The sequence below is a fragment of the Durio zibethinus genome, chromosome 22 (assembly GCF_047325235.1).
Source record: "Durio zibethinus cultivar Kanyao isolate XHJ-2024 chromosome 22, ASM4732523v1, whole genome shotgun sequence".
NCBI lineage: Eukaryota > Viridiplantae > Streptophyta > Magnoliopsida > Malvales > Malvaceae > Durio > Durio zibethinus.
Window position 1 is genome coordinate 13,704,234 of NC_143183.1, and position 72,089 is coordinate 13,776,322.

The 72,089-nt window shown below is 28.1% G+C and overlaps 2 protein-coding genes and 2 pseudogenes across 2 annotated transcripts; 2 read left to right on the forward strand and 2 right to left on the reverse strand.

Annotated features, from left to right (window-relative positions):
• Nucleotides 1-8,053: 8,053 nt before the first annotated feature.
• Nucleotides 8,054-21,715, forward strand: LOC111307095 (sugar transport protein 8-like; annotated as a pseudogene).
• Nucleotides 21,716-27,849: 6,134 nt separating this feature from the next.
• On the reverse strand, nt 27,850-30,175 carry LOC111276678 (mavicyanin-like). Its single transcript, XM_022862427.2, has 2 exons — nt 29,866-30,175; nt 27,850-28,429 (listed from the first exon to the last, which is right to left on the reverse strand). The coding sequence occupies exons 1-2, from the start codon at nt 30,041-30,043 to the stop codon at nt 28,059-28,061; spliced, it is 549 nt and encodes a 182-aa protein (XP_022718162.1). The 5' UTR covers nt 30,044-30,175; the 3' UTR covers nt 27,850-28,058.
• Nucleotides 30,176-36,594: 6,419 nt separating this feature from the next.
• Nucleotides 36,595-41,250, reverse strand: LOC111307949 (sugar transport protein 13-like). The gene is made up of 5 exons (XM_022906325.2): nt 40,987-41,250; nt 40,449-40,771; nt 38,921-39,045; nt 37,674-37,965; nt 36,595-37,542 (listed from the first exon to the last, which is right to left on the reverse strand). The coding sequence occupies exons 1-5, from the start codon at nt 41,120-41,122 to the stop codon at nt 36,829-36,831; spliced, it is 1,590 nt and encodes a 529-aa protein (XP_022762060.1). The 5' UTR covers nt 41,123-41,250; the 3' UTR covers nt 36,595-36,828.
• A 13,945-nt stretch (nt 41,251-55,195) lies between these two features.
• Nucleotides 55,196-61,284, forward strand: LOC111307321 (putative aldo-keto reductase 1; annotated as a pseudogene).
• Nucleotides 61,285-72,089: the final 10,805 nt, after the last annotated feature.

Sequence of the window (72,089 nt, forward strand, 5' to 3'; positions counted from 1 at the left end):
GAAAGAACGAAAAGAAAATAAAGTACCAAGATTGGATTGTATGCACGTGGGCCTATGGAATGATGGTAGCTTATCAAATCACTTTATCTTTAGGATTTACTGCTTTGCTTTTTTTTTTTTTTTTTTTGAATGATTGCTTTTTGATCTTTTTGAAGTGTGGATGACTGGTTTGAATTGTGGGTGGATTTGATGGCTGAAAATCTACTGATAAAACATTGGGTGTTGGGATTTATATCTGGGTCTATTGGAAAAGAGTGGCTGTCAAACCAAATATTGAAGCTTCTGTGTCTCGATATTATTGGGAATTTATGATTGTTGGATGTGTGGTTATGATTAGTTGAATGATTGGTGGTGATGAGGGTATGCTGTTAATGGTGAATTGGCATTGATGTAGAGATGGCCGTGTTGGCTATGCTTTTTGTAGGTAATGGTTTGAGGATGCCAGCCACCAGTTGTTAGGTTTCACTTAATTGTTTTCTTCCCTTTTTTTTTTCCTGATTTCCCTCACTATGTTTTTCCTCTTATGATTTCTTCCTCTAATCTTCTTCATTGTCAATTACAAGTCTATATATAAGGAAAGTCGAGAATTTTATCTTAATCAAAATTAAAAATTTTCAAAGCTAATGATAAAGATAAAATAAAAATGAAAATAAGAATAAGAATAAAGATAAAATAAAAATAAAAATAAAGATATATACTAAGATAAATATAAAATAATGATAAACATACTTATAAATATAAAGATAAAAATAATAAACAAATAAAATAAATATAAAATTGGACCCTTTTAGCCTAAAATTAAACCATGTCCAATTGACTTAAATCACGAACTAAATGAGATGTTTATATGGGTGAAATTTGAAAATTTTAATTTTGATAGAATTTTTTTTTTCATGAATTGATTAAAACTATTTGAAATATAACAATTAACAATAAAAATTAAAAAGGTAACTACAAATAAAATCACAATTACATTATAAAAGCTAAGAAAGACGACTTAACACAATATAAAAAAATAGATTCAATATGAAACTTGTAAAATAACATGAGTAAAAGTGTATTTTTTTTCCAATTAAATTAATTACTTACCTAATGTAATTCATACAAAGATTGATTGAATATAACAACTTAAAAATTAATACAAAAGAATACAACATAGATTTTACAAGGAACCAATAAATAATATTAATTTTTTTAATTTTTTTCACCAATTCATTGATATAAAAATACATGTCATTAATAGTTTCTTAAAAAGAAAACAAGCAATAAAGAAGATTAAAATAATGAAAATTATACTTTTAATTTTAAGATTAAAAATGCTTAAAATATGAAAATAAATAAGAATAAAAGTTAAAGAGATTTAAACATAAATTTTATAAGAAACTAAAAAAATAAAATTAAATCTTTAATCTTTTTCACGATTTTATCTATTGAAATGAACGAATCATTATTAATCTTGTTAGAAAGATATCTTCATACAAAACCTACAAATATAATTATTTAAATTAAAATCTAAAAAATTACTCTAAAAAATCTTAAAAGTCAAAACAAAATAATAAAACATGAGTTTTATAAGGGACCAAAAAATATATTAAAATATTTAATCATTCTCACATTTTCATCCATGGAAAGGCCTAAAAATCACTCTAAAAAATCTTTAAAAAAATAAAATATGAATTTTATAAAAAATTAAATAAATATTTTTAAACTTTCTCACCTTTAGGGGTTTTATAAAGGATCCACCTTTAGAGCTTTTATAAAGAATCCACCTCAAATATTTCTTTAAAACCTTGTTATCCATATAAAGTAATGAATTGTTGATAGCTAACTATTGTAAAAAGATAAAAACAATAAAAAATATATTAAAACAATAAAAACCTTTAAATTGAATATTGAAACAATTTAAAAAGATTAACATAAATCAGATTAATAATTTAAGATAAGGATTTTAGAAGAACAAAAAATAACTTATACTTTTAACTTTTAAATTAAAAAAATTAAAAGCAAAAAGCACTTGGTTTCTAAATGGATTTCTCATAGGAAAAACACAATTTCACTTAAATACTTATTACAAGTTTAAGAAAAATCAAAATAAAATCAATAAAAGAAACCATGAATTTAAGAATCATAATATTTTTAAAAAATTCATATCATAACTGCAATGAAAAAAATTTGGGAACTAACAACATTGTTAGAATGTCATAAAAATGATAGCTATTAGTGATCACAGAAATAACTATAACAACTTGAAATTAATTTCATAATTTATTTTGCATTGACTACCTTAAAAACTTTTTGCAATTAAAGAAGTATAACAATTTGAGTTTGTTTCCCAAAGCTAATCGTTTCTTTTCAAATTCAAAAATAAACTTGTCCACAAACTAAAGAGTGTAAACTTTTCACTAAAGAAAAAGGAAAAATGATTAACATGATAATTAATTCAAATAATAATAAAAAGTTAAAAAATTTTAAACAAATCATCCTTCTTATAATAATTCTAATATAAAAAATATTAAACAAAAAAAAAAACCTTAAATCTTGAAAGCATAATACCTAACAATTTACGAACTTGTTATTAACAGTTTAACGATGAAACAAATCTATATGCAGAACAACACGAATAATATCTGATAAAAATTTTGAAATAAAAAATTATTTTTGAAAAAAACATAAAAACTCAAAATCCATAAACACTTGGCTGAACACTTATCAAAACAATCATAGGATACAAAGTCAAAAACATGTCTTCAAATATTTACTCTTTCGTCAAGCTTCTCTTTGAAGATAGCAAAATGAATTGTACTATCATTCACAGAAATTATTCGATAATCATTTTTATTTGCAGCAAACCCCTTCATGAATTTTATTCTTCAATTCATATGCATTATGATTCCAAAGAACAATATCAATATAAAATCTCTATGAAAGTATCAAAAATGATAAAATAAACTAAATAAATGAAAATATAAAAAATATAACAAAAATAAATTTATTTTGTACCTTTCATCAATCAACACTATTTTTGTGCTAACAAATTATTTAGTCTTATAATTATAAATATTTCACAATTGACAAACATAAATTTTGATTTTCCTATAATTTATTTCAAAAGTCAATATATCAATCAAAATATACTCCAATTGGCTAAAATGCAAACATGAAATGAAAAAATCATGATCATGATAAAAATAAAAAATAATAAAAATGCGAACACAGAAAAAAAAAACCAATTAGCTAAAAACAACATTGAAATACCAAAGAAAAAAATCATATATTATTATAAAATTAAAAAAATTATGAAAATGCAAACACAATAAAAAAAATGTCATTATTGGAAAAAGAAAATGTAATACAAACATAAAATACTCTTATATAACTCTCCCATCCAACAAAAAAAAAGAAAATCATAAATTATAAAAACATCAAAAATTAAAACATAAATGTTAGAAAATCAAAGGTTTCAAAAAATTTTAACAAATAATAGTTTTAAAGAATATGAATTGAAGAAAATCAAAAGTCAATAATCCATATAAATGTTAGACAACAAAAAATCTATTGAATTTTATGTAATAAAATTAGGAAATATATGTTTAGAATTTATGTAAAAAAGATTTGGCAAACCTGAAATAAAAAATCATGATCATGATAAAAAAATAAAAAATATATAAATATAAATACTAAAAAATGTATCAATAGGCTAAAAACAAACTTGAAATACCAAATAAAAATAATAGAATATTATTATAAAATTAAAAAATTATGAAAATACAAACATAATAAAAAAAAATCATGATTGGTAAAAGAAAATGTAATACAAATATAAATACACTTATATAATCCTCTGGAAAAAAAAAAAACAAAAAGATGAAAAACGATAAATCACAAGAAATCAAAAGTTAAAACATAAATGTAAGAAAATCAAAGATTTTTAAAAATTTAATAAAGAAATGTTTTAAAAAACATAGATAGAAGAAAATCAAAAGTCAAGAATTCATATAAAAAAGTTGGACAATCAATTAAAAGTCTATTGAATTTTATGTAATAAAATTATGAGATATATGTTTAATATTTATATAAAAAAAGACTTGACATTTATTACAAAATATTTAAATTTTATATGATATGTGATTAAAGAAAGATTTTATTTAAGAGCCAAAAGAGGATTGTTGAGGTGTTACTTTAAAACTCAACTATTTTGTAAATACATCTAATTATGTTTTTATTTTTTTTTATTTTTTCTTCCCATCAATCAATAAATTTATTTTGGTTTAAATTTTAGTAATTAATAACTAATATAATTAAATTATTTTATTTAATTCAGTTTCATGCACATAGAAGATAAAAAATTGGATTGCAAAGAAAATTAGTCATCTTCTGAATATAAGATAATTCAATCATTAATCCAATAAGATTAGATAATAAATATTTATAAATCACCATTTTACTCTTAAAATTTACCTTTAAAATTTGAATTACAAATTTAATAATCTAGCAAGTGTCTTTATTTAATTCATTAACTCTAATTATTTTTTTATTTTTTCTTTCTTTTTCTTTTTCCCTATTTTACTTTTTTCCTTTTGTTTTTTTTTTTTCCTTTTCCTTCCCTTTCTTCCTATTTTTTAATAAATAAAATATATATAGTTTTGAGAATTTTTATTTTTTTATTTTTTTGAAAAATCAATTTACTTTTGGGAAAATAGATGTTTTAAAATTATTTTAAAAAAATTTAAGTCTTAACAATAAAAACTATTCTAAGTTAAATATTTTAGTTAATAAATTTTGAACTATTAAATTTAAATAGTAATTTTTCTTATTTTTCTTATTTCCCCTTTTGTCTTCTTTATTTTTCCCCATTTTTGTTTCTTTTTTCTATTTTTCCATCTTGCCAAGAGGGAGAATAAAAGAAAATTAGAGAAAAAAGGATAAAATTATATTTCTAATAATTGTTTTTGTAAAAACTCAACTATTTTTTGGAAAACCATTTTTAAAAAAATAATTTTGTCTCTCAATCATATAGATTATTTTAAATTTAAATTCTAAAAAGAAAGAAAATAAAATGAAGGAATAGTGCAAAAATATTTTTGATTAAAATTATATTTCTAATAGTATTTTTAAAAATTGATTAATTAATATTTTAAAATGATTGATTATTTAATTAAAATATAAATTTTAGAAAAAAATAAATTTAATTATTATCTATTAAAATTATCAAAGAATATCTATATTTTAGTTAAAAAAATTTTGAATTATATATATAAAGAAATTATAAATTTGAATTATTTTTACTTTAAATAAAAAATAATTTTGACTAATAAAAAATTAATCTTACACATAGCAATTAACAAATATATAGAGGAACATAAAGTGTTATCTTTTTTTTAATCTTTGCACACACCAAATATAATATAATATTACATCATTTAATGTAATCTTATTTATAATCGTATGTTATTCTATCCTAGTATAATTTCATACACCAAACACGTTTTAATGCATTGGCTAATATGAAATGTGTGATCTCTTACAAGAGACTTTGAAAAAAAAAAAAACCTAAAAAAAAAACATTATAAAAAACGAGTATGATAAAATTTTTTTGAATAACTGTTTATTTTTCATATGTTAACTATGATTTCTACATATCCTTTGTTTTAGATTTTCTTTTCAAATTAATATTGTTTTAAAAGGTATGTTAGCTTTTTTAATATACTCCAAAAAATACCAGGAGGATCAAAGAAGTTGACATCAACCTCAAGAAATTTCGTTGAGTAATTTATGGAATGACTTAATATGAGAAATCAAAATTTCAAACATATCTATGTTGAACTTTTTAAGAAAATTAAGGATACGAAATTACAAAACTCAAGCCTTTGAACAAAATTCTACAATTATCACAATGAGCCATTTTGTCCGAGGAAACATTTCATTTACAATTATTTTTATTATAATTATTAATTAATTTTGTAATTATTCAATTATAATTTAGAATTATATTGGAATTCATCACTTACAAATATAAATTCTATGTAATATTTTGATAGACCCTATATAAATCTAAATTTTATTGATTAATTATAATACAATTCTTATAATTGATATTATCTCTTTATCAGACCATAATCAACTATTCAATCCTTGATAATATTATTTAATAACATATCTTGCTTGCTGTTTTCAAATGTAAATGTAATAAAACAAACAATATCATGTAACAAAAAGGATTAGATTTGGTAAGGATAAAAAATCTTATCTATTAGTGGCTTGGTCGACCAAAATGGAAATAACAGCTAGAATTTTTACCTCATCATACTTATCCATGGATGGCACGATTTTCCATACTTATAGCCTCAAAAAGATAAACAAATTTGACAACTCTTATTCTAACCAAATGGATTTTTCCTTAAATATCTTTAATATCTTTAATGAATTTCTTACACCAAATTTTTGTTGGGAATAGTGACTCAAATCTCATAAGAGATTTGTTTGGGGTTGGCTAAATATAATTTATTGAATAAGAAGACTTGCAAAAGAAGAATTCTAAAAAAGAAAAAAAATTTTAATAAACAAGTTTGACTTGTAGAAGAAAAATTATAAAAGAAAAAAAATTCATAATAGGCAAGTTTGTATGCTTATGAATAGATGAAGTCTCTATAAGATTAGGTATGAGAAAAATATGTAAGAAAGTTATAGAGTTTATAGGATAGATAGCCCATAAGATTACTTGGGTATGCATGAATGTTATGTTTATGAGTAAACCAGAGGAGACTAAGATGGTTCACATAGGTCTGGGTGTATAAGTATATATGGGTTTGTGTTTGTTTAGGTTGAAAATACTCTATAGGAGTAAAGAAGATTAAGAGAGCTTATGGGCATTGATTATTTAGTGAGATTGATTTGATGCATGTTTGTAATTTTTTACAACTAGTGAATCTTATTTGTCATCTTAGACGTAAGTCAGTTGGGTCAAATCACGTTAAATTGTTATCTCTTGTATGATTAATTAATTATTTGATTTTGTTTCTGATGGTTTGATTGTATTTGAGGCTATTTTATCTAGCAAGTGGTATCAAAGCATGGTTCAAGACATGTGTAGAGGCAAGTCTAGAAGAGTTCGAGTTCAATTTTTAAAAATTAAAGATTGATTTGAGTGAAGCGTGAAGAGATACAAGAGAAGATGATTGTGACACTTCCATTACAGGTGGAGCCAAGCATGTCTAGCATGAATATAGATGATTTGATAAAATTTGAGTCAAGGAGAAGATTGTTGGGAATAATGACTCAAATCCCATAAGAGATTTATTTAAGATTGGCTAAATATTACTTGATGGATAAAAATACTTGCAAAAGAATAACTGTAAGAAAAAAAATATTCTTAATAGGTAAGTTTGACTTGCAAAAGAATAATTCTAAAAGGAAAAAAAATTCTTAATAGGCAAGTTTGTATGCTTATAAATAAGTAAAATCTTTACAGGGTTAGGTATAAGAAAAAGATGTAAGAGAGTTATAGAGTTTTATAGAACAGATAACCCATAAGACTACTTGGGTGTGCATGAATGTTATGTTTAGGAGTGAACTAGAAGAGACTGAGATAGTTTACATAGGTATAAGTGCATAAGTGTATATGGGTTTGTGTTTCTTTGGATTTGAAAATACCCTATAAGATTAAATGAAATTGAGAGAGCTTATGGGTATTGATTATTTAGTGAGATTGATTTAATGTATGTTTGTAATTCTTTACAACTAGTAGATCTTGTATCTCATCCGTGGACGTAAGCCAGTTGGGCTGAACTAAGTTAAATTGTTATCTCTTGTATGATTGATTAAATGTTTGATTTTGCTTTTACTGATTTAATTGGATTTAAGGCTATTTGGTCTAATAATTCTTGTCATTATTAATTCGATTAATTTTATATTTCTATAATAATTTATAATCCAAATTAAATAAATTAAAAAGTACTTCCTTCTTCAATTGCTACAAATAAAACTTTTTTTTTCAGTTTTGGGATACTTTGGGGTTTGGTTGGTAGTGGCACATCGGAGGGAGAAGGTAAAAAATATGAGTGCACAAACTAAGAACTATCCATCAAAGATCACTCTTTATGTTGTAGTATGTTGGATTCCTGCAGCTTTTGGTGGCCTTATGTTTGGTTACGACATTGGAATTTCAGGTTTACTTTTTTCTTTCCTTTTATACATCCTACTTGCAACTTTACGAGTTAATTGATTCATTTTCTTTGTATTTTTAACATAAAATTAGTTATTAAAAATAATGTTACTTGTGGTGAAATATTTATGTTACATACATGATAAGAATGAGAAAAAATTGTGGAAATTGGACATACAGTGAACAGAAGTAGCCATGATTTTTCTTATTCTCAATTCATATGCTAACAAGGAAGTCGTGAAATAAGTTACTGGATTTTTAATTTCTGTAATCATAATTTCATAAATTAAATTTTAATAATATAAAATAACAAATAATAATAATAATGAAAATTTGTCAAATTTGCTATGGTACTTGATTAGGGATTACATATTTACCATTCTATTTTTTTATACAATTTTACGATCATATTTTTTTTATGCAATTCTAGTCATTTATGAATAAAAATAGAATATTTCATATAAATTAAGGAATATTTCATTTCAATTATTTCTTTAATTTTTATTATATAAAATATAAAAATACTACTCGATGGTTCCAATTCACCCTAATAAGTTTCAAGTTCTTTTTTTTTTTTTTAAATCTGAGGTTGCATTAAAGATGGGTCAATATTCTTTAAGAAAATTGAAGTCAAATTAGAAGCGAGTTTAAGGGTACTTCATCTTAACCTGCTTTGATATATATATATATAATTATATTTTATTATTCATTTAAGTTTATATTTATATATTTGTATATATTAATAAAATTATTATTTAATACTTTAATTTAAGATATGAATTTATAAAAATATTGTATTTTTATATAATTGAGATGTAAGTTAAATTAAAAATTAATATTGTTATGAATACTATACTAAATTAAAATTATATAATTAAGATGTAAAAAAGTTGCTTTGACTTGTTGCCATCCCCACAAAGTGGGCCATATATTATTAGAAAGTTTATCAAGTTTAGTTTCTACTGCATTGAAGAGATCTTAATTTTAATTTGGATATATTAAGATGTGATCATTTTAATAAAATGAGATCGGGCTGCTAGTATTAGTTTGTTGAGTTAACTTTTGTATAACTCAGTTGTTTTAGTATATATGGTCTCAAAAAAAATTGATTAATTTCTAATATGTTGAAATGATCTTGAATAGATCATTAATTATTTTAAGGGAAAAACTAAGTGGTGGAATCAAAATGAGGTAAGCAGAATCTCACACACTTTACTTTTTTTTCAAACTTATGTATATATGTATATTTCTAAATAAGTAAATGTTTTATTTCTTTATTTTCAATATATGAAAATAGAATCAAGCATATGATTATTTTGTGTTTTTACTATGTAAATGATGGATCATGCTTATGAATGAAATGAAAAAATTATTTATGTTTCAACAAACGATTTTATGATAGCTACATTTTTACATCCTTAGAAAGTGAAATCATCGACACTAAAATTAGTTATACAGCCCTGGCTAATGGGTAATAGTAGTTAACATAGATATAATCATATAACCCTACTAATGGGTTATAGTAGTTAGGATAAGGCCCTGTTAATAGGTTATAATAGTTAGCAATGATCATAATAATGAACTTGTAGATACAACCAATGTCACAGATTATAGCAGTGGCTATAGTTAACGATAGACAAATGATAATGATGATTTATGATGATTTTAAAGATTGATCCATAATTTGTATGAAATATGTATTTGATCGTGATTTATGGTTTATAATTGATAAATTGACATGTTTTGATATTGATTTATGATCTACAAAATGTTTGATATAATGATGATTTTTGAAATGTTTTGACATTATGATTTGATGAATATTTTGAATGATCTATATGATATGTACGAAAACGATACTTGATTCAGTAAAGTGTGAGAGCCTATACTTATTGAGCTATGGTTTGCTCATTCCCCTTTTACTTTTTCTTTACAAATGATTAAAATAGTAAGTTTGCTTAATCTTAAAAAAAGCTAAAGGATCAAATTGAAAAGATTACTTGGGCATTGGAAACAATGTTGGTTAGTGAGATCTTACAAAATAGTTTTGTATTTTTATTAGTTTACATTTGGATATATAGATATTTATCATTAGTTGGAATAAATATATGAATTTTACTTAGCAGATTATTTTATCAAAAAAATTTAGAATTGTTAAAAAAGAAAGCTTCGTATTTCTTTGGGATTTTATTTCAAGGTAATATAGTCATATTACATCTTGGTTTCAAGGCATGATAGTTCTCATTAAACTTTGGATAACATTTTTTGATTATATGAATTTGTATTTGGATTAAATGCAAGAGGAGTAAGAGCCATGGATGACTTATTGGTTAAATTCTTTTCGAAAGTCCATGAAAGAAAGAAGCATGCTAGAGAGAACAATTATTGCAAATATGATTATCAAGATCTTCAAGCTTTCATGTCTTCACTATACCTAGCTACTCTTGTTTCAACCTTTGCTACATCAAAGCTTTGCACCAAATTTGGTTGAAAGCCTACAATTTTAGTGGCTTCTACATTTTTTCTTGCGAAAGCTGCTTTAAGTGCTACCACTCAGGACCTCTAGATGCTGATTATTGAGAGGATTCTCTTTGGTATCGGTGTTGGCTTTGGCAATGAGGCATGATTAATAGTTGGTACTGAATAAAATTTATCCCTGAAATGGTTCAAAGTTCAATTCATCCTATCTTTAAAATATGTTAGATGCATTATTGTATGTTTAATTGTTGAGTGATTCTGTAGGCTATTCCATTGCTCCTGTCAAAGATAGCTCACTATAAGAAAATGGAAGATTAGTGTCAAAGTTCAATTTTGTAGACTATCCCTCAAAAATGCCTTGAATAATCCCCCCAAAACATTGGAAAGAGAAGTCAGTTGTAGGTTTATGCCTAGAAAACATTTGGTTTATATATGTGATACTACAAATTACATTTTGGAATTTACATTACGAACATTGTAGTATTTCAATAAATTAACCATACATCCGAATTTAAAACTAATAATGTTGCCATATAAATATACTTTTTTTAAATAATCGTACTCAATATATGTGTATTCAATAAGCTACCAATTGATACAAAACAAATATAAGCCAATAATATTAAACCAATACCCTAATCTAGAAACTTAAATTATCCATTCAACATGCATGTTAAAAGCATTATAACAAATGAAATGCATATATTTACACCCAACTAACAATCTCCAACCTCAAGATTTAGCAGACGATAATACATACTCATATCACTCTTTATGGACTTCATCAAGTTCATTTATCATAAAGCTTCCTTTACTCTTCCACTAAAAAAAAATCAAAAGTAAATGTTAATAAATGAGAACATAATTTAGCTTTTTTTTTTTTAAGATATAATGATTTTATGAAATTAATACTAACCTTGAATGTTGTGGTCATAAAATTATATAATACTATCTCCTTCATAAAACGAAGGACATAATATCCACTTTCAATATACCTAGTTGACGAAGTACCTAAAAAATAAATTTAATGGGTTTAGAAAAAAATGTATCTAAATAAACTCAGTATAAAAGAATAAATTTTATATTTACTGATAATAGCACCCAATCTATCTTTGCTTTTTTATCAACCGTAAACATTACCCTAAATTGAAAAGAAAAAAATTACTCAATACAAAAATAAAAGTAATTATAAAGAAATAGAAGATAATATAATAACATGTAATACCTCTTGATAAAATTTTTAATATTGGAGTTAGGCATCTCTATTAGTTGAGCAGAATAAAATAAGTATGGCATAAAGGAATTTGTATCAATCACAATAAGCTGCCTATGACGATTACAAAATAATAAGAATGATATACTCAGATTAGGCATCATCTCAGATTTTGGAAAGATTGGAATAATTATTAGTATGAATATAATTTACACAGCATTATACGAGAGCAAATAATAATCAACCCATTTTTTCATGCATTGAATCACATAACAAGCATGAAAAATGATTGTGCCATTCTGCTCACTAATGATATTCGAGTCAATGAATTTGAATCTATAGGTTATTTGTCTCTGTTACTCATTCAAGCATTACTCTTGATCATCAAGTCTTTGCTGTTGTTGCTCAATGATTGCTTCATATTATGTATTCGTCATTTGAGGGATTTTCGGTCGATTACTGAAAGACTTTGATGGCGACACAAATTTACTAACCCTATAAACTCGACCATGTCTTTTTTTCGCTCCTAATGCTAAAGACAAGGGATCTTTGCCATAGTGGGTTGCCAATTCATCGGAATTAAATTTAATAGCATAATCATCCTAAAAGACAATAATAAGATGGGTCATAATAACAAATCTATGCAAGTATAGAGTCATTCATACAAGCACAAAGCCAATTATACATGATATAATGAGCAGTTATACATACAGTCTTTTTAGCCATTTCTTCAGTTGCTTTATCTACAAATGATTCATCATTCCATAAAAGTCCTTGTTTTCACACATTCCATTTGAAAACTTCAATGCCAAAGCTAGCGAATTCCTAATAAATTACTGTAATATAAGAATTAGAATCTATTAAACGAATGTTCATAAATATTCATTTATGAGTATAAAACAAGTATGTGAATACTTACAAGCTCATACTTGACATTTGTATAACCCTTTCTCAATGTCCGATGGTGATATACTTGTTTTGCCCGAATGTTCTTTTGTTTTTCTTTGATTTTCTAGAAAAGAAAGAAATTACGTAAATCACATATTAAGATATAGAATATATTACATAAAATCTTAAAAATAATTTTTTGTAATGGGTATGTATACCGTGAAATCATCTGATAGTCAATCTCGAACAAAAATCATCCAATCGTTATAACTTATAACATCTATATATGATGTAGGTGGAACAGCCAATACATCACCCTGATTAGCGAACGATAAAATATATTAGGTTGTCAATCTAAAAGTCTTTGAATGCTTTCCCAACCGATTGTAACATAAGCTTTTTACACTCAATTGAGACGTTGAATCATTCGTAAAAAGTTTAACACAATTAGTATGAATACATTAAATTTTAATTAAATAACCATTTAACAAATTTTATGAAATAGTTGAATAAACATACTACAATTGACTCCTATATACAATCTTTTAGATCATCAAGAACTCGTCACCAATTATGGTATATTATTGAAATGCTACTAAAGACGACTTAGCCAATATGAGTAGCTAACTTGGCAGTTCCATTAGACACAAGCTACCCACTTTAATTGAAGTTGATGTGAATTTTCATGTCAGTCACTCGAATTTGTTTATGTTATCACCTTTCTTTTTTTTTTTTTGGCCTACAGGTGTGTCTTCTTCATGTTTAGTAGCAAGAGAAGTATGTTGTTCGAATTTCATAATACTTGTGATTTTGATCATAATTATATGAAATACACCAAATTGTTTCTTTAAATTTTACACAGTACATAATAAAATACAAACAATATCATACTATATTTACTACACCAATATACATAAATCATCCTCAAACCCATAATATTTTACTAGTACAAGCCATACTATGATTCTCACCTTAAATAAGAGTTTCATGCAAAACAAATGATGAGTGAAAAAATACACATAATTTTCACAATACCATTCAGCAAACCACAATATTTACACCAAACTACACAAAACACCATACATGAAATGAAAGGTGCTCAGATGATTAAGGTGACGGTGGAATGAATAAAAAATATATATAGTAAGGAATGAAAAAAAAATACCTATATTGAAGAAAAATAATACAAAAACCAAATAAAATAAAGACATACGGATAAACATAGAGGTGCGTGGCATTGAATTATTAAAGGTCAGCTATGATGAGAGAGATAAAGAAACCAAAAGGCAAACTATATGGGTTTAGGGGTTTTGGTTTGGTTGCAATGTAGCTTTTAACCATTCTCTGTAATAGCAATTTGGGATTCCAAAGTTCAAGATGGGAATGAATATAAAAAATGATCAGTAAAAGCATTTTACAAAAAAAAAAACCTTTAATAATCTTCTTAATTTAAAAAAAAATTATTGAAGGTGTTTTTTTATAGAAAACGCCTTCAGTAATCCTCTCCATTTTTATCAAGGATTATTTCAGATATTTTCTAAAAAAAAACCTTCAATAATCCCTCTAAATTTTGACGATGAGATTATTAAAGGTGTTTTTGACTAAAAACACCTTCAATAATCCCTACCAATTTTTTACAAAAAATTAATGAAGGCATTTTTTGCAAAAAAATGCCTTCAATAATCCTTTCCATTTTTATCAGGGGATTATTCAAGGCGTTTTACAAAAAAAAAAAGGCCTTCAATAATCTATTCCATTTTTATCAAGGGATTATTAAAGGTGTTTTACAAAAAAAAAAAATACATTCAATAATCCCTTTAAATTTTGACGAGAAGATTATTGAAGGTATTTTTTACTAGAAACGCCTTTAATAATCCGCTTCAATTTTTTATAAGAAATTATTAAAGGTGTTCTTTTGTAGAAAATGCCTTCAATAATCCCTTTCATTTTTACCAGGGGATTATTCAAGGTGTTTTTTGTTAAAAATATCTTCAATAATCCCGTCCAATTTTTTAGAAAAGATTATTCAAGGCATTTTCTATATAAAAAAAAAGCCTTCAATAAATTGTGATTTTTTTTATTTGGGATTAGTCAAGACGTTTTTGCTTAGAAACACCTTTAATATTTCCTTTTAAAAAATTAAAAGAGATTATTGAATGTGTTTTAAGTTAAAAATGCCTTCAATAATCTTCTCGTCAAAATTTAAGGGGATTATTGAAGGTGTTTTTGGTAGAAAACGCCTTGAATAATCCCCTAATAAAAATGGATAGGATTATAAAAAAAACACCTTCAATAATTTTTTAAAAAAAATTAGAGGGGATTATTAAAGATGTTTTTAATCAAACACACCTTCAATAATATCTTCGACAAAATTTAAAGGGATTATTAAAGGCATTTTCTACCTGAAACGTCTTCAATAATCCCCTAAAAACTTAAAAAGTATTATTGAAGGTATTTTTGGCCAGAAACATATTGAATAACCTCATTCAATTTTTTGTAAGAGATTATTCAATGTGTTTTCTGGCGAAAAACACCTTCAATAATCTTTCCAAAAAATAGAAAAGGATTATTGAGAGTACCTTTAAAAAAATCACCTTGAATAATACTCTTATAGAAATTAGAATCAATCGCCCACTAAATAATTTTGTAATTTTTAATAATGGTAAATGTAATTTCTTAAAACTCCTTCGAACTCAAAACATTAAAAGTTAGTGGCGTTTGTTTGTTGAAAACACCTTTATTTTTCAGATTTATGGGTGTTTGTCTTATAAACTCCACTAAAACTGTCCCCAAACTTAGCATTTTGAATCCCTAACTCCAAGCTTCAGTTTTATTAATCTACTATTTCTCTTTCCTAACCAACTACAATTTACTTTCCGTTTTCTTCAGCTTTTACCATTCAAGCTTTGTCTTTTAAAACCCTATTGCTACTATTCTTTCATTATTTATTTTAGCTTTTACTTTATTCTACTATTCCTTTAGCTTTTGCAATTTTCATTATAATTTTTAGTTTAAAATTTTTCTCCAAAACCTATCTTTCTCAAATACCCATTTAGAACCCATTATCCCCTTCCATTTCCCTTTATTTTCATTTTTTTTTTAGGTTTTCTCTAGACCAGATTTACCTTATTTCAATCCCAAATACAAATACTCTAGCCTAATGTCTAGGTTAGCAGCAGAGTTATAAATACTTTATATCAAGCAATTGAGAAAATACTTGACAATAAGGAGTTGAAATTTTATAAATGGGATGATGACTTTTCCCATCTATTACAAATTATCAGGGATAAGCTGAATAAAGTTGTCAAGGTAACTTCTTATGGTGCTTCATACCTATGGTTAAAGAAATTGAGAAATCGTTCAAGTATTATGAGGAGATCCTTCGACTGATATTGTCGTAGTGTGTAAAACTGCTTTATTGTTCTGGTCTTCTATAAGTACTGGTCTGGTTATTATTTTTGGTTTGATACATAATATAATTAAATATTTGAAATGTTCATTTTCCTATAATTTATTTATATAAGTTTGGTCTGATCATGTAGCAAGCACTAAATGGATAAGAGTTGGAAGTCAAGATTAAGTTAAGAGTACTGAGATAGAGTGAAAAGTTTTCTTAATTTTTCATTTAAGAATACAAGTGAATATAATATGATATTATGCTCATGTTTGAAGTGTGCTAATATCGATTGGCAAATGCATGAAGTTGTTTTGGAACATGCAATTTGTATGGGAATTGTCTCAGGATATGTTAATTATATTTTCATGGAAACATTTATAAACCATGATGGATCATCCATATTTTGTAATTCAAGTGTTTAAAACATAATGTAATAAATGCTTATATGTAATTTATGTCACATTTGCTTTTCTATATTTATTGTATTGTAAATCATACATTATCTTTTAATTTAATTAAATCGATATGTTCTTTATATATTATTGGTTATGATTTCTTAACTTCTCAATGTCTTTATATATGTTCTTTACATTCTTTTTTATATTTACTTTTATGATGCAGCTAAGCTGCAATACGAAAAAGTAGATTAAAAAGAATACATATCAGAGATATTAGTTTAGAACTATCTATGGCACCTGTTGATATTGGCTATTAACTGAATCCTTTGAAGGGGAATGTATGTACTATCGATTCTAACTCAGTCACTTTTAACCCTTTAACTGATATTGGATTTGGCAATACGAGAGGTCCAAGTTTAGATAGTATCCTGTCAATTGATTCTACTTTTAATTTAAATGCAAGTATCATAAACCCCATATTTAGATTTTGATTATAATGATTAAAGTATTGATAATTTACAAATTGATTTTTTATTTTTTGCAGTTGATAACAATGGTTAACGGAGGACCAGAGGCCGGACAACTTTAAAGGAATTGTTAGCACTACCTCCAAACGAGCATATTGTAGTGTCTGCAAACTCTGATAGGTAACTAATTGGTGAAGATTCTCAATTGTTGGCTGGATTTCTAGGCATGATTGCTCGTAATGGAATGAAATTGCATGTTCATTATGAAACATGGCATAAAGTTCTATTAGAAGTTAAGGCTGTTTATTGAGGTATTAGTATAATTAATTACATATAAAAATTAATTATTTTAAATTTGGTTTATTGATTAAAACTTTTTTTTGTATTATTAAAGTCAAGACTTGTACTTGAAATACCAACTTCATTTATGTTATAGCCATTGGGAAATAAATATAAAGATTATAAGCATAATTTGAAGAAAAAGTATTTGATCGAAATACTACTGTAAAGGCCACGATGAAAAATGTACCATGTAATGTGATTAGGTGACAATATGAACAATTAGTTAGATTTTGATTCTCAAGAAAAAAAGAGGTACTAATTTATAACTTTTAATATTAGGTTTAATAATAAAGGTATTTTATGATTTAAGTTGGTAATATTTGTATTTTTACTATATATGCAATTATTTCTTATGATAGGAAAAAAAAAAGATTGAGATTGGTAGCAAAAAGAAACAGAAATATGGCCATACAAGTCGATCAAAACGTTTTGCAAGAAAGCAAAAAGAAATAGTAAGTTTATGATATTAAACTTCTCCAAATGAATGAACTTGGTTTTCATTGTTGATATATGTGTCGTAATTTGCAATATATGTCTATTTACAACTTTTTGTGCCATTAAAAGGTAAAAATGCAAATTTACAGTTATTGTTCTATTTTAAAAGTTTTAATAGTTTCAATATATAATATTAAACTTATCCAAATTATTGAACTTAGTTTTCACAGTTGATATATATGAAAAAGTTATTGATTATGTCTATTTAGGACTTTTTCTATCGTTAATAGGTAAAAATATAAATTTGCTATTATTGTTCTATTTTAACAGTTTGGATAGCTCTAATACATGATATTAAACTTGTCCAAATGATTGAACTTGGTTTTCACAATTGATATGTGTGAAAAAGTTATTGTTTACATTTGTTTGAGACTTTTTGTGTTGTTAAGAGGCAAAAATGCAAATTTATTGTTATTGTTCTATTTTAATAGTTTTCATAGCTTCAATACATGATATTAAACTTGTCAGAATAATTGAACTTGGTTTCCACAATTGATATGTGTGAAAAAGCTAACGTTTATGTCTGTTTAGGACTTTTTATGCCGTTAAAAGGTAAAATGCAAATTTGATATTATTGTTCTATTTTAACAGTTTGGATAGCTTCAATACATGATATTAAATTTGTCCGAATGATTGAACTTGATTTCTAAGGTTGATATGTGTGAAAAAGTTATTGTTTACGTCTATTTATAACTATTTTTGCTGTTAAAAGGCAAAATTACAAATTTGTGTTATTATTATATTTTAGTAGTTAGTATGGCTTTAATACATGATATTAAACTTTTTCAAATGATTGAACTTGGTTTTCATGGTTGATATATGTGAAAAAGTTATTTTAACAGTTTGGATGGCTTTAATACATGATATTAAACTTTTTTAAATGATTGAACTTGGTTTCCGCGGTTAATATATGTGAAAAAGCTGTTGTTTACCTTTGTTTAAGATTTTTCGTGCCGTTAAAAGGAAAAAATACAAATTTACTATTATTATTCTATTTTAACAGTTTGGATAGCTTCAATACATGGTGTTAAACTTTTTTGAATGATTGCACTTGGTTTTCGTAGTTGATATATGTGAAAAAGTTGTTGTTTACCTCTGTTTAGGACTTTTTTGGCCATTAAAAGGCAAAAATACAAAGTTAATGTTATTATTCTGTTTTAACAGTTTGAATAGCTTCAATGCATGATATTAAACTTGTCTAAATGATTGAATTTTGTTTCCATGAAAGATATATGTGAAAGGCTAAAATGTTTTTTTTGTTTACATTTGTTTTAAGATTTTTGTGCTGTTAAAGGGCAAAAATATAATTTTATAGTTATTTTTCTATTTTAACAATTTAGATAGATTAAATACATGATATTAAACTTATTCAAAATTTTTAACTTGGTTGACAGGCTTGATATGCATGAATAAGTTACGGTTGATTTGTATTTAACAATAACATATATTTTTATATAGGAGATTGAAATGGGTACAAAATTGAATGTGTGAAACTTTTTCAATTAACCCACACAAAAAAAGATAGATTTTACCTGAATGTTGAAACACAAGAAATTGTAGTAATTTGTTACATTTATTTTATACATAAAGTAAATATTTACTATTTTAAACATATTTTGGATTAACCATTAAACTTGATAGTTTTATCTTATTAATTTATAAGAGAAAGTGAAAAAGAAAATGGCTGCTAAGATTGAAGTAGCATCTAATGGTTGAGTCAACATGGAAGAATTGAAAAATTAGATTTTCACAGAAATTGCTAGAAAAAAAAAAAAGACATGAACGGGTCTGAGGCCTTGAATTGGTTCTAACACCATCTGGCTACTATGGATGTAGCTCTCAGCAATTTACATTCTCAAGAAGTCAATCTTCGTGGGACATTTTCATATTGAAAGAAGAGTTGCAAACTATGCAACAACTTTTCCAAGAAATTGAAGTAGAAAGAGAACATGAGCATGCTAAAATTGAAAAAGAACGTGCTAGAATGGATAAGAGCATACAAAATTTCAGCAGTTGCATGATTGATTTGATACTCTTATGAATTTTGTGCAACAACAATTTTCAGGAACTAATCTAGGTGGTTCACCAACTCAGGTATTATATTTAGTAACTATTTATATTTTTTAATATAAAAATTAGCTTATTATTAAGTGTTAAAACTTGTATGATATTATTTAGTAGATTCTTAAGCACACTAGTGACCAAAGTGGAAAAAATCCTTCATCAAATGATAGTATTTCAAATCTATGCAATCATCAATTTCATACATTTTAAATTTTTTGGTCAATGTACTAAAATAATTTGAATGTTATTGCATGTATTATTAAACTTAGTGTTACATGCATATTTAAACAAATTATGTATTTATAATATTTGGTTTATGAATTTAAGTTTGTTTTTATTTTTTTTAACATTTTTATTTAATGATAATAATAAATATTAAAAAAAATTTTAAAAATAAATTTCTTAATTTCGCTGTATTTGTGTTAAAAAACACTATTAAATTTTAAATTTAGCAACGTTTTTCTGATACAAATGCCCATAATTTAGCGATAATTGCCCTTACAAATGTCGTTAAATAGAGCGACATTTTATGATACAAACACTACTAAATTAACGGTCTTTATCTGATACAAACATCATTAAATTAGCAACGATTGTGCTTACAAACGCTAATAAATTAGCAGCGTTTCTTATAAAACACGATTATTTTCTCCGACGCGGGTATAACAAACGCTTTTAATAGCATTTTTGGCAAAGGCCATAAATCTTTTAGTGACATTTATAAACGTCATTAACATTAAAAAAAAAACAACACTAAAGACCTAAACCCTAGTGGTGGCCCAGTCGAGCATCGTGGAGCTGTGAGCATTCTTTTTCAACTTTTTGTAACCATAGGGATATTCTTTGCAAATCTGGTGAACTACTGTGCATCAAATATGCACCTTTATGGATGGAGAATGTCTTTAGGGCTTGCAGGCACACCAGCCACCATGTTGTTCATAGGTTCTTTGATCATCACAGAAACACCTGTCAGCCTGGTCGAGCGTGCAAAAGAGTCTAAGGGACACAAAACACTGAAAAACATTTGGGGTGTCGACTAAGTTGATGCTGAGTTTGAGCAAATTGCTAGGGTTAGTAAAATTGCCCAGGAAGTGAAACATCCATATAGGAAGCTCATGAAACGCTCCAGCATGCTCCCTCTAATTATAGGTATCATGCTTCAAGTTTTTCAGTAGTTTACAGGAATCAATGCCATCATATTTTATGCTTCTTTCTTGTTTCAAATTGTTGGATTCAAGAATAATGCTTCCTTGTTGTCCTCCATGATTACTGGAGCCGTAAATGTTATCAGTCTATGCAGTTGATAAGATTGGTAGGCAGAAACTACTTCTACAAGCCTGTATTCAGATGTTTATAAGCCAGATATGCATCAGTTTTAATATATTGAAGATTAAGATTTACAAAAAATTTTATGTAGAACTGTGATAGAAAGTTATTTGATGCAGACTGCAACTGGAACAATTCTTTTACTTCACTTGCACTCCACTGACTCATTAACAAAAAACCAAGCAGCTTTTGTTGTGGCACTGGTTTTTCTGTTTGTTATGGCCTTTGTTTGGTCCTCTTGGTTGGCTGATTCCGAGTGAAACATTCCTTCTGGAGACAAGAATAACAGGATTCGCATTTACAGTCAGCTCTAACATGCTATTCACCTTCATCATAGCTCAAGCATTCTTATCAATGATGTGTCATTTACGTGCCTTCATATATTTCTTCTTTGCCGCCTAGATATTTGTCATGGGAATATTTGTGTTGTTCCTATTGCTAGAGATGAAGAACGTGCCCATTGATGCCATGGTTGAGAGAGTCTAGAATAAACAACCTATTTGAAAATTGTTCATAGTTGGTGATGAAGATGCAGAAGCTCAAAGCCAACAAATTTAAAGATGGCATAATGGCATGAAGGTAGTGATGTTACTATCATCAGGGATTTAAATAGCGATCACGATCACGTTTTTTGTCGTGTTGCTTTTATTGCATTTTCAGATATAACGGAGATCATTGCGATCATAGCAGTCGTGATTTTTTTTTTTTGCATAATTTATTATAAAATGTAATAATTATAATTATAATTATAAAAACTCTTATTCAATGATTTTAAAAATAGTTTATGACACTCTATTTTTTTATTTTTTAAAAAAATTATTCACAATTTTATTTAGATTATAAAAAGCATTCATATTTGGTTTATCCATAAATTTTTTCTTGGCCAAGTTTATATTCAATATTAATTCTAGACTAATCAAATATTAACAAAACATAATATGTTAAATACTAAGTATCTATATTTAATAAAATTAAAAACTTAAAAATATAATAATTTCAAATTCCATCAACTACAATTATTGATATATATTTCAAATTTTACCACATGGTAGAATGACGAGGAGGATCAAATTTTCTATCTTCACTTTAAGAGCCAAGTTGACTCTATCTCTATCCCTGAGGCCTTTGTTCTTGAAACATTTGAGGTAGAGGATATATTTGAGGATGATACATTTATGGTGGGGATACATTTGTGGTAAATGATACATTTAAGGTGGAGGATACATTTAAAGAGGTGGAGGATACATTTGAGGTGGATAATAACCATATGGAGGTGGATGTTAAAAATTAAGTTGTTCCGATGGATAGTAATGTCCTTGAGTACTAGCAGATGATTCACTATACTCAAAGTTACTAGAATTTGGTCTCCTACCTGAAGATAAAGAACCTCTAGAAATATCATAGTGGTTCTTCATGGCTTTTCCTTTTGATCGAGCTGTACGTGCACTTTGACCTTCACTAGATTCAGCAAATGGATTTACTCCATATTTTGGCATATTAATGAAAAGTCCACCAGTAGCAGCAAGCCCAAATTCTCTTCCAAGTGGGCTGTAAGGTCGATTTATATTCATATTATCACTAAAATTCATCCCATCACCATCACCATCATCATCATCTGGACTTAAACCACCACCATCATCATCTGGACTTAAACCACCACCATCATCACTCTGACTTGGTGTTGGACTTGAACTTGAATGAGACACATTCTTTTCTTGAGATTGGTGTGATTGTTTCACATTCATTTCATTATCAGAATTACCTGCAGGCAACCAATCAGAGTTTTGACCATCTAACAGAGGATTTTTTTTCTCTTGCAGCCATTCTATTAGTGGATCATCATCTTCAAAAATATGGTCAAGGCTAATAGGATTAAAACTATTATTTATCTCATCAATGCTCATTCTTTTTTGATATCTCATCCTAAGCCTTATATTATAATAGGTATATACAAGTTTCTGAAGTCTTTCAAACTTCAATGTGTTTCTTGCTTTGGTGTGAATATAGCTAAATATGCTATAATTACGTTCATAATTTAATGTAGATATTGTGTGACTAAGCATTTTGATTGCTAGTTTTTGTAATTCAGGAACACAAGTGCCATATATCATCCACCACTCAGCTGTATAAAATTATTTAAATTAAATACGAATATGCTATACAATTAAATAATATAAATAAATTATAATTATTTAATTTACTATTTACCTAGATTCATTTGCTTCTAAGCTCTTTGTGCCTGTGGAGTACCAAATGTTTCATGCTTGTCTCGAAATAATAATAACCACATCGATTGAAAATACAATAATAAATGAATAAATAAAAAATAATTCAATTTGTAATACATAAAATAAATGTTAAAGTTATAAAATAGTATTAAATACTAACCTGATTAATCATCCTGATTTGAGTATCTATCAAAGGTTTTAATCTTTCAATAACTATTTTTATACCTTCTAATGTTTCTTTAAATACATTTGCAGAATGTTCCACTCCAAATTGAAATTATGGATTTAGATAGTAACCTAAACATAATTCATAACAATATTATACTAAAGTAATAAAAATAAATATATAAACAATTTAAGTATAAAAAATAAACATATTTTTTAAATACCATCTATATTCTTGGTTTACTTACTAGCTGAATGTAAGTTAGAGTGCATGCAACTCCATCTATTATCAATAATCTTTTCATATTCAGTAGAATAACGACAATTTTGCTGAATTGCTTGTTTAGCTCTATCTACAGCCTCGTAAATAAAGCCCATTGTTGGCTTTTCATCACCATCCATAAGGTGCAACACTTTTACTAAAGGCTCATAAACTTTTATTATATCGCCTACTTTTTTCTAAAAATCTTTTCCCAAAATGATTTTTTTGGCTTCATAAGCAGATCCTGATTTTTGTTGTCCCCATTTTGAATCTTTAAATTCCTATATATTCATCAATAAATTTTAGAGTAATATATTTTAAATTAATATTTTAAACAATGATATCATAAAAAGATGCTAAATTTAAATAGTTGTACTAATTATTAAGTACTAACCTTTGAATTAAACATCTCTCTCAAACCTTGCTTTTGCCTCATTATTTCTTCTAACTGTATGAAATGAGTGGTAAATCGGGTAAGAGCAGGATGAAGTATTTGCTTCCCTTGTGTATATAATTTTTCATCAAATTAACAGTCTAAATGTGATTGTATATAAAACAATTCACTTTCTTTACATCATCCAAAACCTTTACCACATTTTTTTTCTTCCCAATATCTTCAAGGCACAAGTCCAAACAATGAGCTGAACATGCTGTCCAATACAAATGCTTTCTCTTCTCCATTAGTCTTTTTCCTACGGCCTTAAGTGTTGCCTATTTGAACAATGTATTTTTCTCCAATTTCTTCCACAACTTCATCTAATAATCTGTAGTAAAAGTTTGCATCTCTACTACGAACACTTGAGACATCTACAAATTTTCAAAAAATGGTCCTTTTACTACAGTAAACAAGGAAATTAATGATATGCCTTTGATTCAAACTATTGGTCCAACAATCACACATCAAAGTGACACCCAATTCATTCTAATGAGCTTTTAATCCATTAACCCATTCATGAACTTGTTGATACTCAGACTCTAAATACACATCTAAGACCTCATAAGGTGTTAGAAGTTTTACATGTTGGTCAACTTCTGCTACCACAGAATCAAATTATGCAACCATGGAAATTTGTTAACTGAAAAGAAAGTTGATCATATATAAAAAATTTTGATACTGATTCACCCATCTTTCTTCTTAATGTCTTTAAAAATGAATCACTTACTTTTGGTTGCCTTGAACTCTTACTTCTAACCAATTCAGGTATAGTTCCCCTTAATGAAAATTCAAACTCATTTGAAGTTGATTTCCTTATTCTTTCTTCAAAATATTCAGCAATTGAACAATGAAAGCTTCGTCCCTCTTCATATATGTTACTCCAATCACTAGTTCTTTGTTTGAATTCTTGTCTTCTGTGCCACTCAAGTTGTGATTGGATACTATCTTGCAGAGCTTGTCTAGTAGTGATGTCATCATCAATAAATCCTTCAAAATCATCTTCCTCTCTTAATTGTGATAAAAATTTATTTTTTCTCCTTTTGTAGTCAACTTTTTTTTATTTGCTATCTTGAAAGAGTTTCATCATACTTTCTCTTACTATACCTATTAATAATATAGTTAAAAAAAAGGAGAAAATTAGTTACACATGCTTATGTAATTTTATAATTTTTATTAAGAAATTAACAATAATATTTTCAAAGAAATTATAAAAATATAACATACCAGTAATGTTGGGGCATGGTGCAACATTACCAGTTTTATGAGCAATGTGTTCTTTGAAATGTGTTATTCCTCCTTTTATAGCTTTACCACAAAGTTTACATGAAATATTTCCTCTTGTATTTGGCACAGGTGTTCCAAAATGCCAACCTATATCATCACTTGGCGCGTCCTTTACTCCTTTACTCGGAAACTCTTCATGTGGTGGCATACTTACTATTTTATATAGAAACAAAATAAAATTATATTTAGAAATATTAATATTACTTATTGCATCATTAAAAATTGATTTTACACTAAATGTTTTAATTTTTAGTTTTTAATCTTAAGAATATTATTAAATAACTTAATCTTTTTGATACACTAATAGATATAAATTTTTTTTATCACAAATAACTTTCAATAATTATATAATAAATACAATCTTCAATAATTACATAAAAATAACAAGAATTAATCTAATATCAAAAGAATTGGCAACAATATAAATATCAAAACAACAAAAACATTTATTAAATTTCATATACAAAATTATAAATTAATATATAACACAATCAAAATATAATATTTAATTTTAATTAATTTTTGTCTAACTTATACAAAAAAATTTATCAAAAATTTTCATCTAAAATCTCTATATATATCATATTAAATTACTAATCCCTTAATTTTTTTTATAATAAATCTTTAATCCCTCTAATTAGATTTTATCTAAAATAATTTCAAAAATTAAAAAAGTTCAAACTTATATTTTAATAAAATTTTCAAACCTATATTTTTTATTTTTTAGTTTTTAATCTTAGTAAGAGTAATAGATCATAAAATACTAAATTTATTAAATAACTTAATCTTTTTGATACACTAATTGATATAAATTTTTTTATCACAAATACCTTTCAATAATTATATAATAAATACAATCTTCAATAATTATACAAAAAAACCAAGAATTAATCTAATATTAAAAGAATCGACAATAATATAAATATCAAAACAATAAATAAAAATTAAAATTCAGATACAAAATTATAAATTAATATATAACACAATCAAAATATAATATTTAATTTTAATTATTTTTCATCTAACTTATACAAAAAAATTTATCAAAATTTTTCATCTAAAATCTCTATATATATTATATTAAATTATTAATCTCTTATTTTTTTAATTATAAATTTTCAAAACCTCTAATTAAATTTTATCTAAAAAAATTTCAAAAATTAATTACAAAATTAAATAAAAATTTCAACCCCCACCCCCCCAACACCCCACCACACCTAATCTCTCCCCACCCAATCCCTTTCCACCCCCCAAATGTCCCACCATACCTTATCTTTCCCCACCCCCCAACACCCCACCACACCCAATCCCTCCCTACGTGCTTGTCCCAATGTCCTTCAATTTGGTTAATTGTAACTGAACCATCTAAAAACGTAGAAACGTAACTTTCTAGAATTTTCTTTTGTTCATCTTCTTCGCGCATCCAAAGCTTCACTTTCCACAATTTTATTTTTTTTTCTCTTTTTTTTTAATTTCTCATTTTCTCTTGCATCTCTTTATCATTATTACTTACCCAATACCTACGGAATACCTCGTTCGTCTCTCTCAGACTCTTACAACAGAACAGACATCATTTTACAAAAATTTTACAAAAAAAAAAGTAATTTAATTTTCTTTTCTTACCTTATTTGATCTTGAATATTGATTAAAAACTTGAAGCTGATTTGAATTTGGGTGCCGAAGTACCGATTGAATTATTGAAACTTGAAATATTCGTCTATTTTCTATCTCATTTTCAGATTAATTTTGATACTACAGATCTGAGAGTTTGAATTTTATTTTTTGCTTTTGCTTTTACGTTTATTTTTGCAAGTTTATTGCTTTATTCTACAGGTTGAAAACTTGAAATTTTGTTTTTTTCTCGAACTATTAGATCCGTGAGTAGGAGAACGGAATAGCGACAATAACGGTCCGTTATTGCGTCTATTCTCCGTTACGACGTTATTTGCGGCCATTACACTCCGTTTTTTTCGTGAATGAAATTCTCAACCACGTTTTGTCCAATAAAGATGATGGGTGGTGACACTACCGCTATTTTACGACCGCTATTCTACTTTTAAACCGCTATTTGAAGCCTTGACTATCATTACTCTTGTATATGTTGGTTTAACTTTGTATAATTGACTTGATTTGATAAGTCAATTGAATTGTTGGACATGGATTTAATTTTGAATCCTTCAAGAAATATTTTCAATTATTACGTATGGAACTTAAGTTCATAACTTATTGAGACAAAAAACAATAATAAAAGCCAAAATAAGTGCCACTTTAGCAGGCCTTCTTCCATAAAGTAGCTACTCAGTATCATATTTATACAATTATTAATATTCACGAGGAATACATGTCTCTGTAACCAATGACATTATAAAATATACTGACCATTACTTAAAGTCCGCCAAAAGACCCCAATATAATTCCATAGAACAACCAAACTAAAATTGTTTAATGAAAACCTCATACAAAAACTGTAAAAGCAGCCATTGCTAAACCAAGCATACTAAAACTCCCCTTGGAAGCTCTCAAAGAGATAGCGCTGCTTGGCGATGGTGCAGGCCCACCGACCGAAGGAACTGAAGAAGGGCTCAGTCCAGAGGGAGCTGGAGATGGAGCTGTTTCAGATGAGCGAAGCACGTTGATGTCAACTTTTTGTCCAGCTTGACAGTGTCCAGGAACACCACAGAAAAAATAGTGGTGGCCTTTTGTGGTTATGTTAATGGAGTCATTGCCGGTGTTATAGGTGGCCAAAGGAGCTGAGGCATTGCAGGCCCTGTACATGGGATGGGTTACTCGCATCACATTGTGAAACTGAGCATTGTACTCAAAATCTGTATGCCATTAACATTGGTGTCATTGAAAGAATTAGATAAATTGTGACAATGAAGAACAGATCTATATAACTGTACCAAAATCTTAAGCAGTAGAATTTCTTTCCTTGAATCTTAAATTGGCTTGTGGAATAAATTTGGGAAGTACTATCTCTTTCTCTCAATATTCATTTCTGTGAATTATTCTAGACCGGATAGCCCCATTGTCATTGAATCTTCACAAACAGCTAGGGGATCCAATTATATTTTTAAGAACTGTGCTGAAAACTTTAAGGCATTATTGTACATAATCAAGCATGAATACACAGCTAGGGCCCATGATTTTTCCACCAAAAAAGTATGTTGTGCATAATAATAAAGTTTTGTCCCCATAATTAAGCTTATTTTTCAACCTTGCTATTAGCCCAAAATTTCATAATAACCTCAAGTTGTCAACTCTAAGCAAAAATAATTTTATGATTATTGGTTACTTGTGTATACCTCTATATCAGATATATTACAAACTACTTTCTAAATTTTGATTGAAATATACTGTGTTTTCTATGTTTCTGTGTTTCTATCTTACAAAGGAATGTAAATATCTGATAGTTATATATATATATAAAAAAAAAAAAAAAAACAGTGTCTGAATCAAAAGAAAGATAAAGATATTTTTAAGTCACTTTTTGTAATTTTAGGCAAACATTGAATGGATGGATTTGATACCCTACCAGACATCGCAAACTTTAGCTAAGCTTTCAATGGGGTGAAGTGACAGCTAATGAGAAAGGCCAGAGAAAGTGGGGTTTGGAGAAAATAATGTGGGTTGGGGGACCACAATTGTTTATTGGACCCCGACAAGTTGTTGGATGTTGGTGCCCATTGGGACGATTAAAAACAATGTACGCTTGATTTCTAAGTGTATTATTGTAAGAATCCACGTGTCTTCCAGTCCATGCTGTAATCAACAACAGAAGTTTCCTACCAAGTCCATTTGAGGTAAGACGGATGAATGGAGAAATCAATGGGTCATGAATTGACCATGAAACAAACAGACATAGCCAGGGCTAAAGAAGGATCAGGTCTTGGATAGTACCCTAAAGCCAGAACAGGGATATAAAAATATCCTAGGCGTTGTCTATGGCTGTACATACAGGGAACATTTATCAGAGAACTATGTAAATCAGAGGGAGATCTTGTGGGAAATTGCTTGGAATTTCACTCGTGGAAAAGTGGAAATTCCAGCACCAGCTTTAACACAAAATAATTGCAAGAGGTGGACCATAAAGGGAAGAAAGTAGAGGTAAAAACAGCTTTTTAAAGAACAAAGCTACTGTAAGGAATATTAAAACCCAGTAGAGGAAATAAGAGAGTATACCCAGAAAACCATTGGCAAACAGGGTATTCAATTAAGAAAAATGGAGCACAAGTAAGCACAAAACTGAAGGGAAACTTACGAATAATGTCACCAACTTGGAAGGTCTTAGTAGCAGCCCACTGCTTGTAGTCAATATTGCCAATGGTGGTCCAACCAGCAGAGTCTCCAACCTTGTAAACAGCTGCATGGGACAACTGCAGCAAGGCAGCCATCATAACCAGAAGAGCCTGAGCCACGACTCTCTCTGCAAAACCCATGACAAATTGGCAATTGACTAGTTGTGTTCTATGCCCCTGAGCAAGGAAAGGAGGATTTATGTGTTTGTTTGCGATGGGTTTGTGAGGATGGCAAGGGATTCTTTCTCTGGAGGTGTTTATAAATCTTTTGGACTAACTTTACTTTGGTCGCTTGGGCTTCTTAAATTTTCAGTTACTTTGGGATTATGGACCCCCTACTTTTTGGTATTTATGCTAATGGACATGTCCCTATTGCAAATTGACAGGATTCATCCTAACTAAAGTGGCTGTTCTCTCTGATCTTAATTATGAGATCGAGAGATTAAAGGGATAAAGTCAAATAGAAATGAAAGCATTGAATTTTTTGAATTTGAAGTTTAGATCAATTTTTTCATTACTTTTAAGAATTAATATCTAATAAGTTTACATTCAATAACTGCAACTATAGTACATACTAACGGAGGTATATGACCAAATTTCTATGCCAGGAAAGGATTTTTACAATCTTCATCCAACTCTCTTGTCAATATCGTGAAATCTACTTACCGATAGGTATTGGTATGTTATCTTTCAAGCCAAATCAATTTTGATGAAAAACATTGTCATGATATTTGATATCTTATAAAGATCTTAATTATTTTTTATCATTAAACTTATATACATATATTAAAACTTATATGACAAAATTTTCGAAATATAAACAAAGTTTTTGTAAGAAAATTATAATGAGATTGTAATTGTAAGATCCTTATTTCATAAAAACTATACTTAAAGTTCCTAGTCAATATTTTATCAATAGGATGACATTGACAAAAGCCATTGAGATTAGCATATGGTTATATCTTACTCAAGTAGCAAGCAACCATTCTCATAAGTTAAAAGTTTAGGTAAACTTAAGTTAATATGTGAGTACTTTTTATAAGAATAAGTTCATTGAACATGACCCAAAATGAAAATACTTCACATAGTGTCTATAGCTATATTATTATGTAATGGTTATATAAATGATCCTCTAATTTAATATTACTTATGATCTTATATGATGAGTGTTATATTTTAACTTTATTTTTCTCATAGTTTTAATTACAAATGCTCTAGTCAGGTATAGTTAGGTATATGAAGTATATAAAAATGTATGAAGTAATTAAGATAGAATTCGTTATCTTGTGTGATTAAGAGAGTATTTTAATTAGTTTTCATTGAATTAACTTTAAAAATTTTTTACTAGAGTGAAATAAGAGCTTAGAATTATTTTAAAACTTATTTGTGAGTTAATGTCAATAACAAGACTTAACATGATTGAATAAAATTGAGTAGATACTAAATCATATTTAATATTCAAGCCAAGATGTTTAGTAATTAAAGGATATTAATTATACATTAAAACCATGCACGGATAGACTGTCAAGCCACATTGACTTTCTTTAGCAATTGGGAGTCTTGACAATATAGCTAGCATTAATCATGATCTATAAATATAAAATTAACTAATTAGATAATTATAGATAAAGTCAAAAGATTTGATTTCTCTAAGTCCGAACATAAGGATTACAATGTTTGTGTTTAATGCCAACATGCTAAGAAATTTAACGGGTAACACACAATAAGACAATTGTAAAAAATTAAAATTAAGACAAATTAAATTGGACTTAATTTGGATTGGATTAAACCCAAAGGTAAAAGAATTAACAAAAGATGCAATGTCTACTTGTTATAACAATCGACATGTATAAAGATTAATTGAGAATTAAGTTGTCTTATGTTAACCCTAAAGTAGTCGAACCCTTCTCTATATAAGGAACATTAGCTATCCCTCTTCTAAGAAGAATAAAAGATACACTTTCATCTCGTGTTGAAAACAAACTTGAGAAAAAGTAAAGAGAGGGTTTTATAATACTCACTAGTTAGAATATTGGTTTTGTTTCTCACATTTTTGTAAAAGTTTTTTTATAATTGTTTGTGTGGATCACCATTAAAGGTTGTACGTTTAGACAGCTCTTGGCTTGCTAAAACAAATTCTGTGATCTTATTTGCTTGGTGTTAAGAAAAATCGGCACAAGAGGTAATATACTTCTAATCAAAAGTAAATATCAAGTTTGTATGATCTTGTTGATTGAACTTGGTTTTGAGGAATTGAAAATTTTTAAAATTTCATTGCTAGTACTTTGTACATTATGCACAATTTCCTTCGGTATGTCTTGTCGATATTATTGAGTGTAAAATAGTGACACATTTAGAACATAAGAAATATTATCCAGATTGAAGTAGGATTAACTACTTTTGTAGTTGCATTTTTTCCTCTATTTATTTAAGGTGGATGATAAGCATAAGGACAGATGGCATCCAGCTAAAATACCACTCACCTAGCACTCTTAAGAGATGTTTGATTTAAATGAATATAAGATTTTTTCGCAAAATCTTACTTGTGGGATTGTGATTCCTACGTTTGGTTCACAAATATTTGATTTCTAGGGATAATCTTAGATTCACAATAGTACTCAAAAGTCCCAGAATAAAAACTTTCTCTCTTTATAGTTTTTTAAGATTCCAAAAAAAAAAAAAAAATTTATCTCACATTTGACCTAAATAAAAAATTTTACTTTGTATTTTACCTCATGAAAATCAACATATGAAAATCAAGTAATTGTTGATTACTTTTAATTTGAAAATTTTTTTTAATTGAGATTTTATATTTTTTCACTTGAATATTGCATTTGTAGGCTTTGAAACACAATAATTGTAATTATTTATTTTGTTTTTTTAAACAAAAATATACTATTTGACAACTCATAAATCTTTTTTATATTTTTTATTCAAATATTGCATTTGTAGGCTTTAAAAGACAATAATTGTGATTATTTATTATGTTTCTATTGCTATGATTCTTTGAACATAAACATAATATCTGATAACTCATTAATTTTCTTTTTCATTTGAATACTACGTTTATAAGTTTTAAAACATAATAATTATGATTATTTATTACGTTTCTTTGAACATAAATACAGTATTTGCTAACCAAATAATTGGTTAATTTTTTTTTTTTTTTTTTACACTCAATATTGGAATTGTACTATTTAAAACATAATAATAATTATTATTTACTATATTTTTGTTCAAAGCGATACAGTATTTAACCACATTAATTGCCTTATTATTTGGTGAGCAACGTTATTGCCTTGTCACTACGTTTCCCAATGACTTACACCCTCAGTTGACCAAATCGTTGACAACAGGGTACAAGTTTTTCTCTTCTTCTTACTTATTTTATTATTATTCTATTATTTATATATATATATATATATATATATATATCTTTTGATTAAAGCCCGGAAACCATGAACAAGCCAAAATAGTTTTGGCACGTAAGTGGAATACTAATTTTGGAAACTAAATGAGAGGGAGAAAACTATTATTATTATTATTATTATTATTATTATAAGTTTGTTTTCTTGATCAAGTACTTAAGAAAGAAATTGGATAAAATTTAGATAAAATTTTAAAAAATTATTTGATACATTAGTATATGAATTTTTTAACTCATAAATGGGGTTAAAATGATGACATATGTCTTATTTTTTTTTGAATTGAAATTTTAAATATATAAAAGATATGTTTTATCATTTTAACCTCACTGGTATAATTAAAAAACTTTACTATTAGTGTATTTAATAATTTTTAAAAAAATTTTTAGGTAAAATTTATACAATTTTTAATAATAATGATTTAATTAAAATTTTAATAAAAAATAAAAATAGATGAATTGATAGAGTTTAACAAGAAAATCAATAATCAATATTTATTCAACAAATAAAAATTTTATTAAAATTTTTATAAAAAATAATTATCTAAAAAATATATAAATTTTTTTTGAAATTTTACACAATTTATGTATGATCTACTTTTAATTTATTTTTTTAATTTTTTTAATTTTTATTTAATTATTTTAATACAAAATTTTATAAATTTCTGTTTAAAAAAAAAAAAAAAGGGAAGATGACATTCAGTAGCTCACCCCAACCATCATAAACATGAGGGTAAGAGTTTTGGAATTCCAAAATGCAACTTGATTGCATATTATTATCGTATTTACTACATTTTTTGGAATAGAAGCATAGTAATTGATTTTGAAATTTTTTTTAATATCTCACTTGGATCCTATGTTTTTAGGCTTTGAAACATAATAATTGTAAATTATTTACTGCGTTTCTTGGATGAACTTAACATAGTAATTGATAACCAATTTTTTTATAGTTAGCCACTCAAATATTGCGGATTTGAAATGCATTAATTGTCAATTTTTTTTTTACAAATTATTATGTTTATTATATAGTGAAAGACATTATAATAAAAATAAATTATTAAATAATTTGACTTTTTTTTTAACCAAATATAGAAATTTAATAATTTCATGTCATGAAAAATCACTCTTTGTCATGAATCAATACTTTCTCGAAAATAACTTTCTATTTTTGAAATTTAAGATTTTGCAAACTAAATACCCATTTACTATCAAGTAATGTCACCTAATTATGCTTCAAACATTTATGATAAAAAGAGTTTGTATTCATGTTATTAAAGCAACGTAGTAGAGTTTTTTGTACTATCTCCTTTTTTTTTTTAATAATAAATGAGATTCCAACTTGAAACCTTCAGTCTTGAGCCGATTTCAGTTCACTCAATAACAACTCATTTGTGTGTGTTTTCACAATCTCTTGATCATTTGAAGTAGAGAAATATGCCATAAATGAAAAGGTAAAAGGAAGCGGGTATATTAGCATTTTATTCAAGTAGTAGATAATATGCTAGAATGGGTTGTTAAAATAATCAGATGTTTTTGTTTTCTTTTTATTTTTTATTTTTTCTGTTAATCATGCATTTTTGGTTCCTCTACTGACATTACATCTTAAGAAGAAACAGACCAGATCTCAACAAACTACCACTAATAAATTAATTGAGGAAGGAAAAAAAAAAAGATTGGGAAGATATATTAAAGGTACAAGGACTTGTGATTATTGATTATGACTTAACAAAATAGCAACACTGAAAAAAAAAAAAATAAACAAATTCTAAAGCAATATATGAGCGGTTGTTGCCACACCCATTCTTGCTGTTTACATCATCATTATCCCATATTGTTTTAAACTTCAGGGCAATGCTCGAAAACGCTTGCAAGGAAAGAATGTTGGAGGCTGTTGGGCGAGTTGTAGAAATATTGCAGATACAATCAACGTTCATAATCGACAAGGAATGTTAGACTGACATGATTGCACATTGGCACTACATATATATTTTTCTTTAGTGTTAAGTGCCATGATAACATAATGCTCCCAAATTCAAGTATACAACTTCATTTCTTGTCGTCTCCTGTTCCTTTCATCAGAAAAAAAAAGGGGGGGGGGGGGGGAGAGGGTAGAAAACAACAATTATTTAGATCTGGATTTGCTGGTGTAGCTTCTTTTCAAGTACCAGTTTCAAAGAAATGCTATACAATACAAGTTGAGTTCATGTTTAGTATAAAAATTATGACACGATAAAATAAGATGATATTATAAATTGGATTAGATTAAATAATATTATCTTATTTTATGTTTGATGTATATAAGAATTAAGATGAGATAATTTATTTATTTATCAAAATTATCTTTTTTTTAAATTTATACAATTTAAATTATTGATATAATTTTTAAAGGTATAATTAAACATATAAGTTTAATTTTATAATTAAAAATAATTCTCTTTACTTGAAAAGAATTGAATAATCCTATGCCAAGAAGATATTAATTTCCCTTGTAATCCTATCCTTTTTTTTTTTATACAAATCAAACATAATATAAAATAATTATCATCCTATCCTATAAATAATCTTATGTATCATACATGACCCAAAGTCATTAAATATTTAGACCTTTTACCAACTTGACATTCTCTTATTCCTTTACTTCAGAATCTACCTTATGTGCACTAACAATCTCAAAAAAAATCCCAAGTTGTGTTTGCACATGGCAATAACTGTCAGAGAGTAGTAGTATTAGTGGAAATTTTGCTGAGACTAAAACTTCACGTGTTACATTGGCAAGCACTCCACTTGGGGCTAAATGGACAGTGTAAAGGGAGAAGAACCCTTCAAGTTTTTTTTTTTAATTTCTAATCTATCCTTGAACTTACATCCTTATACTTATTTGGCTGAAAAAAATATTATACGACGAATCTCATTCGAACCTGCAACTTCCAGACGTTGGCACTAATGTCATGCTAACGGATCCGAAAATCAGTCAACAAGAAACCTTCAAGTTTGGACAATATGGGGTTACATGTGGCCATCCTAATATAATGTGCGTGTTGTTCTCTCATCTCTGATCCTTTTAGGATTTCATTTGGTACCCAGTAAATGATAACTTTGTCGATGATAATTTCCTAACAGGGAATTACATTGGTTAAGGATGAAAATACACCAATAGCAGATCAACAAGAGTAATTCATCTAGAGAATTTGCTCTCATCTTTGGGTTAGAGCAGAGAGAAATTGGAAATTAAGATTATTTTGATTTAACATAGTGATCTAAGATCAACTGCAGATTAAAATTCTGTGAATGAATGATTATATCTCAGCAGGAAAAAATTCCCTACTGTAATATCTATTTCACAACGATTGATTTTTGATAGCAACCATTATACATCAAATACTTTCACAATAATTTCACCGGGAATTTCAAATGACACTAACCGTACATTTCTTTGATTCCTATATCTATTTTCTATTCCCTAATGCGTCTATTCATTCTAGAAATGAGAAAGATCTCAAATTTACAACTGGGAAGTTGGATCAAATCCATTAGCATGTCCATTTTTCTTTGCGGTATCACCATTGGTAACAGCTGCTCCCTGATGATCATCATCCATGAATCTCTTCCAAAACCAGTGTTGCTTCCACACTCTCTCAGTCATCTCTTCAATTGGAACATTTTTTGTCTCCGGTAGTAGGAACAGTGTAAAGATTGACATGATTAGGACCCAGCCAGAGAAGAACAAGAAGATTCCAAACTTGAAATGGCAGAGCATTGAGAGGAAAGCCTGAGCTATAACAAAGGTAAAGAGCAAATTAACGGAAACAGTCACACTCTGCCCTGCCGAGCGGGTCTCCAGGGGGAATGTTTCACTAGGGATCAGCCAACCAAGAGGCCCCCAAGACCATGCAAAGGCTGACACGAAAGTACATACCATAACAACTACTAGGATTGCAAAACCTCTATGGAGATCATCAGAATGATCTTTAACCTTGATTCCTAGAATAATTGCTATTACTACTTGAGAGAAAAACATCTGGACACCAGCTTCAAGCAACAGCACGCGACGGCCCACTTTGTCAACTGAGTAAATGGAAACAATGGTGGATAGCACATTGACAGCCCCAGTTATAACAGCAGAGTAAAGGGCAGCATCATTGCCAAATCCCAGTGTGTCAAACAGGACTGGAGCATAAAACATGATTGCATTGATCCCGGTACATTGTTGGAAGATCTGTTCCAGGTATCCAAATTAATAGAAAAGCAGGCTTATCAGTAAGAATTACTCAACCGGACATGTTCCAACATTATCATTGGTTGGAAACCTTGAAGCAGATCAGCAATAAGTTTCAGCAAAGTACTAACCTGCAAGGCAATTGCAATGACAAGTTGGGGGCGGTTCCTCCGTTTAAGGAGATTCCTAAAAGGGTGTTTCACTTGTTTAGCCACACGACTTGCCTCGACAAGCTCCAGGAACTCAGGCTCAATATTATCTGTGCCCCGAATCCTTCTGAGCACAGCCTTTCCTTCTTCCAGGTGACCACGCTCAATGAGACTGTTAGGACTGTCAACCACCAGGAGGGCCCCCACGGTTAGGAGAAGTGCTGGAATACCAGCCAATCCCAATGATAGTCTCCAACCCCATCCCCCCTCAATTCTGTCGTTGCAAAGCAAAGCAATCAATGATATTTAGCAGAAAAGCCAGAATTTAGTTGCAATGCAGAAGGAAATGACTGACTGATGACTGCTCCCTAAAAAACATTATTATTTCCTAAACGTGGAAATGAGCAACGATTAAGAGTCATGGTTGTCCTATTAAAAAGCAAATCAAGGTTCCTTTTTTCTCCTAAAAGTTCACATATAAATTTGTACCCTGAAAGGATACTGTTATCAACCAGAAAGGAATTATTGGCAACAAACAAGATAGCAAAATCCCTGAGTATCATTACATCAAATTTTGTCAGTGGTTCTTCACATATGCAAATTACTACGACAATAAATGAGTTCAAAGTTGTTGGTAACAACTGAAACTAATTGCATAACATATTAAAATTTTAAGGTCACAGATCTAGCCTTTGGATTATCCAGACTAGAATCAATTGAATTATCAAATCTGACAGTCTTAGAATTCAAAGTACTCGATTTGGATTCAAACAGACTTTCAAAAATGCATATTGACTACGCTGTTCCAGCCAAAGAAAACGACCGAGCAACAGGAAGCTGCTGCTTAAAATAACCAAGTTAGACTTATCAATGGCATCTTTGAACTCGGTTTGGAGCCTCCCAGGAAAAACATTACCATCTGCCAGACTTTTTACTTGGTTAGTAAGAAAGCAAATTTTTTACTCTAATGTGTCAACTGCTAACAGGTTTCGACTGTCGATCGAGAAATATGCCAAGGAAGAGAAGTTAATCGAGACTAAAACAGGGCATGTGTACTTCGTACCCTTTTAATTTCAACAGTTACAAAAACTATATACATAGTACATAATGAATATAATGCTAAATTCATAGAAAAGCATATCAGTAGTTTCTCTTGTTAGCTCCACCGATAAAATTTTTATGAAAATGAAGAAACATATAATAAGAGTAAGTGGGAGAAAGAGGCTTACTTGGCAGTCCCGTAGTTGATAAGATTGGCAAAGAGAATTCCAATGGTGACATTAAGCTGGAATAATATGTTTAACCCTCCACGAATTCTTGTGGGTGCTATCTCTGATAGGAACAGTGGCACAGCCTATTTTACATATGATTCGCAATATTAAATTCAAAATTTCCACATCTAAACTAAATCAAGTTTTAATTAAATATAAGGGCTAATGCTGGATCTATTAATTTTAAACAATATATGACAATATGAAATGAAAGTGATATAATTTAAAATTTTAATAAAAATTATATATGTGTTTAACAAAAATTAAAATATTTTGTGTTTAATTTGTAGACACAAATTGTAACATAATAAGTTTTGTATTTTATATATATTTTACACAAAATAAATAAATATAATACATAAATTATCGAATCAACTAATATATATATATATATATATGAGTAAGCCTCTCCTCAATTAAGATGTTTAGTAACCTCATAAATTGTTTATGGCGGTTAATATATAAAATTAACTTTCAATATTCGAAATTTCAAATTGTAGACACATGGTTCCACATTTTTTGGTCTACATGATATATTGGGGAAAGGAGAGTTTCGTTCGAAGCCAAACTTTTTATGTTCTCATCAAGCATCTCAATCATTAGGCCAAGTCTTTGTAGACCAAAAAATAATAATAATAATAATAATAATAATAATCTTTAGGTTTAAAAATTAAAAAAAAAAAAAAAAACCTTTGGTTCTTATGTACCCTGCCGTTTCCATCAGCGGCAAGTTTGGTTACATGGGGTAGTTGAATTTAAGGTCCAAGTAAATACAAAAAGATCCATAAAAGAAAAAAAGTAAATACAGAAAGATAAGATAAACAATTAAAAAATGTGCACACACAAGACTGGAGGAAACGAAAAAGGGTCAACAAGCATCACACGTAATTCACAAAAAGACTTTTATAAAGATTTAAAAAAAAAAGGATAATTTTATCTAAGAAAATAATAATAAAAAAAGATTATATGAGCAAGAAGAAAATGTAGAGAAACATGCTTTTGAAGCACTTTTGTCCGGTCGAAACCGAAGCCAAAAGATATTTTTCACATGATATCTTCTGAAATTAAACCAATGGAGAGAAAAAGGGTCACAATCACATGTATAAAACAAACTGGCTGATGACTAAGAGGAAAGAAAGCAAATTAATCACAAAGTAATAATGCAATTACCAAACCAACTTGATTAATTAATCAACCAATAGTTGGAATTTTGTAAAAATGATCATTTTAAATCCGATACAATGATAATACGAAAATGATATAAAAAAATATAAAAGTATTGATTTAAAAGTTTAATAAAAATTAATTTGATAAAAATAAAAATATATATTTTATATTTAATATATGAATTATAATAGGATAATTTTTATATTTTAAACTCATTTAACATAAAATAAACATAACAAGCATACACTAAAATTCTAACTTTATGGAGCGTTGGGTCATAAAGGTCGGTCCATAGTAAATACCCATTTATTGAAATTACCTGATTAGCAAAACCAACACCGCAACCAAGCAATATCCTGCCAATAATAAGCATGGCTAGGTCTTGAGCAGCAGCATTAAGAACAACACCAACAATGAAAAAGAAACCAGCAATCAACATCGTCAGCCGCCGACCAAGGCTCCTTGTGGTGTAGGAGGCAAAAAAAGTGGCAGTTAAACCAGCCAAATAAAGCGATGAAGTGAACAATTGCAGGCCTTGGTTGTCATATTTGCAGTAATTTCCGTTGATTCCAGGGTCATTGGTTCTTCGATAAACAACTGGGAAGAATTTTTGCAAGAAGTCGGGCATGGATGTAACGCCACCTTCATCAAAACAATAACTCATCTAATTAATTCAATTCAATAATTACAAGAAAATTTTTTTTACAAGACAAGACAAGTGATTAAGTTGAAAACTAAACAATTTAATGAAACTAAAAAAAAAAAAAAAAAACTTGTTTTCTTGTTAAACTCCTCTTCATGATCTTGTGTATTAATCCTGTAAACTTTCATGCAAGCAATGAAAAATGAAGAATTACCAGAGACACCGACGTCATAACCGAACATAAGGCCACCGGTGGCGGCCATTATACAAGAAATGATAACGATGGGAGTTATCTTAGCTTCGAGCTCCACCCCCGTCGGTGGCACCGATGAGAATCCACCCCCTGGCATGCTACTATATCACCTAGAACACAAAGCTCAATATTTATATTTTTTCCTTTTTCCTTTTCTTTTCTCTAAAATGAAGAAGAAGAAAGTGGGAGAGTTTTGATTAGCGTATGAGATGAAAAGGAATAGGCAAGAATGAATGAAGGAGGGAGGTTTATATAGATTCATAGAAGTGGATGGGCACAGTTAAAAACACCTCAACGAGGTACGAAACTGGATGACGTAGTGGGTTACCACCATCAGGATCTTTCCACGTGTTTATTGACTTGTCTTTTTTTTGTTTTTTTTTTTTTCTGCTGGGTTTTTGTTTTCTTTTCTGTGACGGCTGGTTGGTCAACCAACGGCACTTAATGGTGGTAGTGTACTGTTAATTGGATATTATATACAAAGCGAATTTAAGTTTTTGTTATTAATCTTAGAATGAATTTCTCCAGTGTGAAAATGAAGAGAACTTTGCATTATAAAATTAGAAGAAGAAAGAAAAAGAAAAGATGAAATCAAAGACGAACTCGTTGACCCAATTAAGGTGTTGGAAAAAAATGAAGGGAAGAAAACCATGGGAGGGGGGTTTGATGGGCCATGTTTATCCAAAGGATTGGGAACTGTATCCTTAGCATTTAACAGCCTGCAATTAATGGCTTGGTTTCGAGGAAACCAAACGCCAATACTTAGATATGATGTACGAACTAATAATCTCTTCTTATCCAAAATTAATTGCTAATAATCTCATATCATTCAATCTTGGACTTGATTTTAGTGTGCTAAGGACTCATCTCAGCGTACAGTAATTATTTTTGGAGTCGGAGTATTAATTTGAATGAGTGATAAAATTGATTTTAGTCAAATTAAAAATAACGATAATAATAAAATTAGATATTATAATTATAAGGTTAAATTAATAATTAAATATATATTTGAATATAAAATTAATGATAATGATGATGTAAAAAATAAAAATAAAATTAGATATTTAAAATTAATTAATGCATACTTAATCGTATCATAATAAAGTTATCCAAATAAATAATTATAACAAAAAAGGTGTTTAATTATTGCACCGCAACAAAAGTTACAGTGTAATCCAAACTGAGCGAAAATGTTATTCATACTTAATTCTTTCTCATAATATCAAAATCATGTTTGGGATCAAAATGACACTGACATTAATTAAAGTATTAATTGTTTTGACCCCAAATGCAAGTTCGATAAAGCCAATGATTGAAGGGGCTCTAAGTAATAATATTATTTATTTACGAAGCTACTGATGATGACATATATAATTAGATTTTTTATTTCTTGCAAACTATATATATATATATATATATATAACATTTTGTGAAATTCTCCCAAAAAGAGGAAAGGGAAGGTCATCGAAGGAGGATATTTCAAAGGAAGATAGCGAAAAGGTAGGGATAAGTAAGGTACTTGTTGTACTTCATTTGTCTAACACGTTGGCCTTAAGAGGGATAATCAGTTACAAATTTTGAATCAATGAAGAACAAAGCTAACTGGTAGTTTTACGTAGATCTATTAGTTTTAGACATGATACAATGAAATAATATGTAATTAATATAAAATATAAAAATAATATAATTTAAAATTTTGACAAAAAAAAAACATATATAAATTTAGTAAAAATAAAAAATACATTTTGTGTTTGGCTTGTTGATTTGATAATGTTTTATTTTATACGTATTTGATATAAAATAAATACAATAAAAATATATGAAATATCAAATATACTTTTATGATTAGAGAGATTAATTTTCAAAATTCTCTATTATATATATTTCTTGTTTCTAAACAAATAAGTATTGAACAATGAGTAAAAGTAATTAGACAAGCCTAACACAATGGAATCAACAATATATTGAATTTAAATTTTAGGGTTATTTTTTCCTTTTAATAGTCTTAATAAGTATTTTGAAGAGAAGTATATAGCTATCTTTTCCGCTAATAATGTCCCTCTCACACAGCATTGATTTTTTTTTTTTTTTTATCAAAAAGTCTAGACCTTGACCGAGTGGAAAACTAAAACATGGGCTTTAGTTTTTGTTTGGGTTTTAGTTTTAGACTATACTCAAAGTCTGAAAACACAAGCTGGTAAAAAAGAGAAGATATATCACATTAAGATCATGTTAGCAATCCACCAATAAAACCAAAATAAAAAACCCACTTTTGTGGACCATTTTTTGTTGAAAATTGCAAAATGATGAGTTAAAACCATGAGAAGTGTGGTGTGAAAACTACAGACCATGCCATCTTTTGGTATATGCTTTGAACAAAGCTCAATCAATATCTGCTGCTTGAGAACTTGCCAGGATGCTAGCTAGCTCCCTCAAGATTTGACCCAACTTGATTAACTCACTTTAATTTTGAAAATTCTAAGGACATCTTATCACACTTGAAACAGTTAAAAAGCCTAATATTTCTAGGAGAGAAAGTTCTATGCAAGAGCTTAAAGCACTGATAAAGACATTCATATGCCTTTTTTTGGGAAGCTACTGTAAATATGAGATCAAATGCCATCATGTTTACCAAATAAAAAATAAGGTACAATTTTAATCGAGTTTTTATTTTGATGATTTAACTATAAAATTTAACGATTTAATCATAAATTTTTATAATTTTTTTTATTTTAATCACCTAACAACATGAGTAATGAAATGATAACGTACTTTATCACGTATAAACGCCACATGCTGTGGCCATTTCAACCCACGTGGCTCTGATGACGTAGCTTCCGAATTAAAAAAAAAAAAAAAAAGAGTCCCACGTTTCACCTTGATTTGGACTTACCCTATTCCCATCTGACTCCGCAAACAAGCCAACGTCCCTTCCTGGAATCCAAACAACTTGTCGGTTTCCGCTCTCCCTTCCCTTCCCTACTTAGTTTGCATTTTGATTGCGGCGCACGTTTGTTTGAGTATTCATCGGTTTAAATCAACAATAACAATAAATTAAATTTTATATTTTATAATTTTGAAAATATTTGTATAAAGAATAAAAAAAATCATATTAGATTGTAATTTTAAATTTTTTTATGTTACTCATTTTTATTAAGAATAATTTTTTTCATTCACTTCTTTAATTTTTATATAATTTTTTATTACGATTTAAATCAACAAAATAAAAAAATTCTCAATTAAACTAAATTGAGTCTTTTTTTGCAGTTTTATCAGATAAGTCGATAAAGTCTTTGATTTAAGTGACTATAATGATTTTACGATTTTGAATTTCCATACTCGAATCAACTGAGAAACCAACATGAAATAATTATCCTGCTCTAGTCCCTAATTAGTAATTTCCTAACTGTAACTCCTGTCTCTATACGGCTAACCCTAACTCTCATCTCATTTTAGATTTCCTTAATCTTTACACCTTTTCTAATAGCTATCGCAGCTTGACCTAACTTCTTCATTTGCCTTATAAATCGAAACCACAAACATCTCACAACTTCATGCCAAGTAGATGCCACCATCCACCAGACACCAATCATCTCACCTTGCAAACCACAACACATCTCAAAGTCAAAGTTGTTAATATCATATCGAATAATATTTTTATTTAAAAATATTATATACTGGTACTAATTATTTTTGTATATTAGTTTATATTTTTTAATTTAATACAAATATATTTATAAATATACATAAACTTGTATATAATAATACTACTAATAATTTACAAAATAAATATGCAATATCTTAAAAAAAAACTAAATAAATAAGTTTAAGAGTAAATAGCATTCATGGTCTCTAAACTTTAGGTCAAATTTTATTTTGATCCTTAAACTTTAAAAAATTTTAATTGAGTCCTTAATTGCCCAAATGTGTACCAATGTAGTCCTTCCATCTATAAAACCATCTACATTAATGGCAAATGTCACCTGACATTACGTGATTACGTCAGCTAGCAGCTTACATGGCAAATAAGAGACCAAAATAGAATTCTTTCAAAGTTTAAGGACCAAAATAGAATTTTTATTTAATTTTAACTTAATTTTAAGTTTTGAATATTTATTTTCTATTTAAAACAAAAGTCTATCTAATAAATTATATTTTTAAAAAATATAATTTTAAGTTATATTTACATATTTTTGCATTATTTTTTTATTAGTAAAAATATTTCCAATCCTAAGCTAACACCGAAAACCCTAGAACCATCCAATTCTTAGTTGAAAGCTAAAAAATAAAAAATCTTAAGTTCATTTCCATGACTATTTTAAAGAAACGAATTCATTAAACAAGCTTAAAACCCTAGAAATGATAGATATGAAGCCCGTAAAACAAGCTTCCCTAGCTCCAACAAAGCACCGACCATAAAAATTAATTGAAACCGGTTAAGGAAAAAGAAGAACATACTAAAACTAAGCATAATTAAAATGGGTTTAAAGCCAAATGATAATCTAATAAAAAAAATGGGTATAGAATAGAAAAAGAAGAAAAAGCTCACTAGTGAAAGAATTTCAAAAAGAAGAGATAGGGAATCAAAACATCAATTTTGGAAAGATGGAAAATTTATGGAAATAAAGAATGGAAGAAAGGAAAGAAAAAGACATTTTTCCTTTCTTTTTGTGTCCAAATGGGGGTTTTATTCCATAGCTATTTTTCTACTATTTTGTTGATAAGAGTATATCACTTATTAATTATTGTAATAAAATTAATAATAATAATTATTATTGTAAAATTAATATAAAATTATATAAAATTAATAAATATTCAAAACTTAAAATTAAGTTAAAATAATTTATTTTTTAAATATTAAATATTTGTTTTTTATAAAAATATATTTTATAAAAAATAAAAATGTTTTAAATTATATTTTATTTTATATAAAAATAAAGTTTTTATATTTTTGAATAGATTAATAAATCTATTTTTGAAAATGATATGAAAATTTTTACATAATATTTTAAAATGATATATAGTTTTTATTTAATTTCTTAAATCGATGTAAAATTTTTACTTAATTTTTTAAAATGATATGTAATTTTAACAAATTCACTTTGAAATTTTCAACTTAATTTTAAGATCTAAATGGATAGAAACAAAGTCCAAATCCTTCTAAAAAGTTTAATCTGTTAGGTTTGCTAGGGCTTGGTGTGCCTGCACCTAGGCATAGTCCATCTGGGGCCTTTTTAGAAGCATTTACCTTGGTTTGAGTAGTTTATGGGGATGGTTTGGGTAGTTCATGGGGGTAGTTTGGGTGGTTCTTGTGCCTACATGTGCATTATGCATTCTTATTATGGGCCTAAGGTCTAAGCCTCGATTGAGCCCACATGAGCCATAACACCCAGATATTTAATATTTTAAAAAATATATTTTATGGATAAAAAATAATATTTTTATTATGATTTATGAGTAAAATAATATTTTTAATAAAAAATATTTTTTTTGTTTTTAAACTTATATTGAACTTTTAACTTATGTTAATTTAATTTCTATTAAAAATAAAAATAAACTAACAAACTATATTACAATAAAAATATAAAAATATAATTTTAAATTTAATATTTTATAAAATATATATACGAAATATATAAATTTTGGAGATAGTTTTGTCTTTAGTTTATAAATTTTGAGAGAATTTTATTTTGGTTCCTAAACTTTGAGAGAATTTTATTTTGATCCCTTATCTGTCACATGAGATGCTAGCTAACGTCATCATGTGATGCCAACTGGCATTTACTGTCAATTTAAATGGCTCCATAGACGAAGGGACTACATTTGTATACGTTTGGACAATTGATGATTCAATTAGAACTCTTTAAAGTTTAGGGACCAAAATAGAATTTGACCCAAAGTTTGGGGACTACGAATGCTATTTATCATAAGTTTAAACATATAAAAAATAATATCATCAATTTATCATGATATTTTTAAACAATTAATCTGATCATATGATATTTAAATGAGTATTTTTTTTCATGTAAATATTAAGATAAAAATAAAGAGATGAAAAAAATTAACCTTAGCTTCATGATTGTTAAATTTTAAAGAGGAAGCATAATTTCTTTCTTAAAAGAGATTGAAATACTTATGAATTTTGTTTCAAAAAAAATAAATTATAAAACAAAAAAAAGTTATGATAAAACATTAGAGAAACCAAACTTTCAAAGGCTATTTTGTGAATTAGTTTTACTTTTATTAGGTTAAAAATAATCAAATAACAAAAAACAAGTTCAAAATTACAAATTTTGTTTCACATTCATGTACTGGTCGAAACAAGCTAATCCACCAAAATTCACTGAAATTAGCCAAAACCAACGAAAATAATCGATATTACTTGGTACCAAGTTTAGTAAAAAAAAATCACATTTAAGTGTATTGTATTTTGGTATAATTAGAGCATACTAGATGGTAGGTATTGAAACGAAATTAACAACATTACTCATAATTCTCACATATCATTTCTTTTGCTTTCCTTTCCTTTCGTTGATGGTCAAAACTCAACCACTATTACGACATCAATAGACGATTGTGACAGTTCTGTTTGACTTTTCTTTTAGTTTTTTTCCTTTCAAGCTTCGATTTGATAATCAAAACTCAGATCCAGCCATCTAGGTTTGTTTTGCTTCTTATACAGTCATACTTGATCATTCATGTTGTATTTGATCTTTGATCATTTGTTATTATTATTTTTTACAGAGGATTCTAAAACTTCACCTAAGAAAGGTCAACCACCATTTGAAGTTGAGTAGCAACAATTCTTCTTCTATTTGTTTTACTTATCACATAATCACATTTGACCGTTCTTGTTGTATTCGATGTTTGATCTTTTGCTTTTTTTACCGAAGGATTTTAAAGTTACATATAAAAAAGGTCAACTGGCATTTGAAGTTGAGTTGCAACAATTTTTCCTCCCTTATTGTGGATATTGTCTGCACTTAAAAAGGAGTGAATCATTAGCAAATTGGTTGTTTTGTATACTAAGATCATTGATGTTAAAAAAATAGTTAAATTGAATGTTATGTATACTATGAGCATTTATTTTTTAAAAAAATAGTTAAATACTTTCTACCTGAATTATTTTTTTCTCATTGGCATTGATTTATTAGGCTAGTTGAAAGCTAAATTCTCACAAAAAGTTCAAATCTCTTCAGCTCTGTGTAGCTAAATGTTTTGCATATATCTAAAGCTTAACTTTGTTGTTCAAAGACAAAGTTAGTATATATCCCCACATAAAAAGTTAATTACAGTAATAACATTGCTCGAAATGATATTGTTGGTGCCAAGCTTTGAGCTAATAGGTAAAACTCTGAAATTACAAAAGAGCAGTTAAAAGCAAAAGCATGGAGTGTTTCCTATATTTGCACTCCAATGCTCAAGTCAGAGATCAAAATAAAGGAGGTCAAAAAGAATAAAAAATAAGAAAAAAATAAAAGAAAAGTTAGATGCATGGATAGTATCTGGAGGGTCATACAAGTAAATTTTTCAACTTGAGCTTCTGTTATTATAGCTAGGGTTTTGGCTTCGAGCCAATTTATGAACTAGTCCACTGTTACTATTATAAATCTAATTTGCCCTGTGGCTAGAGTGAAAAGTTCGAGGATGTCCATTCCTCGTTGCATGAAAAGCTAATGATTGATAATAAGAACTAGTTCGATTGGTGGAAGATGTTGTACATGGGCAAATCTTTGGTATTTGTCACATTTTGTCACCAAGTCATTACATCTTTTATGATAGTTGGCCAGTGGTAGCCTTATTTATGTACCTTGTAAGCAAGTAATCGAAGTTTGAAGTGATTGTCATAAATTTCCTCATGTATTTCCTTGAGTACATAGTTTGCCTTTTCACCATCTACGCATCTCAGGTAGAGTAAACTAAAAGATCTATTGTATAATTTTTTGTTAAGTATGGTGTGCCGATAAGCTTTCCTCATTAGAGTTTTAGTTTGGACCTTATCTTCGAATAGTTCCCCTATTGTCAGGTATGCTTTGACTGAGGTCATTATAATTCTTTCTCTTTAATATGCCTAACCAACTTCTCTTCAATAATCTATTATGCTAGCTTTTCCACCAAAACATGAGCTAAACTCTTTATTGTTATTCTTAAAGCTAGCTTAAATAGTGAATTGATAAATATATTTTTTTACCTTTGTATTTTTTTGAACTTGGCCTTAGAGAAGGTGGCTAGATAAGTTAGTGCTTTATCTAAGTACTTCTTTATTCATTCTTGTTTAGCTTTAAATTTTTCATTTAATATTTGACCTCATTGTTAGAAGCTTTTAACTTAAACTTTAGGGCATATTGGAGTTGTAGGTCTTTTGGACTGATCAAAATTAGGTTGGCCCCATTTATATGGCTAGTGGGTGACTCATAAACAAAAAGTTTTCATGTTTCTTCTTTTTTGACTTCTTTAGCCTTATCAAGTTATTTGTTAGTTTTGGCCAAGATGCATTCCATAACTAAATCCACTAGCACCTACGATTTTAAAGTTGACCTAAGAAATATGTGTAGGTTATTTTAGCCGAGTTATACTATCCATTTGATTAGGCTTCCTGACAATTCTGGTCTTTGTAAAATTTGCCTAAGTGATTGGTCAATCAGGATGTGAATTATGTGAGCTTAAAAATATGGTCTGAGTTTTCTTGCCAATATGACTACAGCATAAGCCACTTTTTCTATTTTAGAGTAGTTCATCTCAGACCCTATTAAGACTTTGCTAACAAAATATACATGTCTCTATCTTCTTGCTTATTCCTTGACCAATACCAAGCTGATAGCTTAGTCGATTATAGCCAAGTATAAATATAGCATGTTGTCAAGCTTTGGCCTAGAGAAAATAGAATAGAAGGAAAAAAACTCTTTAAGTTTGTCCAATACTTTTTGAAATTAGGGTGTCCATCTAAAGTTTATGGTATTCTTGAATATTTTGAAAAATGGTAGGCATCATTCTGTTGACTTGGACATGAATTTGCTCAAGGAAACTATTCTCCTAGTTAATCTTTGTAGCTTTTTCACTGGGGTTGGTGCTTTCATGTCAAGAATGGCCTAAACACCTTTTAGATTTGCCTCTATGCCTTTTTTATTTATCATATAACTGAGAAACTTTCTCGATGTAATGCTAAAAGTGCATTTACTTGGGTTTAGTCTCATATTATATTTTCTTAGGGTATTAAAGGTTTCCTTAAGATCTTTTAGATGTTTGACCGAGCTTTTTCTTTTCACTATCATATCTTCCACATATACTTATATGTTTCAGTTGATCCAATCCATAAAGACCTTATTAAATAACTTTTAGTAGGCTATTTTTGCATTTTTCAAGCTAAAAGGCATGGCCTTGTAGCAATATAAATCTTTTTCAGTAATAAAGGTTATTTTTTCCTCATCCTCTTTTAGCTTTTTGATTTGATTATAGCTTGAGTAGGCATCTGTGAAGTTGAGTAGGTTGTGCTCAGTACTATCATTAACCAATTAATCAATGTTAGAGAGAAAAAAGCTATCTTTTGGGTAGGTTCTATTAAGGTTAGTAAAATCAATGTGCATTCTCCATTTTTCATGTTTTTTTACCATGACCAAACTGATTACCCAATCAAGGTAACATACTTCCCAGTAAAGCTTACTTATAGTAGTTTATCAACCTTTTCTTCAATAGCTTTTTACCTTTTTAGGGAAAATATCTTTTTCTTTTTTTTTTAAGAGGAAAAAGCTATCTTTTGGGTAGGCTTTATTAAGGTTAGTAAAATCAATGTGCATTCTCCATTTTTCATGTTTTTTTACCATGACCAAACCGGTTACCCAATCAAGGTAACATACTTCCCAGTAAAGCTTACTTATAGTAGTTTATCGACCTTTTCTTCAATAGCTTTTTACCTTTTTAGGGAAAATATCTTTTTTTTTTTTTTTAAATTGGCTTCATATTTGGGTCGATGTGTAACATATGGACCATCACCTTAGGATCAATCTTTAGCATATTTGATGATGTCCATGCAAATAGGTTGGCATTATTTCTTAATAGTTGAGTTAGTTGTTCCCAATTTGCATACATTTTTCTAAATTATTTTCCTAAAATGGTACAAAGACAAGGTCCTTTACTAGTTTTGGTATGTTTTCATAGACTTCAGGTTTCTAGTCAATTATTTCTTTCTATTCAATTAGGTCGGGACTATTTCCTACTAAAAAGATGGATCCTAACGTGATCATTAATTTTTTGTTGTTAGTAGAATGGCATATAGTAGAAAAGTAAAATTGAATCAAAATGTAGATTTGCATTTCAAATTTTCTTGTGGCCTACTTGATTGCTCAGTCCTATTGACAATTGTGTATGTTAGCTCAAGAGCTCAGCTTCTATAAATCTAATTAAAGATTGCAAAAATTTATGGTTTGTACAAGTATGGAGTTTAAGAATTCAAAGCAACTTAAAAGTGTATTTTTTTTCATCAATTTCTTGCTACCTTTTACAAGGTTACTTTACTTTACTTCTTTCACTTTCCTGATCTTTAAGTCGATCACCTCTTTTTTTTCTGGATTCTCTTCCATGGCAAAACTATTAGTTTACTTCTCAGTCTTACCTTTCACGATCATAACATAGCATTGTCACATCATGGACTAGTTTTTTTTTACCTCTATGACCCCATTTGGTGTTGAAAACTTGATCTTTAAATGAAGAGAGATAAACCAATTAGCCATACAGTAGATAAGTTAGGTCAGCCTAGAATCATGTTAAAGGTTGAGTGCACATCCACCATCATAAATTCAGTAACTGAGGTGATACTCCTCGGCTTAGTGCCTAATGTGATTAACAACCTGATTGTCCCTTTCATTGGCACATATTCATTCCTAAAATCGATCAAAATGATGGTAAATGGCTTCAACATTTCTTCATTTATACCTATTTTCAACATAGTGGTCTAAATACCATTTTGTATTTTATTATTATTATTATTATTATATTTGTTTCTTTTTTTTTCTTTCTTTTTTCCTCTTTTTCTTTTCTTTTTTGGTTTAGCTCGACAAAAATTTGAGTGCATTAAATGCACTCTCCCCAAAATCCAAAATCATGGCCATTACCACCACTGACAGCTGCCTAACACCTTGCCTAACTTGACAGTGTGAATCTCGACCACTAAAAGTCTACCAGTCGGTTGAAAATATTGGATTTAAATCTTAAAAAATCTGAAATTCGAATCCCAGAAAGCTCTATAAATAGAGCTTGTTACATGCAAAAAGAAAGGGGGGAAATGGATTAAAAAACTAGGAGTGGATTGAAAAAAACATTTTGGTAAAAAAAAAAACAAATTAAAAAAAATAGTTCTACTAGATTCAATTTTTTTTTTTTTAAAACCCCACATAAAAAATCAAGCAAACAAAAAAGGCCATAGTCCCCAAGGTAGGGGAACCTAGCGCTAGCATAAAAAAAAAAAACACAAACACAGAAAAAAACCTTTTGGCCAAAACTTTCAGGCTAGATCTGTGTCGTTTAAAGCATGTTTTCATAAAACTAGACTCAAATCTGAACTCTGAAGGTTGAAAGGAACATTTTGCTTGTTTTTCACTTTTTTGACCACTGACGACAGTGGCCGACGATCAGTGGCATGGTGGCTGACCAACGAAGCAGCCGTCAATTCTTGGAACTGACTGGCTTGAATTTTTTGGAGAGAATTTTGGTTTTTTTTTTTAGGTAAAGAAAGGGAGAAATGAATTAAAAAAAAATTTTGGTCTTTTATATAAAAGGCTAAATCCAAAACGACGTGGTTTCATTTAAATGCCCAAAACGATGCCGTTTTAGCCCTTGAGGATCAGTACGTCAACCTATGACCCGACCCGAGGTCTACGTACCTGACCCGATGACCCGTCCATCCTTCAACCTCTGATCGATCCAACTAAACCAACCCAGACCAAATCAAACCGTTCCCAAATCGGTGACTCTGAACCGTCTTAACTAGATCGAACCGCTGAAGGTAGACCAAATCGTTGAACCAATCTCGCGTTGATCGATCCGGTTCAGGTAAAAAAAAAATTTTAGATTTTTTATATATTATTTTTGTTATTTTAATTATTATTCTTAATATTTATGCATGTTAAAATATTTAAATTTATCAAAAAAAAATTTGTTGTTTTATAATAATAATTAATAAAAATAAATGATGAAATATATAATAAAAATTTTTGATAATTTTGAATAAACTTTATAAAATAATTGGTAAAAAAAGTTATAATTAAATAAAAATAGTACAAAATTAATAACAAATGCAAAGGGAAGAGCCAAACCTATCATTCATTCGAGAATTCTCATGCCTTTGCCGACAGTCTTTTATTAATGCAAAGTAAGGTAATAATAAAAAGTGATTTGCAAGATCATAGTGAATCTTTTAAAAAGAGGGGAATAAAAAAAATGTTAGATGAGAAAAAGTATATTCATCAGGGCAAGTTTAAAGTGCATCTGATAGTTGTAATTATATCAAAAGATTTGATCAACTGCTCAATGAAAAACTACAAATGATTGGACAAATGTCTGCAAAAAAGTTGGTGGATTTTTTTTTATAGATGACATCCTAATATAAAATAAATGAAGAAATTATTAAAAAATTTTAAATATATTAAATATTATATTTTAAAAATAATTATATGAATTAATTTAAAAAATTACATTCACTTTTATATCTTTTTATTTTAAAAATAAATTAAATAATTTGTAAATTTATATTATATAAAATATTAAAATTTATATATTTATATTATATTTTATATAAAAATTACGTATTATAATTTATATTAATTAAAAAATATAAAAATATATATTTTTAATTTTATTAAATTTATATATAATTATTATTAAAATTTTAAAATATATTACTTTTATATTTTATTTTCATATTCGTATCACATGACTTGTTTTAGATTATGAGTTTTAACTTAAAGTAAACTGCAGTGAAAAATGATAGTTGTTGTTCATTTTATACAAACCTTCAAAATCAATAGGCTTGTCATAAATCAATACACCCTTATATAAAAAGTATCCCTTAAGGGATTTGAGAGTGCTACGTGTACTTTTTTTAGTTTCTTTTTTTTTACATTTTTTGTTATTTCACTATGACCAAGTTAGGGTTTTATTGGTTAGAAAGTTCTTCCAAAGGATACAAGTGTCTTTTTCTATTGTTTTGTCTTTTGACACTTGTGTTTTAACTGCAATTTTAAAGTTTTTTTTGACTTTTTATTGTTGCTTCAGAGAGTGGAGCGTTTGGCTTGAAAAAGAGGCTCTTTAAATTCTTTCCCTTTTTTAGATATTTTTTGATAAAATTTGTAGCTATTTTTCATTGTTTAATTGAATGGCGATTTTGATTTTTTAGGGTTTCCTTGGAATTTCTTTTGCTATTACACATTTTTATTTTGTTTAATGGAGTTAGATTGTCAAATAGGGTTTAGGTTTTTTGGTTCTGAAGTTTGTATGTTGTTATGAATGAGTCTTTTTTTTTAAAGAATTTCTTTTTGCATGTTGTGATGTTGAATGAAAATAAGATTGTTCTTTATAAAAACATAGTTTTGTAGTACATAATTTGTCTTATTTTGTTGTTTTGTTTTTGACACGTGTTTAAATTGCAATTTTGAAGGCTTTTTTTTAGATTTTTATTATTGCTTCAAAGAGTGGAGCTTTTGGCATGAAAAAGAGACTTCTCGGGTTCTTTCCTTTTTTTCAACTATTTTTTGGTAAAATTTATGGTTATTTTTATTGTTTAATTGAATGTGGGCTTTTTTTTTTTTGGGTTTTCTTGGGATGATTTTGCTATTGTGATTTGGGTTTTATGGTTCCCATATTTACATGTTGTTGTGAATGTGTTTTTCTTTTTAATACTTTCTCTTTGCATGTTTTGATATTAGATGAAAATCATATTGTTGTTTATAAAAACATAGATTTACAATGCATAATTTATGTCTTTTTTAGGGATATTTTATTTTGTATGTTATTTGAATGAAGTTGTCATTTTGTTTTAATTGATTTTTTGTTATTTTTTTATGTCAAGGCTTTTTCAAGTATATATACACCACAGAGATCAATTACACTCATTTATCTTTTATACTTTTTAGTTACTGTATACTAAGTGAAGCATTGATTCAATAATAACAAAGAAAACATGGCTGAAAAGCATAAAAGAGTTGAGATTCCTAGAATGAAACTGAAAACTCAAAGATTTGAGATAAGATTTTATTCTTTTGAAAGTAGTCAAAAAAAGGTTGCATGGTTTATGAGTTGATAGGTTTTCAATTCTAATAACTTTTACAGCTAGTCCTAATCTTTTTTTTTTTATTGCATTTTTCTTACAAAAATTTTTAACTCAATCAGAATTTAACTTGCAATCAAATTTAAATTATTTTTATCCTTAAAACAATATCTTCCTGTCTCATTTCTATTGTAAACTCCATCATTCTATAGGTTTCAAAGTTGGGGTTTGGCTATTTAAAAAGGTTTCCAACTTAGGGTTTGGCTGTATGGGACTTACAGCAACATACAATGATCTTATCTCTGAAAATGTTAGCTTATCAATCATCAAGCACGCATTCGACAAAGGAATTATTTTTTTGATACGTCAGATATCTATGGACCCAAAACTAATGAAATATTGGTTGGAAAGGTAATATACTTGTACATAAAGTTCTGTTGTAGACTTTTAACATGAATTCTAAGTTCCAATAGTTTCTTGGTTTTGCTTTTAAATGAGTTTAAGTGAATGGCTTTATGTTAAAGCAATTCATGATTAGAAAACCAATGTTTCAAGCATTAAAGTAGTTAGCACAAGAAAAAGTACAATTACTTATAAAATTTGGTATTACAAAAATGGATTCTACTGGTTTAGTAATAGATGGTACACCTGAATATGTTCGTGCCTCTATGGAGGCTAGCCTAAAGTGCCTTGATGTCGAATACACTAATATCTACTATCAGCACAGGGTTGACACCACAATAGCAATAAAGGATACTGTAAGTGCTATAGTAAAAAACATCCTATATTTTCATTGGTTTAAACGCTCATTATGGCACTATGATGTTTAGATGCTTAAACTTAGAACTAAGCTATTTGTGTTTATTCTTTCCATCTTAAATGGAAGAACTCAAGAAGTTAGTGAAAGAGGGGAAAATAAAGTACATTGGTTTGTCTGAAGCTAGCCTTGAAACTATAAGGAGGACACATTCTGTTCATCACATCACTGTTGTACAAATGAAGTGGTCGCTATGGGAACCGCAATGTTAAGGAGAAAATAATCCCTTTTGTAAGTTTCCTAAAAACCCCCTAATGATTTTGGTGAAAAAAAGTATATTGAATCATTAAAACTAAAGATTACCTGGAATTTAAACTTTGTTTTTATTGGCATATTTTTATTTCTTATTATAATGAAAGTGAGGTATCCTATGTTACCTCATACCTGTGGTTTCAGCAATTATGCCTTTTACTTCTTAAGACCAAGATATGAGAAATGCTTAATTAAATGTATTCCAATAATGCAAGGAACTTAGGATAGAGATAGTTCCACATGGCCTTCTCAATTGTGGTTTCTTTGGTGGTAAGGTAGTTGTGGAAATTGTGCCTACAAATAGTGCTTTGGTATGTAAACTCATGTATTTATAGTTTTAAGCTGAATCCAATTTTGCCTAGAAACAAGCCTTATACAAACATCTCCTCATCAAATTTTCTACCACCTTGTCTTTTTTTTCTTCCTCTATTCTTTATTCAAGTTGAGGTTTGGTTTTGGGATTCTTTTCTGTTATTTGTTTATTAGCAGCTACTGATATTATAATTGCACCTTCTTTTATCAAAAATATATTCACTTTATAATAAATGAATAAAATTTTATTTTTTTTCCAAATTAAGTTTTAATTATTTACAGAATAAAATATTTTATTACTACAAAAAAATAACACAAAAGTTTAAAAATAATCTCCAAATTATTATAACAACCGTTTTTGTACAAAGCAATCTTTTTTTCAAAAAATTATAAAATTATATAAAATATCAAATAAAAATTATTGTAAAAAAATAAAATAACTCATTTTTTAAAAATTTTGTAACATTAAAATGTACACCTAACATTTTCTATTTAATATTATATTAACTGTTGTCAATTATTTTAATAAACCTTTTTTTATACTTAATAATACTAACTTTATATAAAATTATTTTAAAATTTAATTTAATCAAATATTAATAAAATAAAATACTAAAAATTAAATTAACATATCGGGCGAAGCTGAGGCCCAACACTAGTATAGGCAAGAATCATGTATACCTAAAGATATCACAAATTGGCTATTCTAACTTTCCAACACTCGCAAGTCTTCAACCTTATCAAACCTTTATTATTTTTCTTTCTACTTAGTGTCGACTACACCTCCTTTTGTCTTTAACTTCTCATATCAAGTTAAAATTGATTATAAGATTAATTTGTTTCTTAAAATATATATATATATATATATTCTTAAATTTCTTGTCATTATATGGATGGGTAATTTTAAAACTTTTGTGTTTTATGAAGATCTTGAGATAGTTCTTTCTTAATTTTTGTTATAGTGTTTTATAAATTGACTTGTCTTAACCGCTTATGAAAATTTTCATTTACAAAGTTTTGACACTTTTGCTTATCGACCTGCAAATTTTTTTTTTTTTATAATCAAAGTTAAATCAGTAGTACTTTATAAAAGATTGAAAATACATCATAATATGTAATCTTAAAATTTCAGTTTCATTGAATTTAGAACTTAACTTAAATTGTCCATCAATTTTCCTTAGAAAATAAATTCCTATAAGGCTAGATCTTGCAATTTTCCTTTCCCTATTTTTACGCTTCAATGTCTTTTGTAGAAAAAAAAAGTTTCAATTTGGTTATTTAAAGATATATTGATTTTTTTTATTTTGATTACAAATATATAGATTAACCTTATCAATTGATTTGTTTATATATATTTTTAGTTTTTTCTATTTAATTTTATTTAATTTTTTATAATTTAATTATAGTAATTAATTTAAATATATGTATATATTTAGTTTTAAATTATTTATTTGAAGTATTTTATTTTTATATTTTTATAAATTGATAAAATCTTATAATTGCATGAGTTTGTTGTTTATATTAGTATATTGTTTGCTTATATATATATATATATTTTATAATGAGTTATTTCAAATAAAAAATATATATAATCTTAATTGATCTCTTCAAAATTAAATGTCCACTGTTACCCAAAATACTAACTTTGACACTCCTTTCACAACTTTTTTATTTAACAAGTCATACAGTCCTCCCCAGCCTATACATAAACGATAGAGTTTTTCTCAAATGTTGGTTTTTTCTTTTACAAATATATTTTATGAAGAAGAAAAAGGAAACCAAAAAGAAAAATAAAAAAAAATAAAGAAAAATTATTTTTTATATTTCAAATATATTTTGAAAATATTATAATATAAAATAATTTTAATATGATTTATGAATAAAATAATATTTTTAATAGAAAATAGATTTTTAAAAAAATTAAAATTAAGTTAAAATTTCAAAATTGTTTTTACAAAAATTTCATATTATTTTAAAAAAATTACGTATTTCTATATCAGTTTAAAGAATTTAATTAAAAATTGCATATAGTTTTAAAATATTAAGTAAAATTTCAATATCATTTTAAAAAAATATATTTATTAATATATTTTCTATCCAAAAAAAGATATTTTGAATATATTTTCCATTAAAAATTTTATATTTATATAAAAATATTATTTTTAATAATTTGATTTCTTTCCTTTATTTATGAATAGATTAACAAATCATTTTTTTAAATGATAAAAAATTTCTACTTAATATTTTAAAATGATACGAAGTTTTTCATTAATGTTTTAAATCAATATAGAGATTTTTATTTAAATTTTTAAAATGGCATAGAGTTTTTTCAAAAGGATTTTGAAATTTTTAACCTGATTTTAATTTTTAAAAAATATAATTTTCTACTAAAAATAAAAAAATATTTAACTAATAAGTTATATTAAAATAAATTAGAAAAATATAGTTTAAATTTAATATTTTATAAAATATACATGAAACATAAAAAATTTGAGATATTATCAATTTTAGTTCCTAAGTTTTGAATGAAATTTTATTTTGATTTTTTTGTTTGTCACGGAATAAGTCACCTTATGTCATTTACATTGCGTTAGTTATCAGTTGGTACTTATCGTAAATTTGGATAATTTCATAGATATAAAGATTAAAATGGTAGCTATAAATGATCTAATAAAAATGTTTTTAAAAATTAAAATCAAAATAAAATTTAGATTAAAATTTAAGAACCTGATGCTATTAACCTTTTATTTTAAGAAGCCAATTTTCTATGGATACATTACGTCAACGACCCCACATCTACCCAAAGAGCTAGGTAAATTTTAGTATTAATTCAAGTCATAACGAATAATAATTTTAAAGTGATCGGTGCTTTTTTTGTTTTTTGAATTATTATTAGTTCAAAACATGAAATATGTGCAAAACTTTTATTATTAAAAACGAACGCAGCCTTTAACAACTCGTTGGTGTTAAGTATATATCTTTAAAAATCTGAAAATAATAATAAAAAGGACTGTGATGGCTAAGTTGTCTGTAAAGGTTGTAATCCAGAATGTGACAGTAATTCTTATAATTTATTTGGTTAAAATTTAATTAATACTAAAAATTAGAAAAATATTTTGACATTAGCTAAAGGGAGAAAGCAAGGAATTTAAAACAATTTTCATTTCTTTTTCTCTTGCCGTTAGTCATTTTCATTTTTACCATCTTGTATTTGACTAAATATTGCTTCCTCAAATTCAATTTTATGCAGAACAAGGGGAAATTTAGGAGGAAGGAGGCACCAACTTTAAACAAAAGTTTTTGGGTGTTTTCCAAAACAACAGAAGCATCGAGTTCAAGATTTTGACTGTTGAGAGTTGTGTCTTTTTGGATAACTTTTTTATCAAAAAAATATTTGTTCACGGAAAGTAAAGCTTAAAATTGAATTTGGAGAGTATGCAAAATTGAATTAGGGGAGTCTGGATTTTCCAAAATTTCAGCCAAAGGGTGAAAATGAATCCACAATTTCCTCCATTCTTAGCCTCATAATTTGGTGGGAAGTCAAAGGCCGACATTTCAGAAGGAAATTTTCTCCATCTCCAAAGGCTGTTTTTTTTTTTAAAATAAAATAGGACTTCATTATTCAAATCCACTACTGCCTTGTTCACATGTAACAACTAAAATATTTGGGAAATCCTCGATCCTCGTGTTCTCTACCCCTAAAGCTAATTTTGCCATACAGTGGGCCGCCTTATTTCCCTCTCTTTTGACATGCATGCTTTCCCATGACGTGAACCTCTGTAGTCAACTTTTTACCTCCTCTATGAGAATACCAACATAGGATAGGTTCCTTTTTACTTGGTTAATAATCTCCCTTGCGTCACCCTCCTCTTTAATCTGATTACAACCCATTTCTTCTGCCAGCTTTAATGCTTCCACCATAGCTAGTGCTTTAATATGCCAGGGTCACAGATGCCTGGAAACTATTTGCACGTCGGCCCAAGTACGTCACCTTTTGACCCACGGGCCACGACTCCTATTCGTTTTCTGTACGTCCAGGCCCATGAAAATTAAACTTTATCTTGGTGCCTTGCATTGCCCTGGGGAATTAGGTACCTAGCAAGCCTGTCGTTCTTGTGCTCCTTTAAACTCCGCCCTATGCTGGATAGCATACCGGCCTGTGTGTTGACTATTTCTGTCTTCCTGGATCTTCACTTTGGACCATGAAACCATGAGAGCTATTTCCAGCTTATCCTTCTCGAAGCCATCGGTAATCCTTCTTAGCCACATTCCAATCTGTTGTTCCTCGGGCTTCCTAGTGTGATCGGTCAATCCCACTTGCCTCCCATTCCTTTACTGCTTTCAGGCTTTCGACTATCTCGTGGAAAACACTTTCCTCCCCTATGTTGCATCTCTGGCACATCGCTTGTGTTAGAATTTTTCTTTTTTAAAGGTTTTTGTAGACAGGGAGGATTTCAGTACATTGCCTCCAACCAAATACCTTTTATTTTGCTTGGGAGGTTAACCTGCCATACTTTATGCCACGTCTCATTTTCCACAGGTTCTACTTCGCTTCTATTTTCTTCTTGGGTTCCCTGCAGTTTTTGTGCAAGCATTCTCTGGTGGTGATATCCACTTCTAACACTATATATACCATCTTTATTGTAATACCAGACCTGAGTGTATTGGGCATCCACTCCACTTATCAGTATTGCCATAATAATTCTAACCGTGGATGGTGTGAATAAATGTTCCAGCTTCGCCCTATCCTATCTGCAGTTCTCCACGTTATAAGGTCACTGATCATGGCAATATTTAAAATGGGTCCCTCAACTGGTGTGGAACAACGTTTTTTGCCCTTAGTATCCATTGGTCCTGCCATATCCTAATCATTTGTCCATTACCCACTCTCTACATAATTCCTAGCTTTAGGATCTCCCTTCTTTTACGTATGCTTTCCCATATGTACGAGGAAAGTTGTCCCACTTCGGCATCAAGAAAAGAGGAGTTAGGAAACTACTTTGCCTTGAGAACTCTATGTAGCAGTGACGTTGTGTCCTATACTAGTCTCCACCCTTGCTTTGCCAAGAAAGCCAGGTTAAACTCTTCCATTTCCCGAAACCCCAAACCATCTTCTTCCTTTGTTTTGCAGTTTGTTCCAAGCCATCCAGTATATGCCCTTGTTTCTCTTGTTGTGGCTCCACTAAGATGTTGCCATGATCATATTTATTTCTTGGCATAGTCCTTTAGGGAAAAGGAAACATGACATAGCATAGGAAGACATAGATTGTAGTATGGCTTTCACAAAAACCTCCTTACCACTTGATGAAATCCATTTCTAGCTACGGTTTTGGATTCTTTTCTTCATTTCTTCAACCACCCCTCTAAAAGCCTTCTTCTTTCCTCTTCCCACAAACGTTGGCAGCCCCAAATTTCTCTCTAGGTTGTTTGTAGATTGTACTCCACACATGGTTTTAGTCGCCTTCTGCATCTCGTGGCCGGTGTTTTTGCTGAAAAGCAAGCCTGATTTTTCGTAATTGATCTTTTGTCCCGACCCATCTTCATATGTCTTTATTAGCCTTTTCAAATTTTCACCTTCAATATTGTTTGCTTTAATGAAAAGCAAACTATGGTCGGCAAAAAAAAGATGTGTTATCCTTGGGCCGCTTACACTAGCTCCAGCCCCTTGCAATAAATCATTATCCTGATATTTTGTTAACAGTTCTGAGAGGCCCTAAATGCAAATGAGAAACAAAAAAGGAGACAAAGGATCACCCTATCTCAATCCTCTTTCCGGAACAATTACTTCTGTTAAGCTGCCATTAATCACCACCCTATTGGAAACAGTTCTCACACAATGCATTGTACAAGAAATTCATCTTCTTGAAAGCCCAATTGGGTTATAACAGACTCAATAAAGTCCCACCCAACCTTATCGTAGGCCTTACTCGTGTCTAGTTTCAAGGTTGCCCAACCGGTCTTTCCTTTTAAGTCTCAAGGAGTGTAATAGTTCGTAAGCTATCTGAACATTATCAATTATGAGCCTGCCTGAGACAAAAGTACTTTGGTTTTCGCTAATACAATGAGGTAGGATCTGTTTCAGTCTATTGGAGAGGGTTTTGCAATAATTTTGTATAGGGTGTTGCAGAGCTAATAGGCCTAAACATTGTTATCTCTGATGGGTTAGAACAAGAACTATGTGAGTATCATTTATTTCCTCTAAGCTACTTCCCCCGTTAAGAACAAATAGACAGAAATTTAAAACTTCGGGTCCAATAATGTGTCAGTATTTATATTAAAAGAAAGCTGGCGTATCAACTCGGCCTAGAGCCTTTGTAGGTTGGATCTATTGTATGGCAGCTTTTATCTTGCCTGGTGTAAATTGCTCTGTGAGCTGAATATTCATTTCCTCCGGACATGTGAGGGGATTGCCTTTAAGATCTCATGCATGTTCGTGGGCCCTTGGAACGTAAAGAGATTTGAGAAATACTCTACTGCCCCTTGCTCCACTTCATGATCTCCCTCTTGCCACGTGCCTGTTCCATTTAAACCTTGACCCATTTGTTCTTCTATGGGTACATTATGCATGAAAGAATTTTGTTATTTTTTTCTCATTCTCTAAACCAGCTCACCTTTGCACGTTGGCTCCAAAATGTATATATTTTTAATAGTTTTATTTTTTTTAATATCAATGGAATAATTTATCGATTAGTAAATATTTTATCAATGGATTATTAAAAGATCATTTCATGTGTGATTTTTATGTCAATTTTTTCAAATTTTGCTAAAATTTTATTTTTGGAATACATATGAAATTGTCTCTGTCAATAAATTTCGTTGCTATTTTACTGGTACTTTGTTGATGATTATCATGTTGTTTTATAAATATGATCTGTTAGTAATTCGTCAGTAAATCATCAATAATTACCAATGAAAATATTTTATCGATAATACTCTAATTTTTAATAATGAAAATCTTTTTTTAATTTAAAAAAATATTTTAAAAGAAGAAAAAGGAGAAGAATATAAAAGAGTATAAAAGGAAAATGTGAAATTTTTTCATTTTCATTTTTATTTATTTTTATTTTACTTTTTAGATAAATATTTTTATAAAAGACAAGATAAAAATTAAAGCATGCTCAACCTAATATTTTCCCATTTTTCTTCTTTTTCCTATATATGACATAGAAAATAATTTTATTATTTAAAAAAATATTTGTTTTAAAATGAATTCAATTATAATAATTTTAATAATATAAGTTTAAATAGTACTACTAATAACAAATATTTAAAATGAAGGAAAACAAGGAAAAAAAGTGAAAAAAAAGGGAGAAATCTATGAAAAAAAAAAAAAGCTAGGGAAAATTACACTATATGGGTTTAGGTTTTTAGTGGCTTTTTTTTTTTTTAATGTTTAGCGGCATTTATAAATGCCACTAAAAGATTTGCGATGTTTACGAAAAATGCCACTTAGAGTATCAGCTATATACGCGTCACAAAAAATAACGGTATTTTTGAAAAAACGTTGCTATATTAGCGGCATTTGTATTTGAAAAACGCCGCTAATTTGATAAAAACGCCATTAAATTGATGGGTTTGTATAAAAAAATGCTGCTATTTTAGCGACGTTTGTGTTTAAAAACATCGTTAAATGTTGAAAATAGCGACATTTGTAGTAAAAATATCACTAAATTTAACTGTCTTCTAATACAAATGTCACTAAATTCAGCATTTAGTGGCATTTTTAAATACAAACGTCGCTAAATAAAAAATTTTATTTTTTTTAATTTTCTTTTAATATTTATTATAATTAAATAAAATTGTTAAAAGAAATAAAAATAAATTTTAAATTCATAAACTGAATATTATAAATATTTAAATATCTAAATACATAATTTGTTTTAATATATATGTAACACAAAGTTTAATACAAACAATAACATTTCACTTTGCATTTGTTTTTTTCTTGCCCATCAACAGACTCCATGGAAGAAGTCGCACTTGTTTTGAATGGAGCCTATAATGCCCATTCCTCTTCTTGGATTCCATTGCTAAGGAGAACATTTCCCTAGAAACCTCAAAATGTGCTGTTAGAAATGTATCACAATACATTTCATTTATCTTTTCCACAACTTCATGTTCTATCCTGATTGAAAAATGTCACTGGGTAAGCTATAAAAAGTACCATAAAATTTGTAATGCAAGATAAAATAAAAGAAGATATATAAGATCTCATTGTTACATATGCAAAAATAACAGAGAAACAGATTTAACCAAAGCAACAAACTAAGGTATATTTTTTGGCCAATGATCAAGATAAATGCACAAGGCAAAAAGATGTACACTTCCTCTCAGTGCATTTCACGAAAGTGCCTTTCATAATCATAGTTCTTCCATTTCGCATATATCATTATAAAATTGCTAAACATGAAATGTAATGCCATATAATTTGAGGGAAATAAAATATATGAAAGGCTGAGAGATAGATCTTCAATCAAGTTCATGTTTGATTGCATTGGAAAAAGATAAAAATTATTTGATTGCATGAAGTTTATACGATAAACCATTTCAAATCATATTTTCATCTCGTAAATAAATTCATAGAAATAAATGGATTCAAATGCTTCAAGAGGGAAATAAACCAATCTTTCAAAATAAAATAACCACGCAACAGAATTTCAAGAGGGAAATACAAATTGTGTAATGGATAAATCAACTATGCTACACCTTGAATTAATGGTACAGCTGTGTCTATAGAGATCAATGCTTTTTCAGACTTAGCAACAGCAAAAACTGTATAATGGAATCATTAGAAAGTAATTGGAAAAAGTATAGAGGACCAATCCAAGTTGATAGGTCCACATTATGCACCTTTCAACTGCTACAATTCATCAATCAAGTTTGCTACAAAATTCAACAAGAAAATGGTAGCAAAATAGAGAAAAACCAGTTTAATGAACTAGTAACTCAAGTGATACCTAAAACAGAGAAAAACAGAGCATTAACAACTAAATCTATCCAAACACCAAATGAATTCATGAAAATAAATGCAATCAATTAAAAAATAATGAGTAAACATGTAAAACTAAGAATGTAAAGTATAAGATAATCAAATCTAACACCTAGAAGGAGAGAGGATCATCATTCATCAAGTTTTCATGCATGGATCATTTTTATTTTCTAGATTCAACCTTAACTTTAAAGATTTAATTGTACTTGTACAGATAGAATTTGAGGCTGAATTTTTATTGGATTATAGCCTTATGAACTAGGAATCTAGGAAAAAATTTGAAGTTAATCAAGATAGAATTCATTGAGTTTTGATCAAAAGACTGAAGATAGGTCAGATGTGTGGTTTTGAAACCAGATTTGAGTTCAACATGAATTTTACAGAATTTGAAAAGGAAATCATGAGAATTTATAAATTTCATTATGAAAATCTTAAAGAACATTCAAAAAGAGTGTAGGAAACCTAAAAATGTAACAAGATTCAATTAAGAAAACTAAAATTAAAAGCTGTTTGGTTGGAAAGAAAATGAAAATGACAGCAGATCAGGCTTTGACAAGAAAAATGAAAGGTAAAATATTAGTTTGTGCTCTAAGTTGCACCAAGAAAGATATATGGAAAGCCTAAACTTCTTATAAGATAACTGATTAATCATAAAATATGGCTTAAACAAAGTTCAAGAAAGTACGAACAAGCATCAACAAATATCATACAGACATTCATGTAAAACCATGGCCTCCCACCCTAAAACCCCTTAGCTTTTGACAAATTATTAAAAGAAGTTCTTTTTGCAATAGAATACAAGATTCTAGTACATTCAGTTATCATGAATTTATACTGTTATACAATTTTTTTAATTCAAAATATTTTTTTTCAAAATAATTACATTTCCCACTTCCTCTCACACTCACCCAAGCACATTCAACACATTAAATCGAACAGCAGGCAAAGATTTCTATATTAAACCAGTAGAGATAGAGCAAAAATCAAGGCAAAGCATTCACATATAGATATAAGATAAGTGAGAGCAACCTTGTGTTGGAGTACTCAAAGAGCTTTCCAGTGGCTGAAAAGACTAGAAGAGCTATCTCAGCATCACAAAGAATGGAAAGCTCATGAGCTTTCTTGAAAAGCTCTCATCTCCTCTTTGAGAAAGTCACTTGCCTCGTTGCTATGTTGTCAATCTTATTGATTTGAATTTTCTTTCTCGCCATTCTCTTTCAGGAAAAAAGTTAGGGAAAGAAAAGAAATTATAGAGAAGAAAAAAAGAGTTTAAATTTTGGAAAAAAATTTTAACCACGTCATTTTTTCACGATAGCGGCATTTACTTAAAAAAATATCACTTTATGCAAAAAAGATTATTGAAGGCATTTCAGGAAAAAAATGCCTTTAATAGTCCTCATAATTTTTTTAGAGATAATTATTGAAGGCGTTTTCTACAAAAAAATACCTTCAATAATCCCCTTAAATTTTGATAAGGAGATTATTGAATGCATTTTTTAACCAAAAACGCCTTCAATAATCCCCTCTAATTTTTTTGAAGGGATTATTGAAGGTATTTTTTGTACAAAATACCTTTAATAATTTTCTCATAAAAAATGAAAGAGATTATTGAAGATTTTTATTGACCAAAAATGACTTTAATAATCTTCTACAATTTTTTAGGGGAATTATTGAAGGCATTTTCTACAGAAAATGCCTTCAATAATTGCTTCTATTTTTTATGAGAAGATTATTCGAAGCGTTGTCTATAAAAAACGTCTTCAATAATTTTCTATCCATTTTTTGTGAAAGAATTATTAAAGGCATTTTCTGTAAAAAAAAATACCTTTAATAATCACTCCAATTTTTTAGAAAGGATTATTCAAGGCATTTTTGTTAATAAATGCCGCTAATTTTTGTCTTTAGTGGCATTTATAAGTAACAATACCGCTATTTGAATATTTAGTGACGTTTTGACAATAAACACCTTAATTTTTATAAAAACACGAAAGCTAGCGGTGTTTATAAGTGAAAGGTGCTACAAAACTACCACTAATATGCCATTTTCTTATAGTATTAGAAGGACAAAACATTACTTTAGACTTATTTTTTACCATTAGATTGTATAAGATAGTTTAAGATCATTAAAAGAAGTTTAAAATATTCAAATAAAACAATTGTTGAATTATAAAAAGTATTTTTATTTACTTAAAAAATTATAATTTTGTGATATATCTATAAATTGTAATCCGAAATGTAGCTATATATAATATTGATTATTTAAGTGAAAATATTTATTAATATATTAATTTCAATGCTTAAAAATGTCAACATTAATTTGATTTTTATTAAAATTAATTGAAATCTGCTTGAACACACAAGTTATGTATTGAATTTTTTAGAGATGATTTTAATATTGTATTTATAATAATTATTTCATTTTTCAAATGTATTAATAAAATTGACAAATTTATTTTAATTAACATTAACATATAATAATACAATATTTTAAATATATATTTTAAAATTTTTTCTAAATTTATTTTGTTGAAGTGAACTTGTTACAAAATAGTGTGAATTTCATTCCTGGTACCACCTAATATTTGTCGTAAAGGTTTTAGGGTTGTTAGATGAATTAAAAAATAAAAAGGAGTCACCACTAATATTTTTTGGCTCGGTATGATTAACCACTTATTAAAACTTATCTTTTTAATAAATCTCAAAATTAATTAAAATTTATTAAAAAGATAATTTTTTGGTCTACAAAAATAGTTTGGATTCGAGAGTTAGTTACATTTGGGAAAGAATTAGCACCCTATAATGCTCATTAAAAAACAATACCAATCAATTATGCGTTATCCTTTAATTTTGACAAAAGGTTTTTAATTTTGGTATTTAAAATTAATTTTCTTGATTTTTTTATTGTAATAAAAAATATATTTTTATTTTTAGTTGTTTGTTTGAAAAATAAATAAGAACTTTGCATATTGAAAAATCCTTAAAAATATTCCAATACTCTGACAATATTAAGAGAAATTTTCCCACCTAAGAATTTCTTCAGAATTACTACTCGGACATCTTAAGAATTCTATCATCGACAGCTTATATTTATCTTCAATATTTATATTTACCATGTATATAGTAAGAATATGGTGTCATAATTTAATCCAAATAATATTTTCAAAAAATTTATTTCTTATTCTATTTATTAAAAAAGACAAGAAATTTTTATCAAAAATTATTTTAAATGCCCTAATATATTGGCAGTATTTTAGATTAATTTTCTTACCTAGAGATTTCTAAAGAATCATTACTCAAACTTTTTTAAGATATGATCATCGGAGATTTCGATTACTTTTATAATATAACGCACATGAATTAACTTATGATGCTATTGCATTGCATAAAACTTCGTTTTTAGAAGTGAAAAATAAATGAGAGTTTTTCGTATTAAAAATTATTCTAAATATTTCAATACTTTGATAATATTTTTAAAAGAATTTTCTCACTTATGGATTTTTTTTATAATCATTACTCGAACTTCTTAAGAATCCCGGAAACCAACATTACTTTCAAAATTATGTAATACAAATGATAAGGTGCAATATGTATACGAAAGTTTTTTTTCTTATTTTTTTTAATTCATTACTTTTTCTATTACATATTATATATATCTATATATTTTAAAAAGACATATTACTTATTTTCTTTATATTATATTTTTTTCATTACTCATTTTAATTTTATCTTACTTATCTAATCATTTCATAGTTATTATTATAAATACTTTTTAAGGGAATAAAACAAAGAAAATCTTTTTATTGAAATTTTTTTTAGATACCACAATATTTTGGTGGTTTTTTTTAAAAAAATTTCTCACATAAGGATTTTCTAGAAATCTCCACTTGGACTTCCTTAGAATCCCATTTTCAAAAATTTTCATTTTTGTTTCCTCCTTTTTTTTTTATAAAAATAATAATTGTTGCAATGAATATTCATTCATTATTCTATTACTAAAAAGGATTCATTTTTCCCTTTCATTATTATTATTATTATTATTATTATTATTTTGTTTTGCATAAATTTAAAGTGTATGAAAAATAAAATGCATCAAAAATAAATTAAAATATGAAAGATTAAATTAAAATGAGCACATTGAAATCCAACCAACAAATAAATAAAAAATACATAAAATTAAAATTGTAATTAAACTTAAATAATTATAAAAAAGTGCATAAGTATGAGTGATATGAAATATGCATTAAAGTAAACTTTATTGAGAACAAACTTTAAGTCTCATATTTTAAAATTTTTGTTTGTTATTTTAAAAAGAAAATTCCAACTAAAAAATTAGGACCTCCTGCCACCCATTTCCAAATCCGGTTGTCATCCTACCTATGATACCCTCTATATTCTATTTTAAGTTAAGATAACATGGTGAAGAAAAACAACCAACCGCAAGAGTCCTAATCGTTACAAACCCTGATTAAGCCTACGCAGTAGCTAAATGCACAAGGGACGAAGCAAGGACAACTCCTAAATACCCTAAGTAAAGCCACTACCATCCTTACTTCCTTCCCTATGAAAAGACTTGCTTTATCCTACCTCATACTATCTTCTCTTTTCTATTTAGAGTTACAAAACATATAACAAAAAAAAAAAAAAAAAAACCGTCAGTCCTTAAAACTACATACCCCGAGTCTATACTTTGAAAAGCTCTTTTGCGAATTCTAAAATCGTTGATCTCCCTATGCTTTCATGAAGTTCTTATTTACTAGATAAGAAACCACCTTTCACCCAGAAATCATGAATGATAACCATGGAATCTTAAAGCCTCATGGACAATAAGAAGAAAGGAGATGCAAATCCATCAAACCAACAAACGTGAATAAAAACTAAAGCTTTAACTTTCACGCAGCCTTCATGCAGAAAAGACCAGCAAAAATGAATCAATGATGCAGTTTTAAGTTTCCACAAACAATCCATATGCAGGAAAGGGAAAAGAATAACATGCACAAACATGAAACCTTAGGCTTTTGCAAACTAACCATATGCAGTAAGAGCAACATGAAAAGAAAATTAACTTTAAACTTTCGTAAGAATTACTCTCTTGCCTTGTTTTATAAGTCGTTTTACTATTTAAAAAAAAAAAAACTTACTTTAATATCTAAACTAGAAAACCATAGGCACCCATAGGCACCAATAGGCATCACCAAACCACACGCAGGAAGAAGAAAGGCTGAAGTTTTCAAAACAAAATGAAGCCTTAGGCTTATGCGAGCAAACCCCTTACAGAAATGGCAATCATGTTAAAAAAAAGGACAAGCTTTGGTCGTTTATAGCAACCCAGTGCAGAAGAAAAAAATCACAGATGAAAAGGGATAAAGCTTTCAGCTCTTGCAACAAACCACGCACAAAAAAAAACCCTAGAATGAAATTAAAAAGAAAAAAGCTTAAAGTCCCCTCGTTTTTATTTATGTTGCCTTTTTGTGTTTTGGAAGCCATTTACTGTTTTAAAAAAATTTCTTTTAATGTAAAGACCAGAAAACGATGATTCCAACTGATAAAGTTTGAAACTCCTTGGCTAGAACACATCTGGTCCGAAAGTCACCACCGAACCTAGACTGTTTGAAACATGGTTTTAATGTTTTGAAAAACCTTTAAAACTTTTCTGCTTTATTCCTCTGAAAGCCTTTCCCTTTTAAAAAAAATCCTTTTATATTCACAAACCAATATCCACTTTAAAAAATGGAGCCATGTGCGTCAGAGTGAAAAAGGAATCGAAACTCTTTCCCTTCGTAGGAACTTTTTTGTTTTCACAGAAACTTCCCATTTCTTTTGAAAAGCTTATATTTTTTAGCCTTTTTATTCTTACACAGTAAGCACACAAGTCCTTCATAGAAAGACATGGAACTACCTTATGCACCCTAACCCTATAAGGCAAATATATTGGTTATCTCAGGCATGAAAGCTAACCGAGAGGAACAAAAGAAAACTAACTTTTTTTTTTTTTGCGAAACTTTCCTTCTTTCGTGTATTTTTTTTTTTTTTTGGTTGTGTTTTTGGCTCCTAAAACCTTTTCTTTTTAGCTTACGTTCCTTTCATTTTAGACCTTTTTCTCGATTTATGGTTGGTCCAAAACCCTTTTTTCACTTCTTTGTTTTTTCGTTTCCAGGAAACTCTTTTTTTTTTTTAGCCTTATGGTTGCCTGAGAAGCTTTTTTTTTTTTTTTTTTGGTTTTCTAATAAAAACTCTTAGCTTCCCTTTTTTTAATTTTTTTTTCCTTTCTCTTTCCTATCTTAGCTCCCCTCGCCCTCCAAAAGAAACCTTGAATCTCCGAAGAACCCCTTTATTTTATAGTGAACGAGAGCCTTCTTCACCAAGCCTTGTCATTTGTCTTCTTCTTCTCCCCTCCACTACCTTGTAACTAGTTTGGTCGGCCACTAATCTTCCTGAAT

Coding starts and splice junctions, on each gene's coding strand:
- LOC111276678 (XM_022862427.2), bottom strand. CDS start 30,043: ATGGGTTTTGCAGAGAGAGTCGTGGCTCAGGCTCTTCTGGTTATGATG. Junction 28,430..29,865: donor CCAAGTTGGTGACATTATTC/GTAAGTTTCCCT, acceptor AATGGCATACAG/ATTTTGAGTACAATGCTCAG.
- LOC111307949 (XM_022906325.2), bottom strand. CDS start 41,122: ATGCCAGGGGGTGGATTCTCATCGGTGCCACCGACGGGGGTGGAGCTC. Junction 40,772..40,986: donor TTATGACGTCGGTGTCTCTG/GTAATTCTTCAT, acceptor GTTTTGATGAAG/GTGGCGTTACATCCATGCCC. Junction 37,543..37,673: donor TCATTGCAATTGCCTTGCAG/GTTAGTACTTTG, acceptor TACCTGGAACAG/ATCTTCCAACAATGTACCGG.